Below are 67,446 nucleotides of genomic sequence, written 5' to 3' on the forward strand. Positions count from 1 at the left end.
CTGTAGGAGACAAAAAATTATGCCGACAAATGAGATAAGCAAACCAATTATTTGTCAGGGAAGTATTAAAGGAAAGCAACTACGACAGAGCAAAAACAAAAAACAAATTAACTCAAACTTAAGTCACAGGGATTACAACACTGGGAAGTCGAGGTGTGACACAAAGTTAGAAAAATTAAAAAGAAGCTAAATCTTGTGTTCGTTGCACGACAGAAAACAAGAAATTGACACGTAAAAAGGGGACATGACTATCCAGTAAAGAAAACGACAAACCGTGACATCGATCGTGACAACAACAAAACGTATATTTAGTGGAAAGTGACGTTAAGAAAACTTGTCTTGCCTTGCAATAACATTTGTGACCTGTGACAGTTTGCTACATGTATTAAGTGCATACATTTAAATTTTGCATGTGTCCCTGTATCCTCAATAATTATGTGAACTTTGATGAATTCAACACAAGACGTTTTCCAAGTAGCTATGGTCCTCAATACTTTATTGAAATTGACTGACGGCATGGCTGCGCATGATCAGTACCTTCCACTAGGAATGGACGGTTTTATACCGCTGTAAATACTTCCGGGTCAGGCCCAATGAATGGAGTCCCTGAAAAATGTATTTATTTTAGGAACAGAAATAAATATGCCTTATTGAGTTCAATAAGGCATATTTATTTCTGTTCCTAGGTGTTTACCTATTTCGATATAGATGTGTTAAATAGACGACACTCTCGTTGTTATTGTCCTTAATCAACAGATATTCCGTGCAGCAGGATCCTGTATGACAAGTACAATTTGACCTCTACCTTAATCCGTATATCTCCAGAAAATGTCCAACACGATAGGTGGATTTTTAAAAAAATATTTTGCTTCTAATATATCAATCTTGGTCAGGTGAAGTGGAAATGTATGTATTAGACTTTGGGACCTTATGAATAAAGTCAGAATGAAAAATGGAGAAGAATTAATTGCAATTTCGATCCCCAATCAATACAAAAAATGCTAATGCCGATTTTGTATGAGCGATGACCATTACATGTTACTAAGGAGTCTAAAAGTACATATATATTCATTATGGATATCAAAATCCTATGATGTCTGAATTTTTTATAAGAATGTGAATTAACATTAAAAATTAATTTAGGCCTCACCTCCAATTAAACTTAATTATTCATCGTTGTGTTTATCGATGAACTCATTTAGATATAAAGGTCATCATTTTTGTTATCAGTTTCATTGTAAGAGATAATGATATACTCACCCCATTCTCGCTATGTACCACTCCACTCAGAGAGAAGTTGCAGTCGGTGATTATACATCTCGGAGAACGACAGTGGTTAGTGGCTATCATTCCAGTCCGTAATCAGAATCTGATATGGTTGTACGTCTATTTGTCATTATTTTGGTGGGCAAACGGAATCTTCCAAGTGTAAGTACCCAGTTATGTCATATCTCTCATATATTTCTTGATATAGGTTTTAGTTTTTTTTTGTGAATGTTTGTTTTTTGTTTTTTTTTTTGTTTTTTTTTTGTTTTCGTTTTTTTCTTTTTTTTTGTTTTTTGTTTGTTTTTTTTTTTTTTTTTTAGTTTTGTTTTTCGTTGTTTTTTTTTTTTTAAAGAACCTAATTCGAACTTTAAGAAATGCTGCATGACTAGTGATAAACATGTATATGTTATTGATATTAATACAAGTAACAACTGCTGTGATATTTTCAATAACATACTCTCAGTATTAGTATCTATTCTATGCTCTGTAGAATATTTGTTCGTACAAATAAATTAACTGTTTTTCGCCTCTCAAATATAAATATATGACATTACTATTACCTATTAATTTCTATATGAAATGATATTGCTATTTACCTACTTACAACCGAGATCAATAACTTCACGATATCATTAATAACATGAAATATTTATACCTAGTAACACCGTAGACTGTTCGTTTTTCAATATCAAAAATAAAAAATTTACTCACCTCTCAGATATCTATATATAGTAACACTGTAGGTTTCTAATATCATAGATAATGATACAGCTCACCTCACAGATATCTGTATCTGTAGTAACACTATCGACAATTAATTTTAGAAAATTACACTAAAACATCCCCTCTCACCATCTAGATATAAATTTCAACATTTCGCCGTAAAATTGTCTTTATTTGTCGTTATTTTTCATTCAGCTCAACACTTGACGAATATCTTTAACATTGGTCCACACTTTATCTGGTGATCATTTTTTGAAAGTTTAGATTTTATAAAATAAATCAAGCTACATGATTGATATGTTGCTTTCACTACTTTTTCCGATATATGCGTCAGAATATTTATTATTATGTTATAGTAAATGATTCCTACATATTATGCTTAAACTTTCCATGAGTAACAGAGATTCTTTGTTTTCACGGTAATTTTTTTTCCGATAAACGTTCTTCTTTCATTAAAAGGTAATAGTGTGGTATTTGGATTTCAAGAAATAAAATGTGAAAAATGTTTTTATTTGATTTAACAAACTTTAAAGCGGCACCGCATACAAAAAATGGAAGATTTTGAAAAAGAAAAATGAATTCCTTCATTTGGCTATCTTCTAGTATCTAAATTCTTTAAAGACTTGCTGATGTTTGGATGGTGTGTTTTTTGGGAATGTTTTTCATGGATAAGAATGAGGGGGCCGATGTGCTTTATTTTTGCATGTTTCATCCGAAAAGCCAGTATTCCAAATCAAAGGAAAGCTTTGATAAATGTTTTCGGGACCTAACAGTCGGGGAAAGTGGACCACAAATTTAAAAAACTTACGAATTCGATACCTGTGTTTTCCGTAGATGACTTATTCAAAATTTAGTAAAATAGTGCCGAAGACAATAATTACCATAGTAACGAGAAAACGATGAAATTGTTGACGCTATCAACCGAATCAACTTCGTTATTCGTATAAAATGTAATATTGAAGTAATAGTACAAGGATACAGTAACGATATAATATGGTAGACTTATAACGACAATGGCAACGTCAGCTCAGGATAAATAATAATCATATGATGTACAAATCATTCTACTTATACAACAGGTTCATCTCGTCAACTACATTCCACAATGATCTATACTCAGTCCTCTTCTTTTCTTGTGCTATGTTAACGATATTGTTGAAAAGATGAAGGCAACGATACAGTTATTTTCTGATAACACTAAGCTCCCTTCTATCGTCAATACTTCTCTTAACGCCTCTTCTATCTTGATACTTCTCTAAACGCCTCTTCTATCGTTGATACTTCTCTTAACGCCTCTTCTATCGTTAATACTTCTCTTAGCGCCTCTTCTATCTTGATACTTCTCTTAACGCCTCTTCTATCGTTGATACTTCTCTTAACGCCTCTTCTATCGTTAATACTTCTCTTAACACCTCTTCTGTCGTTAACAATCTCTTAACACCTCTTCTATCGTTAATACTTCTCTTAACGCCTCTTCTATCGTTAATACTTCTCTTAACGCCTCTTTTATCGTTGATACTTCTTTTAACGCCTCTTCTATCGTTGATACTTCTCTTAACGCCTCTTTTATCGTTAATACTTCTCTTAGCGCCTCTTCTATCGTTAATACTTCTCTTAACGCCTCTTCTATCGTTAATACTTCTCTTAACGCCTCTTCTATCGTTAATACTTCTCTTAACACCTCTTCTGTCGTTAACAATCTCTTAACGCCTCTTCTATCGTTAATACTTCTCTTAACACCTCTTCTGTCGTTAACAATCTCTTAACGCCTATCGTTGATACTTCTCTTAACGTCTCTTCTATCGTTAATACTTCTCTTTACGACACTTCTACCGTTAATACTTCTCTTAACGCCTCTTCTATCGTTAATACTTCTCTTAGCGCCTCTTCTATCATTAATACTTCTCTTAACGCCTCTTCTACCGTCAATACTTCTCTTAACGCCTCTTCTACCGTTAATACTTCTCTTAACGCCTCTTCTATCGTTAATACTTCTCTTAACGCCTCTTCTATCGTTAATACTTCTCTTAACGCCTCTTCTATCGTTAATACTTCTCTTAACACCTCTTCTGTCGTTAACAATCTCTTAACGCCTCTTCTATCGTTAATACTTCTCTTAACACCTCTTCTGTCGTTAACAATCTCTTAACGTCTCTTCTATCGTTAATACTTCTCTTAACACCTCTTCTGTCGTTAACAATCTCTTAACACCTCTTCTATCGTTAATACTTCTCTTTACGCCTCTTTTACCGTTAATACTTCTCTTAACGCCTCTTCTACCGTCAATACTTCTCTTAACGCCTCTTCTACCGTTAATACTTCTCTTAACGCCTCTTCTATCGTTAATACTTCTCTTAACGCCTCTTCTATCATTAATACTTCTCTTAACGCCTCTTCTATCTTGATACTTCTCTTAACGTCTCTTCTGTCGTTAATACTTCTCTTAACGATTCTTCTATCGTTAATACTTCTCTTTACGCCTCCTCTATCGTTAATACTTCTCTTAACGCCTCTTCTATCGTTAATACTTCTCTTTACGCCTCCTCTATCGTTAATACTTCTCTTAGCGCCTCTTCTATCATTAATACTTCTCTTAACGCCTCTTCTACCGTTAATACTTCTCTTAACGCCTCTTCTACCGTCAATACTTCTCTTAACGCCTCTTCTATCGTTAATACTTCTCTTAACGCCTCTTCTATCGTTAATACTTCTCTTAACGCCTCTTCTGTCGTTAACAATCTCTTAACGCCTCTTCTATCGTTGATACTTCTCTTAACGTCTCTTCTATCGTTAATACTTCTCTTTACGACACTTCTACCGTTAATACTTCTCTTAACGCCTCTTCTATCGTTGATACTTCTCTTAACGCCTCTTTTACCGTTAATACTTCTCTTAACGCCTCTTCTACCGTCAATACTTCTCTTAACGCCTCTTCTACCGTTAATACTTCTCTTAACGCCTCTTCTATCGTTAATACTTCTCTTAACACCTCTTCTATCGTTAATACTTCTCTTAACGCCTCTTCTATCGTTAATACTTCTCTTAACACCTCTTCTGTCGTTAACAATCTCTTAACGCCTCTTCTATCGTTAATACTTCTCTTAACACCTCTTCTGTCGTTAACAATCTCTTAACGTCTCTTCTATCGTTAATACTTCTCTTAACACCTCTTCTGTCGTTAACAATCTCTTAACACCTCTTCTATCGTTAATACTTCTCTTTACGCCTCTTTTACCGTTAATACTTCTCTTAACGCCTCTTCTACCGTCAATACTTCTCTTAACGCCTCTTCTACCGTTAATACTTCTCTTAACGCCTCTTCTATCGTTAATACTTCTCTTAACGCCTCTTCTATCATTAATACTTCTCTTAACGCCTCTTCTATCTTGATACTTCTCTTAACGTCTCTTCTGTCGTTAATACTTCTCTTAACGATTCTTCTATCGTTAATACTTCTCTTTACGCCTCCTCTATCGTTAATACTTCTCTTAACGCCTCTTCTATCGTTAATACTTCTCTTTACGCCTCCTCTATCGTTAATACTTCTCTTAGCGCCTCTTCTATCATTAATACTTCTCTTAACGCCTCTTCTACCGTTAATACTTCTCTTAACGCCTCTTCTACCGTCAATACTTCTCTTAACGCCTCTTCTACCGTTAATACTTCTCTTAACGCCTCTTCTATCGTTAATACTTCTCTTAACGCCTCTTCTATCATTAATACTTCTCTTAACGCCTCTTCTATCATTAATACTTCTCTTAACGCCTCTTCTATCGTTAATACTTCTCTTTACGCCTCCTCTATCGTTAATACTTCTCTTAACGCCTCTTCTATCGTTGATACTTCTCTTAACGTCTCTTCTATCGTTAATACTTCTCTTAACACCTCTTCTGTCGTTAACAATCTCTTAACGCCTCTTCTATCGTTAATACTTCTCTTAACGCCTCTTCTGCCGTTAATACTTCTCTTGACGCCACTTCTATCGATAATACTTCTGATAACGCCACTTCTATCGTTAATACTTCTGATAACGCCTCTTGTATCAATGATCATAACTAAACTGTGCACGCCGCTTGTACAAAAGAATAAGAGACAAAAGCACGATATCTCGAACCCAGTATAAAGGATTGGTTCAAAATCTGTGTGTGCGAATCTTCAGACATATCCGTCTTGATTTCCCACATTTTAGGCATAAACAGCTCACCGTAAAAAATGCCACGACTGTCCGAAGTTGACAGGGGTCGTACCATTGAACTTCTTATACAAGGTACACCGCAAAATCAGGTCGCTAATCAATTTGGAGTCCATCCATCGAACATTTGCCGTCTCATCCAAAGACTACATGCCACCGGAAGGGTTGCAGATCGTCCCCGAAGCGGTCGCCTTCATGTGACGACGCGTCGGCAGGATAGGGCAATGCAACTTTCGCACCTACCCAATCGCTTTCTGACGGCCACTGAAACAGCAAGGAACACAACTGTGCGTCATCATGTTCCAATTGATCCAAAGACAGTGCGTACTCGACTGCGTGCCTTCGGTCTAAGACCGCGGCGGCAATATGTTGGACCACAGCTTAATGCGCGGCGACGTTCCAGACGAATGCAATGGCTGAACGCACATTCCGTAAGACGCTTCCCAATGCAACGTTGGAGAAAGGTCCAGGTTTTCGCTTTACCGCGAGGACGGCCGACGTCGTGTCTATAGACGTACCCACGAGCGCTATGCAGATGCTTGCGTGATAGAGAATGACCGCTTTGGAGGAGGATTGGTCATGGTATGGGGGAGGAATTACGCATGGTATCAATACTCCTCTGGTCGTTATTCAGCAGCGTCAACTGATGTTTCAGCATGAAGCGAGGGTTTGCTGTGGTTTTTCTCGCAGCAAACAATGTCCCCACCCTAGACTGGCCTCCATACAGCCCTGATCTCTCCCCAATAGAACATTTATGGGACGAGTTGAACAGAAGGATAAGACGTAGGCCGATTCCTCCAATTAACGTTGCTCAGTTGGCGTTGGCGCTGGAGGAGGAATGGAATCGTATACCAACGAGGAGGGTTAATACCCTGATCAATTCAATGCACAAAAGAGTTCGTGTAGGGGCACACACGATATTGATGGGTCCAGAACAAACTTCATTTTGAGTGGGGTACTCTTGAATCAACGTCAAATTTGAAAGGTTTGTTTAACGTACACGAATGAAATTCTCGTAGATGACAGAGCGGTCAACTATCTCCCAGTTACACCACAATTACATTCTAAAACCCTTTTCTTTTTCCCGTAGTTGACTTGGAAATTCCTAATTGCGTTTCTTTTCCCTCTCAGTATATATAGATGTGTACCGGAGTTTGGGAAATGCGATTGCCGCTGAAAATCTAAGTGTATTCTACGTACTGGAACGTGTGGAGGATATATCCCGACAATGCTGAAGATCGCGTTACACTCCTCAGTAGGGGTGTAACCGTTAGGGATAAACAAGTATCACTGGTACCTGAAAATCCAAGGCGACATAAACATAACCCTGAACATTCCGTTGTCGGTAGACGATCGTGTAATCAAAAATAAAAGAAATGTACAGAGAGAAATTAAGAAAAGACAACAAACTCACCAATTGTGACACAAGGGACAGAATAGTTTTTACGAAAAAAATTCGAAAAATATTTGCCCAAAGACAATGCCCATGGAAAGGTACTATGGGTCTATTTGGTACTATGGTCATTCGAGGGGACAACACATTGAACAACAAAATAAAAAAATGTAAAAAGTGCTTTGAAGAAGGCCATGAACAATCAGAATGTACCAATGGCTGGAAATGTCTATATTGTAAAGAATACGGACATAAAAGGCAAGAGTGCACAAAAATACAGAACACGGAACATTCTAGCAGTGACACGGAAGAGGAAACACAAAACGAAGATTCACAGAACGAAGAAGATTCACAGAACGAAGAAACACCAAATGAGGAAGGAGCAGAGACAAAGAAGGGTGCAACGAGCACTAGAAAGAAAAGGAAAGTACGAAGAAGACAAAGGGAAAAAGGGAGAGGAAATAAAGACAAACAGCAGACTCAGACATTAAACAAATTCATCAAGCCGGGAAACCGCGGTTTTGATACTCCGAAAATTCGTGACAGGAGTCAATCGAAATCGCGAACACCCCCGTCTCCGTCAGAAGGAAATATACTTCGTCTATATCAATGGATGAAACAACAAAAGATTGACATTTGTCTATTACAGAAAACACATTTTACACAACATAAACTAAATCAGCTAAAACAGGTAACAGGTGATATTGCTATGTTACCATAGTTTTGGGGAACAAAATGAAAAAGGTACAAGTATTATTGTAAGAAAACATCTGAACGCAAATATCATAAATTTAACGGTATTACGGTAGATTTGTCGTATTAGATATTGAAATAGAAAACAAAATGTTAAGTATTTAAAAGGAAAATCAAATCATTAGGAATATTCTTTGGAACTTATAAAAAAGTCTGTACGAATTTAAACTGGGAAAGCAAAAATTTTCAATTGATGAAATGTTGAAGAACTGGAAGAAAAAGAAATTAAATTGACAAAACAGTTGTCCTACAAATGCTGTTGATACCAAAATATCCTATATAACACATATGCAAGCTGTAGATAAAGAAAAAATACAAGAATTAGAAAAAAATATCTTTGATTTCTTCTAGGACGGGAAAAGAGATAAAGTTAAAAGGAAAACAGTAATAGAAAAATACGAACAGGGAGGGCTTCAGGTACGACACTTAGAGTCACATATCGACATTATTAGAATGGGATGGGTGAAAAGACTAACAGACGGATCTGAGGCAAATTGGAAACTGATTCCTAAAAAAAATCTTCAGTAATTATGAATCCAACTGGTAAATTATCAAAATGAAAGATATAAACGGCGAACATTGGAAATATACAATAAGACTAATACTAAGTGTTCCGAATGTGTGACCTTCAACCACAGAGCCATGAATGATTACAAGACTCTTATTCAGATCTTATGTAGTCACTGCAACTATTTTGTAACAGTTCTGACCTGGAATAACTGTAAGTTTATCTATGATCTCAACTTAAAAAGTCGCCGACAGAAAAGATATCGATTTCGATACCCTTTTGTCGGCCATCCTGTGAAGACCTGTGTTTATTAAATAGCATATGAGTAGGTTACGAATTTCAAAGCCTTATGCCCAACTCATTCATCATTATCGTATGATATTGTGCTTTTTCATGGACTTTATCTGAAATTTTGTCGATCACAGATGTGTTAAAGAAATAATAAAGTTTTTGAAACATGATGACATGAATACTACGGAGCCCGTTTACTGACACGATCTATACTTATTTTATTTCGTTTTATCGAAATATTAATTCGTTTTTTCGAAATACTATTTCGTTAAAACGAATTAATATTTCGAAAAAACGAAATAAAATAAGTATATAGTCTGTCAGTAAACGGGTTCCGTAGAATACAGTTATTTTAATAACACTTTTATTAATTTATAGTAGATCCGGTTCTGGTAACGGATCATGAGACTGATAACATGGATACTGGTTTTTCGCTGTTGTGCGTGTGTGAAAACGGGTAAGTATGAGTCGTTTTAGGGGGAAAATCATAAATGATTATTCATGGCAGACAACTAAGGCGTGACAGATATCGCATGTTCGAGACTATCTATTTGTAATGCCGATTTATATGTAGATAAATGTTTTCGTCTCGTCATGCGGTCTTGTCTTAGCGACACAATTTTTTATATGTTATCCTCATATCATCGGAGTTCATTAATAAAATTCTTTACATCTTGTCATTGAACATTAGTAATGAATTAGATGATTATCAGTATATATTCATATCGAAATGTTAAAAAATATGTCAACAGGCAATACGGAAATTCATGGAAACTTGGGCAAATTATGAACAAAAAAAACAAAAAACAAAAAAAAAAAAAAAGGAAAAAAATAGATATTCTATGAAAATTACAATGAGAACAATATCCGGGTGTTACGGTAGAGTATCCTTGTATGTTTGTGTTGATTACCTATACTCCTGTAGTTATATATATCCAGACGTGTTCTAATTACCTATACTCCTGTAGTTACAGATATCCTGATGTGTTCTCAGTACCTTTCTCCTGTAGTTACAGATATCCTGATGTGTTCTAATTACCTATTCTCCTGTAGTTATATATATCCTGACGTGTTCTAATTACCTATACTCCTGTAGTTACAGATATCCTGATGTGTTCTCAGTACCTACTCTCCTGTAGTTACAGATATCCTGATGTGTTCTGATTACCTATTCTCCTGTAGTTACATATATCCTGATGTGTTCTGAGTACCTATTCTCCTGTAGTTACAGATATCCTGATGTGTTCCAATTACCTATTCCCCTGTAGTTACAGATATCCTGATATGTTCTAATTACCTATTAACCTGTAGTTACAGATATCCTGACGTGTTCTAATTACCTATTCTCCTGTAGTTACAGATATCCTGATGTAGTCTCAGTACCTATTCTTCTGTAGTTACAGATATCCTCGTATGTTCAGAGTATCTGGTTTCCGGCTTTCGTGGTCTCAGCAATAGCTACCTGAGCGCATCTAGTTTCCTTTTTAATCAATGGGATACTCGTGCACGAAATGGCCGACTTTACTACCCCGGACAATTAGATCCGCTTACATTGGGAGGCTGGATGAGTGCTACAGCCAGCACAAACGAGTTCCTACAGGTAACACTTGTGATTTGTCAGATCAGGTGTTCAATTGGAAATGATATAACAACAGAAACTTGACAACTCAACAAAATACCACCATTAGAAGGCAAATATCGATAAACAAAAACAATGAGAATTCTATGGTGGTACCTTTAGGACATGCACAATATCATTTCTATATCAATTATGTTATGCGCTCGACTTATATTCTCTTAATAACCACATTATTGTTGATATGAAACGTAACACTTAAACTTGAAGCGTGAAACTTTAACATAGCAGCAGACTAATAAAGCATACCCATAATGCATACGTACCGTCGTAAGAAGGAGGGAATCAAAGTAATTATAAAGTAAGGAGATATGACATGTAGAGAGCTCGAGATAATTGATACAAACATTATATTGAATTGACGTATTGAATACATTGTAACATGTTTTATACGAACATTAATTTCTAGGTAACGTTTCCGGTAAACACCACTATAACATCCATAACTGTACAGGGTCGACACAGCCATTTCTCGCAGTGGGTCACATCGTACTATCTTAAGCACAGTCTGGACGGGGTCAACTGGATGACGGTGACATCGACTATTGGATCTCCAAAGGCAAACGACATTGTTCTTTTTATCTATTAACTTGAATCTTTTTTATGGACTTATGAACACTAAAATTGATGCCTATCATTCATGATAAATAATAGAACGTCTTCATGCACTTGTTTTTCCAAATGAGACCGACACGTTTCCATGAGTAAGGAAGTTTCTGAAAAATAGACATATTTTTTCTTCAGTTGTTCAACGGGAGCATGGACATGAACACCCCAGTGACGTCACAGATTGAACCAAATATCACCACAAGTCATCTGCGCATCAACCCCCAGTCCTGGGAGTGGCTTATAGCACTCAGGTTTGACGTCAGTGGATGTCAGGAAAGAAAACAGAGAGGTAAGCGATACATATATGTAATGAATTATCCAATAAACAAACAGGCTCTGTACTTTCTCGTGCAACATAATCACGGAGCGAGACATAGATACCATATCAGAACATAGTAGTCGTTCGCCAAGAGTTACGTCCCCTTCACATCTCCGTCGTAACAGGCTTCCCATTAGAAAGATACGACATTTGGCATGTTTTTATTAAAGTTAAGGTACAAATGGTTGTTGCTACATCTATTACATTTCGTGACAACGACACAAGGATGTTTTATGCATGCTCCAGTAGTTATAATGAAAAGCAATCAAAGGAAACATCCGTAAAATTACTCGAGTTCATCTTGCAGCTTGCTGCTATTACAACGTGAAACACCATGGCGGACGAACGGGTTTCCCCAAGTTCAATATAGGTTGCTATAAATATTTATCCAATAAGCTATTACGCTCGATATGACGCATTAGGGATTTAATCCCATCTGTCAAATGAAATTGGTCAACAGAAAATCTATTTTAAGCCCGTAATTACCGGCATGACGATGCAGTGTTGATGCAAATAGACGCCTTCAGAAATAGTTCCGGGCCAAGGAAAAACGGACCAATGACAACAAAATTGAAACAGTAACTTTATTAACAACAATAAATTGACATTCCTTGTCAAATAAAGCATACATCAAAACTAGATATACATATATCCATTATCAAAAGCCATCACTCCACAACTATTTTTTTATTTAAAACGAAGTCAGAAACACTTGCATATTTATATGTAGCCAGAATGGCTTGTCTAGATAATTAAGATAATAAAAATAATTTCGAAAAGTCCCTGTGATTTTGCTACTTCTGGTTATTAATTTTGTAAATATGCCTTTTTTTCTCACTTGATGTACAAAATATTGCCCCATTAGGATATTCTGACAAGGTGAAGTTAACGACGCCATCAAAAGACCATGGCTGCAATAGTAATAATGGTATTGACTTATCTGCAAATAAATTGGCAACCATACAACTTAATGCTAGAATCACTGTAATTCCTCCACCAGTATGCGTGATTTACATTATTCTGATAGTGTAACAAACAAGCTCTGTCCTGTCAGTTTATCCTAATAGGGATCTATGAAGGTATAATGGAATGCTGACAATATTCATATATTGAACAATCATTTTAATTTGTCACACGAAAAAAAAAAAAAAACAAGAGCCTGTTTCAGGTCACGAAATACGCCTGTGATTTTGTCTGACTATCACCTACACTATTTATGCTGTATATAATATATTGCATTTGTTTCAATGGTAATTGCGTAATACTTTGCAAAGTTATTGCACCGACATTGAAAAGGTTACAGACATTAATGGGCCGTAACTCTAAAAATTGTGGATCAAAAATCATGGAAATCAAACTCAATCTAGCTTTGATTGTACTTAATCTTGCAATGAAAGTTAAAAGAAATCTGTTAAGGCTTAATAAATTCCAAAATCGCTGGGACATTGAAATGTTTACGAACAGAGGGACATACGGACGGAAGAACGGATGGAAGACGAGAATACCATAATATGTCCTGTCATTTGACGGATGTATAAAATACATAAATATCAAACAAAAAAAAAGAAGTAAATAAATGTAAAGATCATAAATCTAAAATAATAAGCAAAATCACTTGAGGTACGCATATTGTGCATAAAAATACATTGAAAAATTAATTTAAGATTAGAAACAAGAGGCCCATGGGCCTTATCGGTCACCTTAGAATCAATCACTTCACAAGCAATGGTAAGAACTGACAGTATTTCTGATATTGATTTACATTTATTATTAACAGCTAATAGTTGTCTGCTGTTTAAAGAATTATAAAAAAAATCATCACATGTTTTGTTTTTTATTTGTCTATTTCATTATATCTAGGAACATTTATCTTATAGTGATATAGTGACAGCTGTCAGTTGCTCACTTACTATGAGTCCATACTAGTTTATGGAGAAATTACTGAAATTACCATGTCTATGTGTGCTTGATGATGAAGATAATGATGTTGACTGTGTCTAAGAATCTGCAGCATCCTTATGCATGGAAGTTAAAGTGTGTGAAGAAGCTGATAATGAGGATGTGTGATGCTGCTGTGTGATGCTGCTGATGTTGGTATATATGATGATGTTGAGGTGTGACGATGCTGATTTGGTATGTGATAATGCGGATGTGTAATGCTGCTGAAGTGTGATGATGCTAATGTTGATAGGTGACCATAATGATGCTGATGGTATGTGATGATGCTAATGTGTGACGAGGATGATGATTGTATATGATGACGTTGATGTCAGATGCTGATGTTGTTTGTATATGAAACAATGCTGGAGTGCTAGTATGGCTGCAAGTTATAAATATATGTTTAGAGTGATTGTGTTACATAGTGTCTATGATAGTTAAGATATAGTGTGCAACTCAAAATGCTGTGTGTTTAGTGGTGAAAATGATGCATGACTATACTCTGTAAGTGTGTGACGATGGGAGTTATAGACTGATAGTATATATGAATCTATTTATTCCTCATGTGTTTTTCGATAAATAAAAAATAAACAAATATATATAAATAAATAAAAATAAAATTGATATTATCCCTGTTAATAATTAACATTTAAAATTACTTTTGCTAAATGATTCTCTTGGCATGTTTAAATGGGTTAAAATTTCCCTTGCACCGGTTGCAGTGCGCTTCCATAAAATTCTACAACGATACTACGCGATCTCTAAAAACTACAGCTCAAGCACCATTTCATCAATTAAATAATATTAATATAATACAAAAAGAACTATTACTTACGCATAAGAACTCACCACAGTTCCCCTGTAAGCAATTTCTTTCCGTGAGGTGCGCGTAATACCCGCCATGCTTACATAAAAATAAAATCAAGTAGGAAAGCTCCGTGCGGGGAGGTAACTCTGCACGAACGTCAAAAATATTCTGATATGTACCTTTCCAGTGGCGGCGGGGTGGGTATTTTTTTTTTTTTTTTTTTTAATTCAAAATTGACTTTGTTAATCAGTTATGTTATGTTTATGTTTTCTGTCTGATTCTGTTGAGCTGAATATCCCTCAATGTACATAAGCTGTAATAACCACCCCTGGAATGTATTTATGCCTAGGTAGGACCATCACAAAGTACATGTCATATTCCGAATGTTTAAGTTTTCTATTTAGCTTTATGATGGGCTTCATGTTCAAATACTCAAATAAACATAACCAGACCTGAACTTTGCTTATATTTATGTATGGTCGTTACAACACACATTTCAGATTCTGAATTTCTCTTACAATTTACCGTTAATCGAACTTCGTTTATAAATTGTGTCATGTTGAATAATTCTAGTTGTTCGACTATTATGGTTTCCAGTGTAGCTTTGTGTAATCATATTTATGTATACCAATCCCAATGCATATTTTAGAATCTTGATTCCTCCTGCAGTTTACCGTAAATTGTAATTGGTTTATAAAATATGTCATGTTAAAGTTTTCCATCTATCTCTATATTGAGCTTCTTCTTTCTACGTGCATATTTGTTTAATTCGGACGAGTTTGGGAGAGGTGGGGACACGGGAGCCACATAATTACGTAAAGTTCTCCTTCATGCTTGCATTTTGTGCTGATTTCCTCAGAAAGCTGAAATCTGAATTTTTGGGGTGTTAAATATATCACGTGACTGTTTCGAATCATGGCATTGCTCTGTTTTATTCGTTATTACTGTCATATTTTTCTTTTTTTCACTTGTTTCTTGTAATGAACAGCTGTCTTATTTGTATCTCTCTTGGGTTTGTTTTCAATTTTTGCCTTTCTTTTTTTACTGGACCTTTCAATTGATACATGGATTGAATTTTCAATTCCATTCTGAAATAAATATATTGAAAAAGCCATAATTATTTATATAATTTGTTTTTATTGACTATTTGATAGGTGGGCGTGGTCAGTTCGTACGAAAGGCAGTAAGCTTTCCTCCTGACGAGATGAGGAACGTAGTAATCCCACCAACACTGTCAATCCGGTCCATGAAGGATTGCGCAGTGTTATGTCACAAATCCGACACATGTTTCGCCTTCACTTACCGGACCGCCACCGGTGTATATAGATGTACAGGTTACAGCGCGTGGACCATCGCACCAGTACAGAGCACTTCCGAAACAGGTGTATTCGTCCGTCAAGGTATAGTATTTCATGCAATTGAGTTCTCGATCTCGATGTTTAAACATATATACACGTGCCCATCTGGTCAAGCGTATGAATACACATTCTTAGTCAAGGTGAGGTGTCACCAAAAGTTAACAAACATGGCGGCATCGCCTCGTGGTTTGACGCATCACTACTGTTTACGACAATATTAGTTCGCATAGCTACTCGTCTGGTTTTTTTTATAGTTGTGTTTTATTACTTTAAGTTAATTTAAATATAACAATAACATTCCAAAAGTCGTCATCACAAAGGTTTTGTTTGTATTTGTTTTTTTTTCTTACTCCACATGGAACTATATTTTCAGAAACTTGTTCGTTTAACATTCTGATTTTCGATACCAGTGATGTCTATAAGGTCTAATTTATTTCTAAGCATTGTCATTATGGTGACTTTGTTTACAAATTGACTACCGAGCGAGTGCCTCATCTAAACCGAGCACTGTATTCAAATATATACTTATCATACAGGGGCATACTAAGCGTTTACCTACATATAACTTGAGAATATGGGAACAATGGCCAAATCAGTGTTTCTCAAAAGAGCAAAAACAATTTTAGAAAAAAAACTGGAATGATGAAAACAGTATGATTATTATTCAAAAGTTGAAAAATCAATACACAGAAATAAATTGATAAAAAACACCAGATTTTCCTTGATTTATTTTCCCTATTGTTAATAACCACAATGTCTCACATGTGTTAAAGATGTAGCTGATGCATTCGATATTTACGGCTACAAAGACCTGGAAACTGGTGTCATATACAGCATCGTAGAGGTAAAGAAGACTCAGGCCGAAGCATCAAGTAACTGTATTACAATGTTCACACGATTGATGGAAATCGACACGACAACCAAGATGGAGAAACTACAGGAGAATATTACAGGATATTTTGTCCTGGGTAAGTAATTGTTAAACTTTCAGATAAAGTCAGAAAAATTGAAATTGCGTAATGGTAACGAAATAAATGTTCAACTGCCACAGTATTATCCCGTAAGAAAGATGAAGACAATCGTGAACCGTGCCACTATTCGATAGAATTAAAACGTGGCATGCAAGTTACAGCAAACGTCTTGGACTAAAACTCCACCAGCAGAGTCTACCACCTCCAATCTTGAATATTGTACAAAAACCACACAAGAGCAGGGCGAAACAACTGGTATGATGCAGTTTAGTACATGGTTTGGCTATACTGTGTCTAAATCTGTCTGTGTGGGTTTTATTTATCATTATCAAAATATGCTACTCACTTGCAGGTGCTTAACACTGTTGATGGACGTTAAATCCCAAGGTTTGCCGAAAGCATGTCACGTTATGATTCATTCAAATAATAACACGGTTCAGAACGTACACATGAACTTGACGACGTTCTAAAATTACCAAATATAAGAAAATTACATAATGTATTGAATTGTGGGGATAACATACCTCCCCATCTAGATTTGTATTTACCTTAGTCGCCTCCTAGCTTCAAAAGTTAGGTCATTAGCATTACTAGAAGGGCGTAAAAGCTATTATGATCAAGTTCAATTCAATGTTTGGCTCTACTGGATTCTGTATCAAGAAATGTTTTTCCCTTGCGTGACTTCTGTTCGGTTTTGTAAGCAATAACGTTAACAGTTTCTGTAACATCATGTACCGCACAGCACGAGTCACATGACGTGATGTTATCGTCGAATAAATCAAATATTAAATAGTTATCACTTTCAGAAGAGATACTGGTCAGGATTGTTTTTAAGCATGGTTGAAGTTTATGACGCTTGCTTAGCCTATCCACAATTTGTCCACAAAAATTGGTTTTTGACTCCAGGTCAAGATACTAATTGTTAATTTGAATTTCACGGGGTTTTTTTTTAACAGAACATGACTTCCGATTCTATGTCGCCGGAATCTACAGCGATAACACCTGGAGTTACAGCGGGGAAAGAACAATCACCGCCACCAGTTATCTTTGGTCACCAGGACAACCTGATCCAAGTCAAGGTCACTGTGTCATGTTGACACGGACAGGACTGGACAGTGTAGACTGTCAGGAACAGCTCTTCTCAATCTGTGGAAATTAACACATAGGATTCGACTTTTTCAGTTTCAATATCTATCAGGATGTAACCATGCTTTCTACCACCTGATAGACAAAACCTTCATGGCAGTATCCTGTGATCCTGTAAATATATTCCTGATATGTATTGTCTCACGTGTAATCCTGTATATATATTCTTATTGATTTTCTCACGTGTAATCCTGTCAATATATTCCTGATATGTGTTGTCTCACGTGTAATCCTGTATATCTATTCCTATTTATTTTCTCACGTGTAATCCTGTATATATTCCTATTTATCTTCTCACGTGTAATCCTGTATATATATTCCTATTTATTTTCTCACGTGTAATCCTGTATATATATATATTCCTGATATGTATTGTCTCACGTGTAATCCTGTATATATATATTCCTGATATGTATTGTCTCACGTGTAATCCTGTATATATATATTCCTGATATGTATTTTCTCACGTGTAATCCTGTATATATATATTCCTGATATGTATTGTCTCACGTGTAATCCTGTATATATATATTCCTGATATGTATTGTCTCACGTGTAATCCTGTATATATATATTCCTGATATGTATTGTCTCACGTGTAATCCTGTAAATATATATTCCTGATATGTATTGTCTCACGTGTAATCCTGTATATATATATTCCTGATATGTATTGTCTCATGTGTAATCCTGTATATATATATTCCTGATATGTATTGTCTCACGTGTAATCCTGTATATATATATTCCTGATATGTATTGTCTCACGTGTAATCCTGTATATATATATTCCTGATATGTATTTTCTCACGTGTAATCCTGTATATACATTCCTATTGATTGTCTCACGTGTAATCCTGTATATATATATATTCTTGATATGTATTGTCTCAAGTGTAATCCTGTATATATATATTCCTGATATGTATTGTCTCACGTGTAATCCTGTATATATATATTCCTGATATGTATTGTCTCACGTGTAATCATGTATATATATATTCCTGATATGTATTGTCTCACGTGTAATCCTGTAAATATATATTCCTGATATGTATTGTCTCACGTGTAATCCTGTATATATATATTCCTGATATGTATTGTCTCATGTGTAATCCTGTATATATATATTCCTGATATGTATTGTCTCACGTGTAATCCTGTATATATATATTCCTGATATGTATTGTCTCACGTGTAATCCTGTATATATATATTCCTGATATGTATTTTCTCACGTGTAATCCTGTATATACATTCCTATTGATTGTCTCACGTGTAATCCTGTATATATATATATTCTTGATATGTATTGTCTCAAGTGTAATCCTGTATATATATATATATATTCCTGATATGTATTGTCTCACGTGTAATCCTGTATATACATTCCTTTTTATTGTCTCACGTGTAATCCTGTATATATATTCCTGATATGTATTGTCTCACGTGTAATCCTGTATATACATTCCTTTTTATTGTCTCACGTGTAATCCTGTATATATATATATTCCTGATATGTATTGTCTCACGTGTAATCCTGTATATATATATATTCCTGATATGTATTGTCTCACGTGTAATCCTGTATATATATATTCCTGATATGTATTTTCTCACGTGTGATCCTGTCAATATATTCCTGATATGTGTTGTCTCACGTGTAATCCTGTATATCTATTCCCATTTATTTTCTCACGTGTAATCCTGTATATATATTCCTATTTATTTTCTCACGTGTAATCCTGTATATATATTCCTATTTATATTCTCACGTGTAATCCTGTATATATATATTCCTGATATGTATTGTCTCAAGTGTAATCCTGTATATACATTCCTATTTATTGTCTCACGTGTAATCCTGTATGTATATTCCTGATATGTATTGTCTTAAGTGTAATCCTGTATATACATTCCTGATATGTATTGTCTCACGTGTAATCCTGTATATATTTTCCTATTTATTTTCTCACGTGTAATCCTGTATATATATATTCCTGATATGTATTGTCTCACGTGTAATCCTGTATATATATATTCCTATGTATTGTCTCACGTGTAATCCTGTAAATATATTCCTGATTTGTATTGTCTCATGTGTAATCCTGTATATATATATTCCTGATATGTATTGTCTCACGTGTAATCCTGTAAATATATTCCTGATATGTATTGTCTCACGTGTAATCCTGTATATATATATTCCTATGTATTGTCTCACGTGTAATCCTGTAAATATATTCCTGATATGTATTGTCTCATGTGTAATCCTGTAAATATATTCCTGATATGTATTGTCTCACGTGTAATCCTGTATATATATATTCCTGATATGTATTGTCTCACGTGTAATCCTGTATATATATATTCCTGATATGTATTGTCTCACGTGTAATCCTGTATATATATTCCTGATATGTATTGTCTCACGTGTAATCCTGTATATATATTCCTGATATGTATTGTCTCACGTGTAATCCTGTAAATATATTCCTGATATGTATTGTCTCACGTGTAATCCTGTATATATATTCCTGATATGTATTGTCTCACGTGTAATCCTGTATATATATTCCTGATATGTATTGTCTCACGTGTAATCCTGTAAATATATTCCTGATATGTATTGTCTCACGTGTAATCCTGTAAATATATTCCTGATATGTATTGTCTCACGTGTAATCCTGTATATATATATTCCTGATATGTATTGTCTCACGTGTAATCCTGTATATGTATTCCTGATATTTATTTGTATTTTCTTTCGATAATGCATTGTGTAGGTTTCTTCTTTGGTGCCGATTTTTAAATGAAAGCAGCTTCGAAGGTATTGAATGAAATCTTGCTTTGCATATGCTTTTCATTCTGATTTCTGTAAGAAGATTGTAATGTACTAATCTACTTGAACGAGCGAGGCTGGCGCTGGAAATAATTTGTGTTTATATGTTTTATTGTTTTCCACAATTCCCGGCTATTTTCTCTTGAAATAACAAATATTTTGTACGCAGATAGCAATCATAACAACATGTTTTCAAATCATTTAGTTTCAATCCTTCAAGAATAAAGAATAATTTTAAACATAAGAAATTACCTTTCGCCACTGTTGGATCTACTTATCTTGATAAGCGAAAATGACCCACTTTATCCAATTCAGCTATCTATTCAAAGCAACAGTACTCGGTACACAAGTTTCTCAGTGTATATTGTCTGCGAGAGATATAATGAAATGATACACAAGTATTCCACAAACTTGTTCTTTTAATGGCAGAGAAACACTACACAGCAAACCTTGTATTGATCTCGTAGTTAGAAAGTAAGATAAAAGTTCAACACGCATGTAAATGTAAAATACAAAATTACTGAGACACGTGACGAACCATGAGATACATCTTTGTACACAATTTATATCAGGATATTTTATAACAATGAATATTTTAGAATAAGTCATTAATTAGAAAGGCGCCATTTATTTTGCGTGTATTTAGTACGATACCCAAATACCATGTAATCAATAATTATGTTCAGATAATGTTGACTTAAAGAAAGGTCGAACATTGTGAAATCGGGTTGCCTCTCAAAGTCGATTAAAAACATGTCATCATTAGAATATGAAGTTATCTACTTATCATTTATGGAAATTGTTCATAATCTTAACTTTGAGATCTAGTGTTCTAAATTTCAATCCATTATCAATTTCTTTAAAGACCGTTTGAACCATCATTTAGTGCGAGTTATCTCCCTTCGTTAATAGCCCTAAATTCCATCTACATTTTTATCTAAGTGAAATTTTTATGAACAAGTGTAATAATTCATCTAATATGAAATTTCAATAAAGTTCGTTTTAATAGAAGCAGAGCTGATTCGAGTTATTACTTAAATTATTGTTTTGTACATTCACGGTTGATGCAACAACATTTGTAGGAAGATATTTGATAGTGGTTATTCTTATGGTAGAAGGAAAAAATTGAACGTAGCAATCTTGACTTAAGTTAATGTGTTAATGAATATATGCTCAACAAGAGAGAAAAAATAACATTTTTTTCTTGGCGAGTAACTGTAATGAGTGAAAATAAAGTAAAGTTTTGCAATATTAGAAAATGGCAACAGTTTATATTGAAAAATAAAAAAAAAGTTCTGAAATTTGAATTAACGGAAGAGCTTTACGAGAAAATACTCGCTTGCGGAAAGTGCCGAGGGTTCTCATATTTGCGAAAAGTGCCGAGGGTTTCCGATCGGTTGAAGGAAGTGACCGCACAGTGATGTTTACACAGAATTTCTACAACGTATGAGACAATACAATCAAAGAGCATTCTGTGTGGACACAGTCATGGGCTCTGTATACCATCACAAGCCTAGAATTCACGATGTCGTCCTAGTCTTTGAGGTATCCATTAGCAACGAGAGCGTACTTGGAACTGGACAAGGAAATGTCTACCTAGTCATTTCTACATATATTTCCGAATTCATCAAGATATAACTTGGTTAATGCATGACCAATCTCGATAATCAAACCCTATTTGGAAAGTTATAATATTTCTCTGACACGAAATGCACGTGTCTAGCCGACTTTGGATGAGAGATCCTTCCTTATCAATAAAAATATTACTTTAAGGACAGTCACCTGTTGTAAGCAAATATTTATTAAGATATCAATCGATACAAGTGTAGATTTGTAAGAATTTAAAACGGTACTCCACAGCTCAATCAACAGTTCTGAATTTCACGATTTTTCAGTAAGTTGTCGGCAACTGACAGACATTCACGACACAGGGTTTCGAGAGATGCAGAATTATGATCCAAACTCAGATCAAAAGAAAGATTTACATGAAGAATCCTGCAAAGTACAGAGATAATGAGACCAGGTGTTCCGGAAGAATAAGTGTATTCTATTGTTGGACGTCACAGCAAGCGGTCCAGCACTTTCTGTCATTGAGGTTTTGCAAAATACCTTTATTATACATGGTCCCGTCATCATGTAAATAAAAAGATACGAACTGATACATCCAACACATCCATTTCTACGCCCCAGTGACAAAATGTAAATCTAAGTCGAACAATGTAAGTTATGATATGTTCTCAAATGAGAATAACGTATACAACAACGGTACCAACATGACAATAACGAGCATCAAACACGTCCAAATTCATATCGCACGGAGGAATAGAAAAAAAACTTCCCCATAATCTTTCTTATGTTCATATTTTGTCCAAATTGATTGAGATTTCGAATACTTCTATCATGATATAGACAAGGAAATAGGATATTCCCGAATGAGATTATGAGGCGATAAAAAAGGGGGTGGGGACATCCTTGGTGTTAATCAAAATCGTCGCTGTAAACCCTGTTGTGTAAGGTAATCAGTCAGTTATCTTCATTAATCATTGAAATCGTGGGAAGAAAGTGTAAATCATAACAGGAAGATTATTGAGATTAATGTTGAATATGTTGTAACGCGTAGCCGACATCTTCAAGGAAATCCCTTGATAAATATTCAGGCAACCGGGGAATATTAACTCGTAGATTTGACAACATGGCGACACATCAAACATTTGAATATCAGTATTTTGAAAGCCAAATAATTAAATTTAATAGATTTTGATGACAGACACCGTTCGAATATTTATCAAGAATAAATAATTTGCAACAATTTGGATTGTCATATGCATTAAACAATGAATGTTTCAGCTTCTGCAAGTATATATGCATGCATATATTGTAATCTAGAGTTTTTCGAAACGCAGAAATTTTCCATATCAATATAATCCGCTCTGAAACTCAGATTCGATGAAAGTAGGTCAAACTACTACATACATTTAAAATATCCATGATTGATAAAATGCCACTGGACATAAGCGTGTCATTGGCTCAAGGGTTAAATCATCTACCATAATGAATGGCTAGTGCAGTTGTGCAATTCACATATATGTTTCAAATAAAAAATGATCCATAAAAGCAACTTAATATATCGTGTTCAATTAGATTTATTTTTAAATACAAGTTCTAATTCGTCACCATTTTATATTTTTGATAAGCTCAACAAGAATACTTTGACACAAAAAGAACCAACAATTATAGTTCCATTGAGTCAAAAAAGCCTGAACCCTTCCAAACATATGGGCCTAACAGCGGACACAACAGAGGAGCAGCTGTGTTCCTTTCCCACTTTCTGGTGACACCTTAGCACAACATAATGAATCATGATGCGGAATTGCTACAAATGTATAACAGCGTCGTGGCATACAACAAAAATCACATCTGATCGCTGTCTAATCAGAGGTCAAGCGTCACGAATTTCAATTGTTTAAGCGTCCATATAAAATGGATTTCGAACAGGACCGTACAAAAGCATATGCTATCAGCGTGTATTGAGAAGCACAATTGTAGTCAACATGTATAATACATGTCTTTTCGGTGTTGTTTTAACACATTTCACACATCTGTAAGAAGTTGTTTCATGAAGAAGGAAGACATGTCAGCAGGAACTTCGAGCAGAAAGGCAGCAGATACAGGAGAAACACACTACAAGGTTTACCTGGAAAGTTTGTTGTATATACCGTATCAAAGCACAATTTGGCATTTTTCTTTTTAGTAATTATGTTCTGTCTGGTTATCATAAATTTATCGGAATATGCCTGAGTGGATTACCATACAAAATTGACGTATCCGATGAATATTGATTTTGAAAGAAATTACAAGGAATTCAAAAGGAGAGGAAGACAGACCTCTCTCAAAGTGATCAATCCACACCCATTTAATTACATCCACTTCAAAACGAAATGTGACTTAATTGCTGGTGGATCAACTTCTATTCTAATTTTAGTGAAATCTGCAGTCAGCAATTTTCATTTGCGAGATTCCATAAGAGCCACGTGGGGAAAGTGTCAGCGGACAACCTCCAAATTTTGTATTTACTCGCATATAACACATTACATCAGCAGAAAGTTGATACAGAAGCGACTTTACAGGGTGATATCATACAGGACTCGTTTCTGGATGTTTACATGAACAATACTTATAAAACCATAATGGGATTTAACTGGGCTGCCAAGTACTGTGGTCAGGCTACTCATACTGTGTGTGTAGACGATGGTCATTACATTAGTATTGCTAACATTCTAAAGTATATATATATATATATATATATATATATATACACTTGATGCATAAAGCAATAACTAGCTAATGATTGAGAACTTACTACCACACAGCGGTCAGTTTATATCAAGATTTTCTAAATGGTATATGTCCACTGACAGTTGTCCTCCATATTTGGCGGGAGCCGTATACACGGTGTCAAGGTCGGTAGCCCTTCAACCTGTGTTTGCGTTTCTGTATGTTAAAAAAAAACCCACAGGTATTGATGACGTGTACCTGGGTGTCGTAGCTAATAAACTAGGTGTAACACCCCCAACATGATGACAGGTTTATCACCACACCTCACTTAGTAGACACTGATCTCGCACAAATGGTGTATAGCGAATTTAAGAATATGGCAGATTTTCAAATGGTTGGGCGTATACTGAGGTCGAGTGAGAATGTGCGCCTTTAACTGGAGGTGCCAATTCACGTTTTTGCTTTGATAAATAATTCAAACGATCGTAATGGTATTAACAATGGTAACGAATAACAGTGTTTCAACTTTAACTAGAGTCGTCATTTATTGAAGGGAATTTGTGTTCGACAGAAAAAAATTGATTGACTAACTCTCTTTATATTGGTGTATATGATGTAAACAATAAAACGAAATCGATAGACCAAACCCCTTTATATTACTTCAGTTGACTTGAACAATAATATTAAATTGATTGACTAACTCTCTATATATTGGTGTATATGATGTAAACGTTAAAACTTAATTGATTGACCAACCCTCTTTATAATGCTGAAAATGAATGACCAACCCTCTTTATACTGCTGAAGATGAATGACCAACCATCTTTATAATGCTGAAGATGAATGACCAACTATCTTTATAATGCTGAAGATGAATGACCAACCCTCTTTATACTGCTGAAGATGAATGACCAACCCTCTTTATACTGCTGAAGATGAATGACCAACCCTCTTTATACTGCTGAAGATGAATGACCAACCCTCTTTATACTGCTGAAGATGAATGACCAACCCTCTTTATACTGCTGAAGATGAATGACCAACCCTCTTTATACTGCTGAAGATGGTCTGTATTTTACGTTATAATATCTATCACGGGTATGTCGATATATGGAGCTTAGATTAAATACATGAGAGTATATACCATCAAATAAGATCAGGTTTCATTGTTGCGTGGGTCAACGTGTAAATCATCTGTTCGATGTTTTCCTTCGTTTCAAAGATTTTTCGTCTGACAGTAGTTTATTGTGTTTATTAACGTTATTTCGTATCTAATATCCGACAATATCATATGTATGTATTTAGATATCAAGTTAACGTTTTTTGTGGCAGTTTCTGATGTTTCAGTTGTGACATACAGGGGCGTAGCTATCCCAGCAGAAATGTGTAAGCCACAGGGCCCTGGTAAGGGGGATCAGGGGAAATAAATTTCATGATTTCAAAGATGTTTTGAATCGTTTTCTGAGATTGTTTTATTGAACAACAAACTTCAACTTCTGACTAAATAAGAGCTAACTTTCTGTTCTTTTGATTCGCGAAAATGCCCATGACAATTTCCGTATCGATAGAAATTTCCCTGTGTTTGTGAAGTAGTGCCAATGATGACAGACGATCTGAGATATGTCTTGATTCGCCTCAGAGCACTGAAAGACCGCTTAGCTGTGGCAGTGGACACTGGGATGGTAAGCAGAATCTCCAAAATATCGCATATAGATGGGTAAAGTTGTCTTGCAGTGCGGTCGAGTACCTCTTCTGGTCTGTTTATTGCCATCTCCCAACGTTTCTGCCATCGCATAACTTCACTTCTGAAAAACGTAAGATCACCAGTGATGTCAGCCTGGTATGTATCAAAACTGAGAGCAATCTGCTCATGTGATATGCTTCTTACTTTTCTTGGCATAAGCTGAAAAGCAGTGAAGTGTAGCTCCGCTTTAAGTAGGCGATCTGTCAGTTCCTGAATCATGTGGTCAAGAAACACGCAGAAGAGTAAACGACGCCAGTAATCGGATGGGTACCTGTGGCGATCTTGCTCGGCCCAGGAGAATCATAATTCGATTCAACTTTATTTTGTTTGAAAAACTTGTCGATCGACATCTGTAATCCAGAAGCTTTCTTCATTTAGAAAATTTGCACTTTAACAACATTATAATCGGAAACGTTGAAATGATAGTAAGAAGTAGAATAGTATGACGTGTATAAAGTTCCGGAAAGCAATGCACTAGGCCTAGTTATTCAACAATTTTCTATTTATATTTTTTTATTTATCAAAAATATTAGATATTTATTTTCAACCTTAGTTTTGTAATTTGTCCGACATAGTCTATGTACGGATTTTTTATGTGTAGGCCCGGGCTTTTTCTTTCTATGGAAGCTACGCCCCTGATGTATAAGCATCTTAGATATCAAGATACATTTTGTCATGACAATATCCGGCGTTGTTATAAGTAGGTACCTTATATATCAAGTTAGTTTTTTCCATGACAATATCCGGCGTTGTTATAAGTAGGTATCTTAGACATCAGTTACGTTTTTTTCATGACAATATCCGGCGTTGTTATAAGTAGGTACCTTAGACATCAGTTACGTTTTTTCATGACAATATCCGGCGTTGTTATAAGTAGGTATCTCAGACATCAGTTACGTTTTTTTCATGACAATATCCGGCGTTGTTATAAGTAGGTACCTTAGACATCAGTTACGTTTTTTCATGACAATATCCGGCGTTGTTATAAGTTTGTACCTAAGACATCAGTTATGTTTTTTTCATGACAATATCCGGCGCTGTTATAAGTTTGTACCTAAGACATCAGTTACGCTTTTTTTCATGACAATATCCAACGTTGTTATACGTATGCACCTAACCTATTAAGTTACCATCATTAGGTGAAAAGTCAAACGGTTAGAAAATTAGTTTGACCTCTTAAGTCTACGGCAACCCTCTGTCACATGACCCACTGAATATATTTCATAATCTGAGATATTAAGACTGGAATTCATATAAATTTCAATTCTGATTTAACGTCTTTTATATGTGCAATATGAAATAAATATTAAATGAATTATTGACAATTATGTTACCATAAAACATTGTTTTGCATGATTCACCATGGACCTATTATCACGTTCAAAGTTAAAGGATAAACTTTGTGTTCCTTACACGTTTTTTGATATGCGCGTATGCTATTGAGTGTACCTTGGTTTTTCAGTGGAAGTGTTAGGTGTTGTTATATTGGAGGGGTTTTATTCGTTATTTCCTAGGATGGCGTATAATCCCAAAAATAGGTACATTAAAAGTATAAAGGGAATTCGATGACTATCTAATGACTTTAAGTAGCAACTATCCGGAACATCGACAATACTTTACAGTAAATGAGTGTATCGTTGAGGATGTTTACAAAAATATTTGTCTCCCAACTCTAAATTTTTCATCGCATTTAAACTCGAAGTGGATCTCTATGGCGTGACTTTGCATTTCACCTAAATTATTAAACTAAAATTATATTACGTCCGTGTGTGCAGTCATCCGTGTTGCGTTAAAAGAATGTGAAGAGAAGAGTCAGAAACCTAAATTGTGTTATAGAGAGAAATAAATATGAACACATGGGAAATGTTTCGACACTGTAATCTGAATGTTGTGATAAAATTATACTCGTCTTTAAACCCCATTTGACATATGAACATCGTACATAGTAACCAATTATGAAAACAAAAACAAAAGCCAGCCAACAGAAGGGCACAGTTCACATAGGTATGTCAATAGTCTGTTGAAAGATACACCAAACTAGACGAAGATGTTATTATCCATAAACTCGATTATTTTCTTAATTTTTAATTCCTCTGTGTATTTTTTTAATTTATTTTAACGTATTTTTCATGAAATACGCTCTTGTCGACCACGATATATTTGTTCCACCGTTCACTTTTCTTGATAGATAAAGTTTTCCTGACAAGTGAACAAGGTTGTTGCCTCAGGCTAGAATGTGGTATGGCCATATACAAAGAGGAAAATAAAATGTTCTATAGAAGAAATGTTTTTTAGAAGATGGTGATTAAGATTGACTATAAACTTTATTAAGTTCATTAAAATAAAAAAAACTATTGATTCCAATTCTTGAGTAAACAGTATCACAGTAAGACTGTAGGCCAGATATAATGGGGAAATTATAATGATCCCACTGGGAAATTTTATACTTCCCTGCGCGAAGTTTGCTGCTCTGTGGTATATTTTATAGTTCCGTTGTTGTGTTCTTTCGTTTCATTAGCAATGTGAATTAACCTACTTGGATTGGCCACGATTTACATGGCGGGTGTCGTAGATAAAGCACAAAACGCTTACTTTTCCGGAACACAGTGTCCTAATCTTTCTGTACCCTTTCAGGAGCCTCCATGTAAATATATTTGTTCATATGTTGCCTTATTTTTTATTGAATTACCTTTTTGATTGCGATTCAGTTAACGTGTTGGTATTTCATTGGTTGTTTTCGTAAAGGAAGAGGCGTGTCTCTATATATTCATGGTCATATTCATACCCATAGTCTCGTCGAGGTTGTTGTATGTGGTAGACACTGCTGGTGGACTAGTAGTTCCCGAAGTTTACTGTAACCTGCATGCTATATTTTTACTCATTCGAATAGTGGTGCGGTTCAGAATGCACTCGACGTTTTTCGGTATATTTCCTTCAAATTAAATAGAATAAAAAGTTCTTATAACAAAACCAGTAGGAGATTAGAGTGTGACGTTTCGATGACTACACAGTCACTTTTATCGGACAAATGACCAGCGTGGAGCGTACTAACACTGACGTACGTTGTGTACGAGAGATGGTATGGAATCTACCAACTTTTTTGGCTGTACTATAGTCCTATGTACACTAATGTCGAAAATAGTGTGACGAGATTGTAAACAGATTATAGACCAAACAAATACACAACCTGGTAGTAATGCACTGTAGTCAATTCGGCTACGTTTTGTTTAACACTATTCCATAGACATTACCAATCAGAAGAAAATTTCCCGAAATATCCAAGCTAAGTGTTGGCAATCTGTTTTCAAAGAAGAGCGAAAGTTCGAGAACCTTTAATAGAAATCAGGGAGACACAGAAATCACCAAATGGTCACGCTGCGATGTAAGGACTTAGAAATAACACCTTCAAGTCTCAATATTAGATGTCTGATTAATACCATCAATATCGTTAGTAATGTGCAGAAATATCTAGTAAGAGAAAGAACACACGTTATTAACATCAAAATCGACGTATTGAAAAACGAGAAAACATTACTTTTCACTAAGTGTTTTAAAATCTACGAAATTCCCATTTAGCATGATTTTACCAGCTGACACAGTAATCATGGACACCGCATAGAACAAACCTAGAATGACACCCAAGATCCACAGAGAAGGGAATTCATTACGGCTTATAGTGGACTATACTGGTTCCATTGGCAATAATGTCTACAGGTCACTAGCAGACATTCTATGACCCCTGGTAGGAAAGTCAGAACACCATGTCAAATACTCGAAAAACCTTGCAGAGAGTATGTCCACAGTACTTATCCAAAACTACAGGATGTAGTGTCTCTTTTCTCCAACACACCACTTGACAAAGCACTTGGTATAATTCGGTGCCGCCTAGAGCAAGGCCGGTCATGGCGAAAGAACACCAATCTCCATATCCAAGACATGATGGATTTACTAGGATTTGTGCTTACAATAACATACTCTGCCTTCCAAGATACTATATATCAGTAACCCAGTGCTTCCGATAGTGGCCACCATTAAGCATTTGAAAAAATATACTTTACCCAGTTCATCTTATCTAAATTTGTATTAGAAGGTGCCATTCACTTGTATGTCTTTTGTACAATATTCAAACCATGCTGAAAGCCGATTAATTACACCTCAACGCATAATAAACACGTGTGTATATATAAATGTGTAGATGTGCCGCCCAAATATGATTTTTTAGACACCACAGGAAGACTGTCACTCTGTCAAAAAAGAGAAAAAGAAACATTTTTTTCTGAAAGAACACATCAAACAGTGACATCTATATGGTTTGTCAGCAAACGTACATGTACGACAGTAGATATATGTAAGCACACCTTTTCTACGGAGCGTTCTTCTTTCTGATCAGGGTTCGACACCGTGAATAGGATTAGACCGATGTGTTAATGGTGGTAGAGTCAGTTTAAATGATCTCTAAAAACTTCAAAATCCGACCCTGATCAAAAAGGTTTTAAATCGATCTAATCTAGCGTTTTTGTCGGTACTACCTCACATGTAGCATTATGTATGTTCTACCTAATATCGTATCGTATTTGAGATCTGTTTTACCGAATTTGACATCAGATGAAAAAAGTCACGTGATGTTTTATATGCTACTTCATTCCTTGGTTCGACATTATATACACGTTAACAGAGGATGCAGCTTGGCCTAACCAAACTTACAAACTCTGTCATTTTCAACACAATGTTGATAAGATTGTGCTTTATTACCAGTTTATTAATTGGTCTGTATAAATCTCTACCAGTGGACTTTTTTCTGCAAAAACTTATTTCAAAGGATCGATCAATCTTATAAACAAAATGACCATGGTGCCTGTATCAATCACCTGTCTAACCTTGGCTGAAATTGCTTTATTCAAACTAAAGAAGGAGAAATTCTAAATACTCAAGTACATAACATACAACATATCAATCTTCCTGTTAGACCTCAACCCTCTGTACCTTGTGGGTCAGCAAAACCATTCATACTTCTCAAATCACTACTACAAAATTCTACAGAATTTGATCTATTTCTTCTATTGGGCCCATCCCTCTCGCCAAAAGAGATGGAGACACACCACTTATACAAAGTCGGTTCCCTTTCACCCAAGAATGCTTTGAACCAAATTATACTGAATGGAATAAGAAACGCAATTAGGAATTTCCAGGTCAACTATGGGAAATAGAAAAGGGTTTTAGAATGTAATTATGGTGTAACTGGAAGATAGTTGACCACTCTGTCACCTACGAGAATTTCATTCGTGTACGTTAAGTAAACCTTTCAAATTTGACGTTGATCCAAGAGTACCCCACTCAAAATGAAGCGAGTTCTGGACCCATCAATATCATGTGTGCCCCTCGCGAGCTGCAGTAACTGCAGGAACTCTTTTGTGCATTGAATTGATCAGGGTATTAACCCTTCTCATTGGTATACGATTCCATTCCTCATTCAGCGGCAACGCCAACTGAGCGACGTTGATTGGAGGATACAGTCTACGTCTTATCCTTCTGTCCAACTCGTCCCATAAATGTTCTATTGGGGAGAGGTCAGGGCTGTATGGGGGCCAGTCTAGGGTGGGGACATTGTTTGGTGCGAGATAACCACAGCAAACCCTCGCTACAAGCAGCCGAGCGTTGTCCTGCTAAAACGTCACTTGACGCTGCTGTAATAGAGGAACAACATGCGGCGCTAGGACTTGATCTCTATAGCGGACGACCGTGATATTTCCCTGAATAACGACCAGAGGAGTCTTGATACCATGCGCAATCCGTCTCCATATCATGACTGATCCTCCTCCAAAACGGTCATTCTCTATCACGCAAGTATCTGCATAGCGCTCGTGGGTTCGTCTATAGACACGACGTTGGCCGTCTGCCCGGTAAAGCGAAAACCAGGACTCGTCTGAGAACAGTCTAGGGTGGGGACATTGTTTGGTGCGAGATAACCACAGCAAACCCTCGCTACAAGCAGCCGAGCGTTGTCCTGCTAAAACGTCACTTGACGCTGCTGTAATAGAGGAACAACATGCGGCGCTAGGACTTGATCTCTATAGCGGACGACCGTGAGATTTCCCTGAATAACGACCAGAGGAGTCTTGATACCATGCGCAATCCGTCTCCATATCATGACTGATCCTCCTCCAAAACGGTCATTCTCTATCACGCAAGTATCTGCATAGCGCTCGTGGGTTCGTCTATAGACACGACGTTGGCCGTCTGCCCGGTAAAGCGAAAACCAGGACTCGTCTGAGAACAGGACCCTCCCCCAACGTTGCATTGGGAAGCGTCTTACGGAATGTGCGTTCAGCCATTGCACTCGTCTGGCACGTCGCCGCTCATTCAGCTGTGGTCCAACATATAGCCGCCGCGGTCTTAGACCGAAGGCACGCAGTCGAGTACGCACAGTCTTTGGATCAACTGGAACATGATGACGCCCAATTGTGTTCCTTGCTGTTTCCGTGGCCGTCTGAAAGCGATTGCGTAGGTGCGAAAGTCGCATTGCCCTATCCTGCCGACGCGTCGTCACACGAGGGCGATCGCTTCGGGGACGGTCTGCAACCCTTCCGGTGGCATGTAGTCTTTGGATGAGACGGCAAATGTTCGATGGATGGACTCCAAATTGATTAGCGACCTGATTTTGCGGGTTGCGTAAGAAGTGCAATGCAACCCCTATCAACTTCGGACAGTCGTGGCATTTTTACGGTGAATTGTTTATGCTTAAAATGTGTGAAATCAAGACGGATATGTCTGAAGATTCGCACACACAGATTTTGAACCAATGCTTTTGTCTCTTCTTCTTTTGTTCAAGCGGCGTGCGCAGTTTAGTTATGCATCAGACATTTTAATACGGTACCATAGGGATCTAACTCAGATGCACACATTTGTCAAGTTTCAAGGGTGTACTTCAAGGATTTAATTTACAATATTAACTTTCTGCTAATTGCGTATCGTTTTCCTCTCAGTATACATTCATTCCTGCATGAGTAGAATTTTAAAGATTTTGCTCTATTTCACATATTGGGCCTGGCACATCCAATCCCAAATGCTGAGACCCATCATTTCATTTATGCAAAATTAATTCTATTTCACACAAGAACGCTTCAGACTTAATTTGGGCAAGATCCAATCATTCCTACATGAGGAGTAGGATTTTTTAAAAAAAAATGCCCTGATTTCAATTATTGAGTCCCACCTTTCCCACCCTAAGAGAGCTAAACTCAGCAATTTTGTATTTGTATACAAAATAGTTTTTCCTTCACCCAAGAATGTTTTGGACCAAATATGGGCAAATCCAATCATTCCTATAGGAGGAGTAGGATTTTCCAAAATTTGCTCTATTTCCCTTATTGGACGTGGCACCTCCTGCCCTAGGGGGCTGAGACCAATCGAATCTCCCTTACCCAAGATTTCTTCACACTAAATCTGAGCAAAATTCAATCATTCTGTTTAAGACTAGTTATGATTTGCAGAAAAATTGACCCATGGCCGGGCGATGGACGTTGTAGTATGCCCTTATGGACAGGTGAGTTAAAATCAGATCTTGTCCATAAAGTTATATTCTTTTATGCATGATTAACAGAAAAAAACTTGCATGGCATGAGGTAGTGCTCATGGTTCCAGCCTTTCATTGTGTTGATGGTGTCATTCTTTATTGTTGCTCCACTTAAAGCTTGTGACTTATGCAGTTCCAGAGGACACCAACGTTTAGGGATATTTTAACTTATAAAGTGTGAAAGAGAGATCAAATTCCAATGTTTCTCACTTGCATTTAAAAATCAAATACAAATCAAACATGAAGCAAGAATGACTTTTAATTTGCATTGGTTTAACAGTTTTCCCATCCACTTGCCTTTTCTTTACAATTAATTTTTATTGATTCCATTTTTAACTTGTAAACAAATACACATACAAACCATGCACACTCTTCAGACTTGTAATGTGATACAACGACAATTAATTAAATTAATTTCATTTATTCACTTTCTTCCAAAAATCTCTTATATATTTTTTTTTAAATCAGCATGTTTGATCAAACCAACCTCTAGAAATGTTCAGCTATAAAAAGAATGCTTTGAATGCTATATATTAAAGTGTGATAGATGTTATTGGTTGAACCAATAATAGTTGACAGTATGATAAATGTTAATGTTTGAACCAATCATGATTAACAATGTGATACATGTTATTGGTTGAACCAATAATGATAAACAGTTACGATGAATGTTATTGGTTGAACCAATAATGATAAACAGTTACGATGAATGTTATTGGTTGAACCAATAATGATAAACAGTTACGATGAATGTTATTGGTTGAACCAATAATGTTAAACAGTTACGATGAATGTTATTGGTTGAACCAATAATGATAAACAGTTACGATGAATGTTATTGGTTGAACCAATAATGATAAACAGTTACGATGAATGTTATTGGTTGAACCAATAATGATAAACAGTTACGATGAATGTTATTGGTTGAACCAATCATGATTAACAATGTGATACATGTTATTGGTTGAACCAATAATGATAAACAGTTACGATGAATGTTATTGGTTGAACCAATAATGATAAAAAGTTACGATGAATGTTATTGGTTGAACCAATAATGATAAACAGTTACGATGAATGTTATTGGTTGAACCAATAATGATAAACAGTTACGATGAATGTTATTGGTTGAACCAATAATGATAAACAGTTACGATGAATGTTATTGGTTAAACCAATTGTGACTAACAACTTATCACAGGAACACAACACACTTCAAACTTTCTGTCCTTTTAAAGGGTATAAATAAGGATAAGAAATACTAATGCTGTGAAGATGAATAAGTACTTATAAATGGGATGTAAAACATGTGGCAGTCATTTTATCATGTGAGATCTTTGACAAGGACAAACCTTTAACATGTTTACATATTTTTTCACTGTATAAAAATTCATCTAAAAAGTTCTGTGAAATGAAACAATGTTTGATACTGCTTTACTTGGCAGACAAACAGAGTTTATGAAATTAAAGCCAATTTTTAAGATTTAATGATGCTCCATGTCTATAGAACTGTTACAGAAGATTTGGCAAGTTTGCTATTAAAGGCATTCAAATCACCTTTACTATTCATCAAAGCATTACAAGCATGCAGATATTCAAATAGATAAATCTGAAATAAATATTATGAAACAGTGGCAATCTAATACAATCACATTTTCAAAATTCCTCAAAACATTGCCCTATATAAAGAGGGGCATTTGTCCAGCAAAGGAAAAGCATCTAAGAGGGATCTTGGCACCTAGAATTAATTAGTTTGGCCTCAATTTGTTCTTTAAAAGTTGTTTTTTCCCCCATTTTTTTTTCTTCGTGCTTGCTCTTATTTACAAAAATATTGAAAAACAGCAAGAGTATTTCAATTATCAAATCCAAGATGGCCGCCTCTCAGCCACTTTTTTTTCTGATCAATTCCAAAATCAAAACATCACAACTAGGGATCAAGGGGAACCTACATATGAAATCTGGGAAAGATCCAACCAGTACATCACAAAATAGCAATAACAAACTTTTATTGTCAAAATCCAAGATGGCCGCCTGTCAGCCATTTTACTTTTCTAATCAGTTCAAAAATCAAAGGGCAAAAATATGGACCAAAGGGGACCAAGAATACCTCAACCACCTTAGATAAGATTTTGCAATACCCAGTTACCCTTTTGATCAGATTCTGTAGTAATCCAACCCACTGGATCAGATTATGCAATACGCCACTCTCTAGATCAGATTCTTTAATATCTCCAACACTCTAGATATGATTCTATAATACCCCACCCTCTGGCTCCGATTCTTTAATACCCTGATCCTCTTAATCAGATTCTGTTATACGTTCACCTCTTAGATCAGATTCTGTAATACGCCACTCTCTAGATCTGATTCTTTAATATTCCCACTCTCTAGGTCAGATTCTGTAACACCCCCAATCTCTAGATCAGATTCTGTAACACCCCAACCTCTAGGTCAGATTCTGTAATACCCCCAACCTCCAGATCAGATTCTGTAACACCCCCAACCTCTAGATCCTATTTTATAATACCCTGACCCTCTAGATCAGATTTTGGTAATATCCCCACCCTCTAGATCAGATTCTGTATTACCCAATGAATTAAACTGCATCATACAGTGTTTTTTGTCCTTCAAGGACTGGTCAGTGATGCTATGGACCTAAATTTTGAAGCCTAGGAGGTGAAAATCCAAAGTGATCGAAAGAAAAGTCGGGGGGATGGAGCAGTCCCGTAATTAGGTAATTTTTTTTATTTACAAATATCAGACTATTTCAGAACATCATCAAGTACATGTGTATATTCTGAACCGTGTCACTATTGGAATGAATTAAAATATGGCATGCAGGTTTCAGCAAACCTCGAGGACTTAAAGTCCATCAGCAGTGTCTACCACCTGCTATCTTAAAGATTGGACACACAAGTGAATATCACCTTTTGGTGATTAAGAACATCGAAGGACACAACCACATAAGTAGACTGGTCTGTTTCTCAGCTTTGTGAAACACAAAAGAGCATTGAAGCATGCACCTCAAATCTTTACCTGAGGTTACACTTACGACTGAGCTATCGAGGCCCTAACACTGAGAGTGGAAAATTTACATTCTAAATTCCACAACATCGCAGAATTAAAGAATACATTCTAAATCATATAAAAATGAAAAAGCATCTTATATATATATATATATCTTGTATATATACAAACATGTATCATGAAAGGCAAATTACACTCAATATTACATACTTTACCTCAGCCTTTCTTTTTGATAATTTTATGGAAATATGTTTAATAAGTTCATGTAAAGAACAGACTTTGAAGCCAATACTGAGAATGCCCACAAGACAACACATACTCCTTTTTGGCTGAAGTGAAAAAAAAGCCTATTTTTATAGAACTATGTTGTATTAAAAATCTATATCAATTTTAAAATAACACTCTACATCAATTTTAAAATAACACGTACTGTAAATATACGGATTTTGACAAAATCAATTTCAGTGCAAAATCTATTCATGGCAATTTACTACATCTACAATTATTGCTTTTTAAACGAAACAATGAAATGCTAGAATAAGCGCAAGGATATTTAAGTGCAATAATACAGTGTAACAGAAACAAAATGGCACTTGTGTATTAGTCTAAAATAGGTTGTAAAAATTTTGTTTGATTTCTATTTCACTATATAAATTATTATGTAGATTACACTATTTGATTGATTTCGCATTGACAATCAGGTTTTCCTATAAAACAAAATAAGGACACCAGACACATGTAGTTTTCAACAAGAAATCAACTGACAATCTTGTGACGAAACATTTCTGTTGGAACATATCTGATACCAGAGATCAACAGAAACAGAATCCTCACAGTGTGAGATTGTTAAACACATAATAATTATATAAAGTAACGGACAAATTTTCACTGCATTTCAGAGCAAAAAATCACATAACATATTTAAATAAGTAAATAATAAATTACAGATCTTACATGAGTTTCCAGTCATATGAGACAATTAAAGTCTACGAATTGTTTTACGGAACCTCTGGCGAGGTAAAATGAAAAATTCATGCCAAGTATCAATAATCACATAGGTTCTGGTTTTATTTTTGCTTTACATTCTATAAACAGCTAAAGTCATTTAAAAATATTCAAAAATTGGTTGGTGGAGGAAAACTGAGTTCCAAGAGAAAACGCCATTGAACTGCAGCCTGCATCTGGCGACTGCCCCATGAAGGCCTCAAACACATGACCTAGAGATGAAGTATCTCATATGAAATTGAAACTCATGTAAGATTCTGTTTATCACATAATGAAGAAAAGACATCATGTAGTTATGATGTCATAATTAAAACAATGGTAACCTTCTGCCAATCACAGATCCACTTGGTGACATTACCCATGTTGTCCCAACATGATTTAGGTAATGGGCGTTATTACAATGATACCAAATGATGAAACAATATTGATTTGTGATCAGTCACAAAAAGTGAATCTTAAATGATTTTTGTTGTAATATGGAATTTTTTAAACAAAGTTCCATACTGTGATATGTCACAAGATATTTGCCTTTCTAAAACTTTTTCTATAAGACTTATTTTGATATTCATGGACACTACGTTTTTCCCTGTCAGGGCATTTGAAATAATAGGGAATGTGTTTTTTCCCTGTTCTATCATGTTTCAAATTTCATAATTTTGCAGAATATTTGGTTTTACTGACATTTTCCCAGCCTTTAAAGTTTCATACTGCTAACCCCTATAATTAGGTTGTTGTTACTTTAAGTCCTATTAACAGTCAGGGTCATTTAAGGATGTGCCAGGTGTGGGTGGTGGAGGAAAGCCAGAATTCACTGAGAAAAACCACTGACCTGCAGCCAGCCAAAACACACAGACCTTGAATCAGTGACCCAGAGGCAGAAAGCTAGTGATTTTTTTAAACCCCTCCCCCCATATGAAAATATAGACTTCATTTCATCCTACAGAAAAATAGATTTTATGAAATACTCAGATACAGATAATTTCACCTCATACATCACGTCATTGGAAAAGGGAAATGTACATACTGATGTAATTTACGAAATTTCTATTGTTGGTTTAAATGAAAAAACTAATGGATACCATATGTACTGTTTAACTTAAACTGTTAATGGGTTCTCTCTTTCATGGTTTAAGCCGAGGTTTAGGGAAGGACTTTCAAGGATGTTAAATAAATATTCACAAGGTTCTTTCATCAGAAGATCTATTAGTTAAATTTAATTTTTTTGGTTTGTTCATAGCCACAAAAAATGATGTAGGTTTCTAAACGACCAACATTATTTGTTATACAGTATATAAACAGGGATCATCCTGTAGGAGGTTAGAGCACCATTGACTAAAAATCACTGAAAATGGCCAATAGCTCTGAGTCCCCGGAATTAACGTGTTAACATGTAGGACATTCACCATATCAAATAAAATCACTTAATAACACGGTAATCTAACAACTAACAACATCTTTTTGTAAAACAGTAGATCACTTTACCTCCAGTATTTGTACAAGTCTACTTTAGGATGGGGAACGTCTGGGTAACCCACCCATTCTTCAGTGTATAATAATGTTCATTAAAAGATATTTTTTCTCTCCTTTGTAGAGTAAAACATTTGGTTACATACTGGATCCTCTAAGACAAAATCTGATGGGGGACTGTAGGGGTTTGGCTTCATGAGTACACATCTGTAATTGTCTAGTTATCCATTCTCTACATATGGATTTCCAACTGAAAAAAAAGCATATGAGTGAAACAAGAAAGAAAGATATATTTATTAATAAGCTATCTATTTGATATGATATAGGTATTTCATTATCTAGATGTATTGATGCTACTGAGCATCCTTGTGTTATTGGTAATTATAAGGTTACACTCATCACTTAACAGACTGTCAAAAATTGTTCCGTTAAAACTGACAAAGAAAAAGTAAAACTTCAATATCTTTCCATTCATTACTGAGAAAATCAGTATAAATAGAGAGTATCTTGTCGACTTAACCATCCAGTGCACCTTCCCATCTAAAGTTTGCTTTTTCATCTTTTAATCACTTTTTTTCCTCTGTTGCCTCAAAGGTTCAGGCCATTTATATCACTTACAAGTCCTAGAAGGATGAAATAGCTGTATGATGTAGTTTAATTCATTATTTGGCTCTACTGCATTTTAAAATTCATATTAAAATGTGTTTCTCACTTGTGTGTCTTTTGTATATGTTCAAGATTGACTGAAAGATGTTTGTACTAAGTCTGCGCTGACTAACCTGACTGAGGGACAGCGGTAACATCTCCGAGCTGACTTACCTGCCTGAGGGACAGTGGTAACATCTCTGAGCTGACTTACCTGACTGAGGGACAGTGGTGACATCTCTGAGCTGACTTACCTGCCTGAGGGACAGTGGTAACATCTCTGAGCTGACTTACCTGACTGAGGGACAGTGGTGACATCTCTGAGCTGACTTACCTGACTGAGGGACAGTGGTTACATCTCTGAGCTGACTTACCTGCCTGAGTGGTAGTAAAGACTATGTTTTCTTTCCCCATCTGTTGTATATGTAGATGGTTGTGGTAGTGATGTTCTTCCACACAGGTGTTATTACAATTTTTACACATCTTTTTAGGTGAACTACCGATACCTCTCCTGGGATCTACAATGTAGCAGATCAAAATGATCTCATTTCCTATCATAATCTGTTACACTAACAAATACTTAATGACATTACCACTTTTATCAATTAACCATCCTTTTCAGATGTAATCCTTTCTATTTTTTTTATTTATTTTATAATTCTTTAATTAATTTCTTTTAATTAATCAAGAAATTTGAGCCTTTCTTTCATTAAAGTGTTCTTGAAATTTGGAATTGGTTTTCACCTAATGGAGAAAAAAAGCTATAAAACTAAACAGAACAGTTATCTGCATAAACAATGAAATATAAAGACTTTCATTATGATTCCTGCATTGATCTATAAATTACTACACTACAACAAATTCAATGGAATCTTACAGTCACAATAATGAACCTGTGTTGCAGTTTAATCAATCAGCTGAATGATAAACAAGATATCCCAGAGGGATCTTGGTGCCCACCATTGTTTGATCTTTATATGCTCTTTGAATGTTGGATCTTTTCCCTTCTTTTCTCTTCTCTGATTTTGCTTTTAATGATAAGACATTTGAACATTCCTTTGCAGAAATAGCAATGATAATCTTGAGCTGAAAAATCTAAAATGGCCACCTGGAAGCCATTTTGTTTCTACTGATCAATCCCAAAATTAAACAAGCACAAGAAGAGACCAAAGGGAACATACATATCAAACTTTAGAAAGATCTATACAGTAGTTCTTGAGAATTATTGATAACAAACTTTCAAAGTCAAGATCTCAGATATCAATCTCTCTCGTATTTTGTTTTTCTGATCAGACCCAAAATCGAAACGGTAAAACGGGAAATTTAAGAAAGATCCATCAATTACATCTCAAGAAATAGTGATAACAAACTTTCAAAGTCAAAATCCAAGATGGCCACCTTGAGGACATTTCTGATCACCCCCAAAATTAGATGAGCACAACTAGGGACCAAAAGGAACCTATACATGAAATGTGAGAAAGATCTATACAGTAGTTCTCAAGAAATATCGGTAACAATCTGGCAAAGTCAAAATCCAAGATGGCTGTCTATCAGCCATTTCCTTTTTCTGATCAGTCGCAAAATCAAACTGACACAACTAGGGACCAAGGGGACCATCTGCTGATGGTGGGCTAAAAATCAGATGCCAAATAATACAAATTTCCTCTCAGCTCACCTTGATATAAGTACAATGAACAAAAACCAACAAATTGTGCGATTTTAGTCAAAATCACCTCAAGGAATGAAGCCACTTGAGTAGTGACATGGAGTCACAGTGACCATGACAGTACAATCATGAAAATCAATCTTGTGTGAGATGTTATGGTCCTTCATGAGCATGTGAAGTTCAACGAAAATCCCGAAGAAATAACACCACTAGAGCACTGACAAGAACTTTCTGAAAATAGCAATAGTGATCTTGACCTTGACTCTTAAACACTAAAATTACATCTCGCCTGAGATATAAGTTTATAGAGTTTGAGGAAAATCCCTTGGAAAAATGAAGCGAGTGCTAACAATGATAAAAGCTACATTATAAATGAACCCATATCCTACAACGTACAGAAACATCCCATATCCCCCTCCCTCCACTCTCCAACATTTGTTGTGAGAGGATAATAATTGTAATCATGATTATAACACTGTAACTGAAAGCCTCCTCATATACACTACTGCCTGGTAAATATGACTTATATAGTTGTCTAAAGATTAACTTAATGCTATGAGAAACAGGAAGAAGATTTGAAGATTTAAGTACATACCTGCCCTACCTGGGATAGTGGCGACACTTGACCCTGAACCACGGTTCTTTTCAATGTAGAACTCTGCTGCTATATCATTTACATCTTCATCTGAAAAAGTCCAAATAAAAAAATATCAGAAAACCAACATGTATACATACTTCTTTGTTTATACATGTAGTATGTGTATTTTTCATTTTATTTGTAGAAATGTCACACATCAAATTTCATCTGTGCTATCTATAGGACTGGAGAGTATCAACATATGAACATATTCCTAGTTTACTGATTATATGAATAGGATTTGAAATATTCCTATCAAAAATAAACATACTTCACATACCTGATATCTGCAAATGTTCAGTATTACAAGTATTACGTGACACCCCTCTCACCAAGGTGAACCCAGACCCTAAGTATGAAACTCCAGTGACAAGTAGTGTAGGAGAAAGTACTCTGACAAGATAGCACAGCGACAGACAGACGGAAGGACAGACACAATGCAAAACTATAGTCTCTTTTAGTTTGCAGTGGGAGATTATGATATTTCTGAAGAAATTGCTAATGACATGGATGGAAATGAGAGGATATTAATTCAATATTGACATTCAACAAGAAATGTCCATACTCTAATTAAGCTCACCCTAAGCAAGATTTCCCAGTTTTGTAAGAACAATAAATTTCACCCCGATTTTTCATTTCTAACAAATAAAGTGTTTCCTATTTCTTTTTGTTGAAGACTATATGTCCAACCTACCATAAACTTACTGGATTAATTGCATCAACTTTCTGCACTTACAACATCAGCATATTTTCCGGGTGACTAAGCTTCAAATCTAAGGCATTTTCAGCTAAATTTTTATCCGATACTTGTACATATTTTTGAGTGCATTCTGACACATTTTAAAAATTAAAATTAAAATCATGTCTGAACATATCTATACAACACAATTAGAAAGGTAAGTGATCATCTAATTATCACAGGAAAATGTGTTATCATACCTGTTACAGCAGAACCCTTGTCAGTCAATGTCCATAATGGTTTAGCTCCAGGTAACTTTCTCGTTATTTCTTTTTTTTCCAGAAAATAAAGCCAGCTGTTGGCACATTTCTTTGTGTCTCCAATTCCCGTTTTCTTTGCAACATCTGCAGCTTTAAGGGGACTATTTGCATTTTTAAAAACGTCAACAATCTTTTTTAAATCATCTGGGGAAAAAAGAAATATATAAATCAGGTATAGCTTAGTATCTTATTCAAACAGGAGTGGAGAATCAGCAAGTATGACAATGACGATAACAAGGAACTTGAGGAGGACAACAAGGAGGAGGAGACAATTTTCATCCATCACATTAAGTTGATAGAACTAATCTGTGACTTCCTTTACAGTGACATGTGTACAATCACTGCTATATTTAATGTACTTTTAATACCAAGCATTGAGGTTGCACTATAGGACTAGAAATTTATATTTGTGTTGTCTAACCTTGATTTATTACCACCTATAGCTCACAGGAGTCACTAGAGGGATATAGCATCAAGGCCATCCATCTCTGTATAAGAGTACTTACCACGACATATCCGTTCCTCTGGCCCAAGACTACTAGTGTACATGGTCACACTGGACTCTCCTGATTTAACAATCTCCATGGCTGCTAAAGGTTTGGCTAAAATATAATTTTTTTCAAAAGGTTACCACTAATGGTATTTTGGATTTATAATCAAAGTATCTTTGTTTTATTAAGACTTTAAGCCTACATACACTTCTGTACATTATTTTTTATCCTAAATAATAATTAAAGACACTACTACAGAGTTCTACATTAGGAGTGGTGGATCATTAAGTAACTATTATCTTAAATAATACTATTAACCTTGATCTTTGACTCATGACTTGATAATCAGTAGGTTTTATCCCCTCGTAAAGGAGGACAAGAATGCAAAAACTGGATATCATGCCACATATTCTGCATTTTAATGAATTGACCTTTTAAATGACTTCAAAAGACTATGAACTTATTAGAAAGGTGAGACACATTTTGGTTATTAAAGCACTTTAAGATGCTTCCCTTCATATCAAGCATTTCATTCTGCCATAGCTGAGTGTAACCCCTTTAGGCCCCATCCATCAGCCCCCTGACGGTCAGCCAGGATCAATATGGGCATACTGTCACGCCGTCATCTTTTGCTCATAATTCTAACCAAGTTTGAAAAATTTCTAAAGGAAATTAAACAAATTATGCTCAAAAATGTATTTTTCCTATATAAATAATAGTAAACTTTACCCCTCCCCACGAAGAAATGGGAGACCCTGGGGCAATGAAATTCACAATTTCTGTAAAGCACCTTAATATGCTTTCATCCATGAAGAGCAGTTGATTCTACCATATCTGGGTGTTGAGAAGAAGTTTTTTTGAAATCCAGGTCAATTTGACCCCTTTTGGCCCACCCCTCAGGCCCTTGTGGGATGGGAGCTGTATAATTCAAAAATTTTGTTCATCTTAGGCCCGGGAAAATTTCTGTGAAATTTCATTGAAATCAGATCTGGAATTTTGAGAAGAAGTCGAAAATGTAAAATTGTTTACAGCCGCATGAAGCATGACACACGATGAAGGTGATCACGATAGGTCATCATGAGACTTGTCTCAGGTGATCGAAAATGCTACTTACTGAGACAACATTCAATGCTTTGTTGTTCTGCCAAAGACATTGTATCTTCCCTTCCATGTTTCATGGTGTTGCCAGCAGTGGAAACTGGAGGCTGTGGACACAGTGGGTCTGCCACTCTATAGTGCTTAGTGTTGCCAGCAGTGGAGGCTGGAGTCTGTGGACACAGTGGGTCTGCCACTCTATGTTGCCTCGTGTTGTCAGTGGTGGAGGCTGGAGGCTTTGGGAACATCAAGTCATCCTCCCAATGTTGCCTGGTGTTGGTGTTAGTGAAAGTGCTTGTATTTTCTCTTGAATTATGCTTGGACTTTGTAACTTCAGCATAAGATTCCCTGGAGCTGAGGTTATATGAAAAGTGGAGTTGCTCACTGGAACTTTGCTCCACATTGGAAACATGCCCACTAGAACCTATTTGCTGACAGGAAGTTTGCTCATTTTTTCTCCTCACGCTGTGATCTCCAATTTCACTCACTTCAGGAATATGCATGAAAATCATTGAAAATTACATTGAAAGCCAAGCAAATATCTTTAAATATGTTTTTTGCTCACATGGTTTTGGTTTGTATACATAGCAGTCAACAATAAGTTTATACATTATATCTATCACTTATACTACAATAAATCATATTAAATCTCTAAAAATCTTTTACACAAATGGGAGTTGCACTTATGGTGTCAAATTTCACATATCTAATTCAAGTTTGTGCTTTAATGATAAAGCCACATTTTTAACTTCTCATAATTACCATTGTTTTCCTGATTTGGCTGGGCATCAGTCTCGGAAGGCAGTGACCATATGTCCATGCCTTCTTTCTTCTGGACACAGACTAAACCTCGTTCAGAAAGAAGCTTCAGACACCGACAGATCTGGTTATCATCAAGGTGTTGGTTTTTAAATTTTTTATGGAAATCCCTTACTGATAAAGTGTGGCTGATCAATAAGGATTCATAAATTTGACTGGCAACAACTTCTGTTGAGGAGAAAGAAGAGCAATTAAATAAAATGGAGTGTTTGTTGAAATCATATTTGCTCCAAGAGTATTTATTTCAGTTTCATTTTTTTATTTTCTCTTTATTACCATGAATTCAATAATCAGGAAAGGTAAATCTAATTATAAGCAAATCTGCATTAATTGATTTAATGGTTCTAACACTTATTGACTACATGGTTCTAACACTTATTGACTACATGGTTCTAACACTACATGGTTCTAACACTTATTGACTATATGGTTCTAACACTTATTGACTACATGGTTCTAACACTTATTGACTACATGGTTCTAACACTTATTGACTATATGGTTCTAACACTTATTGACTACATGGTTCTAACACTTATTGACTATATGTTTCTAACACTTATTGACTACATGGTTCTAACACTTATTGACTACATGGTTCTAACACTTATTGACTACATGGTTCTAACACTTATTGACTACATGGTTCTAACACTTATTGACTATATGGTTCTAACACTTATTAACTAAATGATACTAACACTTATTGACTATATGGTTCTAACACTTATTGACTACACGGTTCTAACACTTATTAGCTAAATGATACTAACACTTATTGACTACATGGTTCTAACACTTATTAACTAAATGATACTAACACTTATTGACTATATGGTTCTAACACTTATTGACTACATGGTTCTAACACTTATTGACTATATGGTTCTAACACTTATTGACTACATGGTTCTAACACTTATTAACTACATGGTTCTAACACTTATTGACTATATGGTTCTAACACTTATTGACTATATGGTTCTAACACTTATTGACTACATGGTTCTAACACTTATTGACTACATGGTTCTAACACTTATTGACTATATGTTTCTAACACTTATTGACTACATGGTTCTAACACTTATTGACTATATGGTTCTAACTTATTGACTACATGGTTCTAACACTTATTGACTATATGGTTCTAACACTTATTGACTACATGGTTCTAACACTTATTAACTACATGGTTCTAACACTTATTAACTATATGGTTCTAACACTTATTGACTATATGGTTCTAACACTTATTGACTATATGGTTCTAACACGTATTGACTACATGGTTCTAACACTTATTGACTACATGGTTCTAACACTTATTGACTATATGGTTCTAACACTTATTAACTAAATGATACTAACACTTATTGACTATATGGTTCTAACACTTATTGACTACATGGTTCTAACACTTATTAGCTAAATGATACTAACACTTATTGACTACATGGTTCTAACACTTATTAACTAAATGATACTAACACTTATTGACTACATGGTTCTAACACTTATTGACTATATGGTTCTAACACTTATTGACTACATGGTTCTAACACTTATTGACTACATGGTTCTAACACTTATTGACTACATGGTTCTAACACTTATTAACTACATGGTTCTAACACTTATTAACTATATGGTTCTAACACTTATTGACTATATGGTTCTAACACTTATTGACTATATGGTTCTAACACGTATTGACTACATGGTTCTAACACTTATTGACTACATGGTTCTAACACTTATTGACTATATGGTTCTAACACTTATTGACTATATGGTTCTAACACTTATTGACTATATGGTTCTAACACGTATTGATTCTATGGTTCTAACACTTATTGACTATATGGTTCTAACACTTATTGACTACATGGTTCTAACACTTATTGACTATATGGTTCTAACACTTATTGACTACATGGTTCTAACACTTATTAACTACATGGTTCTAACACTTATTGATTACATGGTTCTAACACTTATTGACTACATGGTTCTAATATTTATTGACTACATGGTTCTAACATTTATTGAGTATATGGTTCTAATACTTAGTGATTATATGGTTCTAACACTTATTGACTACATGGTTCTAACACTTATTGACTATATGGTTCTAACACTTATTGACTACATGGTTCTATCACTTATTGACTATATGGTTCTAACACTTATTGGCTATATGGTTCTAACACTTATTGGCTATATGATTCTCAGACTTATTGACTACATGTTTCTAACATTTAGTGACTACATGGTTCCCAAACTTATTGACCAAATTGCTCTGGGAAGGAGTCGGGGGATAGGTATCTTCATTCTTCGTATAATTATGATATACACCTGAAAAGTAACTGAGTCCACCTTTGGGGTAATTTATTGGATGGTTTACAATACTTAATGACTGGTTTGAGAAATCCCAATCATATATAGTCTACAACATGGTGGTGTGTTGGTACTGGTCAGGTGGCACAGTGTTAACACAACAATCGTGATTTAATAGAAGTTTGATACCTTGTTTTGCAATTGTTGTAAAAGTAGATAAGTTTATAACACTATGCTGATGGAAAAATAAAATAAAACATTTTCATATGAACAAATCATCAGTAACACTATGTGAATGCTTTAAAAATTCACTAGATTACTGATTATTTTACTATGGAACTGTCCATTTACCAAATCATATCTGTTCATCATTTAATGCTTTATTACTAGAAACTAATCAATCATTCACGTCTATTTCAAGCGTACAAGTAGTTACATTGTATCATGGAGGAAATCTCAATCATTCTTCAGCTTACATGGAATCTATAACCATGCATATATGTTGAAAATGTATAGGTATTCGTTTATATGCATTTACTGTATTTGTAAATGGGTCTGGCACATTTAATACAAGAGGCCTATTGGTCCTGTATCACTCACCTGACTTTGTTCTGTGAAGCTGCTTATCAAAATATATCAACTTTCCCATTAGATCACATCCCTCTGCTACCAGGAGTCAACCAAACCATTCAAACAAAAGTCCCCTTCAACCAAGAATACTTTACACCAAATTTGGACAAAATTCTGACATTCCTCCTGCAGAAGGATTTTTTCAAGAAAAATGCTCTATTTCTCCCACTGCATCCCATTCTTTGTATCCCAGGGGGCCAAGATACAATATTAAATCCCCTTTAGTAAAGTATGCTTCATACCAAATTTGGATAATATCCTTTCATTCCTTCAGAAGAAGGAGGATTTTAAAGTTTTGAGTCCTGCTACCTGAGAGCTCAAAGGCTCCATTCAGACAAAGCTGGTTCCCCTCCCTCAAGAGTGATACAAAACTAATAGCAATTTATTGGAAAAGTTGCCAACTGACAGATGTCAAAATGATATTGTTCCATTGCATAGACACACTAGTACCTTGGTCCTTCATGATCAGGCCACATGAGCTAAAAATACTTAATTTTCTCTCTGAAGTTGTAAATATGTGTTTGCACATTACAACATATTTTTCTATTCTTTATTTCATTTATATTCATATACAATGTACATGTACTTCTTTTCGTCATACATCAAAATTATTCAGAACATCAAACACCATATATAGCAATGTCCCTAATCTGATGTTAATGTCCCCTTGAAGTAAGCACATGCCCATAGATTACGGAGTTATATAATATACAACATTTTATCTTCTCAAAAACCTTATCAACCAACGCCTGCTTACAATGACAACCAACATATATGAACCAGAAGTAAATGTCACATGATGTGCTGTTGGTATAATATGATATCAGAAAACTTGAAGAAAATACCGACATGTCAACATATTCGTAATTTGCTGAACTTATGTCTGGCATCATGGTCTCATCTCAATTAAATAAGAGCATATTATGACTGAAATATTTTTTTCCTGGCCATAACATTATTATAACACGAACTTTGTACTAGGCCTTACAGTTGAGACGATGAGTCAGTAATGTATGTCCTGCTGACATAGGACTAACAGTGAATGATTAATGCTATTTCCTGTTAACAATCAAATTCAAATCTCACCGTCTGTCATCCCGGAACAATTTTAAAGCGTATATTGATAACAACATCGAACCCGCTGGAAAATGACGTACTGGGGAATCCCAGAAATACGACCGGGAAATCCCCAAAGTTGATTTTTATCCAATGAAAGTGTGTTTCGTTATTTGCACCATATCACCAAAACACTTACTGGCTGTTGGAGAAGTCTTAATACCACAATGAATATTTTACACCACAAAAGGTAATGTTTGCATTAGTTCCTATCATGGGTGTACCTTTTGAGTGTCCTGGGAGGAATGTTAGTTAAGACATTTTTATAGATTTTTTGTATCATACCATTACACTTTTCGGTCGAACGATCAGGACGTTTTTTTGCATGTTGATTGACAGTGGTGTGACGTGTATAATACGAAAGATATAAATGAAATATCTTAATTAATAAACTTCTGGGCACTAAATATGTCTCAGGTCACTTTCAGGACAACCATTCCTTCCAGAACACTCATTAAATACACTACATATCAATGGTCCAAAAGAAACAAAACGTTCGAGTTTGATAGAAAGGGGATGAGTGAGCTTACAGGAATCCGACGTTCTAGATACGTGTAACACATTTTCTCAACATCGGTTGGAGTCTGCTATATATTTTGGTGCAGACATTTTGTTGAACTGTACCGCGTGAACTATTTACCTACATGTACATGTACATGACCTAGAACCCTAGGTAATTTGGGTTATTGTAACATGTGACGCTTTTCAAAAGAAACAAAAAATTGTGATTTAATCCATTCGTCATAAAATATTATGAATTGGTATTTGTTTCAATGGCAAACTTGAGTATTGCTTGATACCAGAGACGTATATAACATATACGTCTCTGTTGATACTCATTTTTATGTCAAACATATGCATCCTCCCCGATATCATTAAATAGCCTGTCAAGCCATTCTCGTATGCCAGTCTATATGACATGCCTAAGTGTAAAATGATGCATTTAATACTTAAAGGAAAAATATTTTACCTTAAGGGCAAATCTATTCTTTGTTATTTGAAAATATTTGACAAATATAGCAAGCCTACTTATTACCTACCTGGCAGGATCTCTGAAACCAGGAGATTCCCCCAATTTTGATCCATACAATCTAGAGGTGGGTCTGGGGAGTGAAAATTGGGAAACGCTCAACAGAATTGAGAAAGTTGGCAGGTGTGTTATTTTGTGCATGTTTTTTTTTTTTTACCTTAACATTACATGATTTTACCTTTAATGTAATATGTACTATTTGATGTTATTCACTATTTAAGAGTAAATAAATACGACCACTTCACATCATGCAAATTAAAAATATGCATTGTCTGACCCCAACCAATGTGCAATAGACTTGTCCAAAAAAAAGCATGTGTTTCGACAAACACATTAGTTTATTGAATAAATTTCACAGCATGAACACATTTCTATACATATATTTGTTTGATTGCAACTCATTGACGCAACTTTGCTACCAAGATACGATTATAAATGGGACCGATAGTAATGTACTAGGGATATAAAACTAAAATATGAAGATTATATCATTCTTGTTATTTTAGTAGTGTAATAGCTATGTTCCACATATAGATTGTCCAATTCTTTTAGGGAGTGTAACCCTGGTAGAGTTGTGTAGCCGCAATAAACTGTTCAGCTAAAAAACAAGTTCTCTTTAACATGAGTCAGAGGTAATGATATATATACCAGTAATGACCTCTGTTGTCAATGGTTTCATGAATTACTTTAATAATTAAGTTATGTCCCTGGTTCTTTGGATACTGTAGAAGTCTGTGGCCAAATAATAATTACTTTAACATATATTAATAAAAAGAATAATATCAAAGACGGGAAGGGGTGGTGGAAAAGGCCATGTTGATGTTGAAAATATCAAAATGATATAAAACATCTTGATGTTTGCACTTCTTTCAGTATGAAGGATATCACTGTCCTTTGTGATAGTTGTTGATTTATTTGTCCACAACACAAGTAAACATAAGTATTTCATGAGATCTGTAATATCTCTTCCAGACAGATCTAATTACTGGATCTTTTATATAAAATAGGCAGTGCAAGAACAAGTGTAAATTTTTCCATATGAGGTGCAAATTTAGCCAACAATTTAGAAGTCCCTTTTAAAAGTTAAGTCTCTGTTTTTAGGCTAAACATAATGCAGTCATGATTTCAGCATATCGTCACAGGGCTTGGAAGTAGATGCTACTATCAATCCTCAATTTCTGGTTGGTTCAAATTTTCCAACATGTTATCTACCACACCTAGCGGCAGTTGTGTGCTCAAAATAATGCCACAATTTTTCCAAAACAGTGAATGCTGTCGCTGTGAGACAAGCATGTGTTATACTGCAAGTGACAGGTCACACTATTCAGATTGAGATTTGCATCAGTCACTAACTAGCATTGCCGTACACCATACACTTGGTACCAAGTTTCATATTGATAGTTGTGCAATTGGTATAGTAATGGAGACTTAAATTTTCCCCAGCTGAAAACGGCATATATGTATATTGTTTATGACACATGAGACAGTGTCTTGATACTGTATATCTTAAAGGAAGTTAATGACATCAGAAGATAAGTGCTAGAGTAAAATACCTTAATATACAAAGTTTCAGTGTTGTATAAAAAATGACTGAGTTAAGAATGATAATGACAGATTGGCATGCATGTGTACATTTTATACTAATATAGCAAGGCTAATCATGACGTGCCTTCAGACACTATTGCTTCAAATACTCATAGAAATTAGTGATACAAAACATGCATTGTTAATATGATTATAATACAATCTTGTATAAAGTTTCATATTAATATTTGTAAACGTGGTTGTGTTATGGAGTTAGATTTCCCTGGTGGTACAGGTGGGTGTTGTGTATCACACTTGAGAGCAGTGTCATCTTGTTAGTAGTTGTTATATGTTGGTTTAATCTAACAATACTTTTATCAGAGATGTATGTAACACATAAATGCCTATGATTTTATATTCATCGTCTCATAGTATTATGCATTAGTTGCGTATTTTAAGAATCATTATTTAATAAACAATAAATAGGCCTATTTGGGATTGGTAAACAATTCAAAACTTTCCTTTATTGTTGTCATCCTTTTGATATCAACTAAATCCTTTATAATCTGCTGTAAAACTTGATGGAAAATTTGTATTCTGAATTCCAAGTTAGGTCATTGATAGTCATTCACTACAGAAAGTGTTTGATTGTGTTGTGTTGCATATGATGGATTGTATATCTCACATTAAAATTACAAATATATATTGCCAACATGTTTAGTCTCTCAGTACTTTGATTAGTTTTTACTTAAACGAGGGACATCAATAGATGTTCTGTTTTGCCTTTGATGAATGTTCTGCTTGTCGCTATCTTTAATGTGTACATATTAAACAGAATGTACAATATATTTATGATAATTGTAACACAGCTGGCATGTTCGCAACAAGGACAACATTGAGAGAGTTCGAAGGGATGAGGCAAAGGCAGCCGAGGAGGAGAAGGAAAGGCTTCGGAAGGTGGCGCTTGCTGTAAGTATACCATATGATACAGCAGGTCCTACCTGCTGACCTGATTTATATCTACATATGGTGGTTAGGCTTTGCACTGTAAGTAAGGAACAACATACTCAATTTATTGTCACAACTTCATTTTTCCAGAGTTCACTGATGCAATAATTGGTAAATGTACTGTTAAGAAAGGAATTGTCAATTCTTAATATACTGCATTAACTTCATTGTATATATACATTAAATAAATGTGGTTTGGAAAATATTCATTATTACATGTTGATGGTGGACCATTCAAATTGCCCTGCATCTGTGGTCTTTAATCTTTGGTCTCTCCTTAAACAATTCTAATCATCACCATTTCTTGAGAACAACTATGAATATTTAAAGGTTCCCTTGGCACCTAGCTGTGCCCTTTTGATTTTGAGAGAGGTCAGAAAAACCTAATGAATGACAAACGGCATCTTTTATTTTGTGGCTAGGAAAGTTTGTTATTGAATTCCCTTAAGAAGGACAGCAAGATGTTTCTTGAATTTCATAGTAGTTTCCCCTTAGTCACTTATTGGGCCATTTTGATTTTGGCACTAAACAGAAAAAAGAAATTTCAGACAGGCAAACATCTTTTCTTTGACTTTTAAATATTGAAATATTGAATATTGAGATAAAGAAGTTTTCACTTGTGTGCAACTTGTTCATTTATGTAAAATCATCTTTAAGTAAAAAATTTAAAGTAGGTAAAAAAATGTTGGCATAGTATTTTTTAATAACATTATTCCAGGTATTGCAGAGCATCTATGCTCCTTGCCTTTCCACTTTCAGTAAGAATTTTTCTGTGTTATGTATTATTGAAACAATTGTGTAGATGAAAGTCTCACACATGTTAACAGTATAGAGATTTGCTCGAGAGCCTTTAAGGGCTTCATTGTTGTTAAAGATAACAAATAGAAAATGAAACCACTATTGGTACACATTATTGTATACTAAAATATATGTCTTAAATATTGTATATATATATTTGTTTTATGTATGTATGTTTCACAATTGGTCCTTCATTGATTTGCAAATTAAATATATTGAACCTTGATAGTTCTAATAATTTACTCTATAATTTTATTAAAGGAACAAGAAGCAAGGACAGAAATCTTAAGACAGAAAGCTAGATCTCAGAGGCTACCCTCCACCAGCAGCAGCACAGTTACCTCCCCTGAAAAAATAGAAGATCCTGAAGTGAGTGGGAATGAAGTGAAGGCCAAGACAGACCTAGATGTGTATGGTTCAAACAATCTTGTCTCTGACATATACACTGGATCAGGAGGTCACATCAATTTCTTCAAGGACACAGAAGGAGTAAGTGGTAGATATGTACCTGTACATATAAGTGTAATCAATTCATGTGTGTGTATTTGTATATATTTCTGTACATAAAAAAAATTCTGCTGATTAAGGTTATTAACTCACTGTAAGGTTCAGAAAAATACATCTTTGAAATCTAAAGGTTCAAATATAGTCCCAGTGCCCTTGAAATATTCTTAGCCAAACTTTAACCAATCACACATGACAAATTATTTGGCTGCACAGCTGATACATCTACTGTGGAGTTCTCATGAAATCGGAATCAAGTACAAACAAAATTTTCAGCTGTTTTTGTATCTTACCGTATTTTACCGCAAATAAGCCCCCCCCCCACCCTCCACACAGTTTAAAAAGACTTGTCAAAAAAGGGGAGGGGGCTGATTTGCGGGCAATCCCCCTGTTCACGAGATGTACGAGTGTCCGCCATCTCGGATTCTTCGTCATAAGGAACGATAATAATTCTGAAGATTATTGATTTTGAATCAGTACATACATGTAGTTTTGAAGGTAATATATCTTTGCAGGATATTGATATTAACTATTTTCAGTCAATAAACATTGTGCAAAATTAAATACACAGGAAACATTTTTACATTTAATCAAAATATCAGAAAACTTCTATTAACTTTCCTGGGTGCCAATTGATAATGATGTGCAGATACACCAGAATGAACGAACCCAAACCTTGACATCATGAAATATTAAAATTACTGTATTTTGTATTTATAATGATTTGGTTGTTTTTGTAGGTATCTACAGGAAAGCATAACATTGACCATGAAGCTGAAAAAAAGGCTGAAAAAGAAGAATGGGAGAAAAAGATGGGAATTTTAACTTACTTAGGTCAGAGTTCTTTGGAAAGTCAAGGAGGTAAGTTGTAGAGAGCAAATGTCAAAGTAATGTTTGAAACTGGTTTGTCGCCACTGACTCGCTATATACTTAAGTCAAATTAAGGACTATGAACTTATCAGTAATATTTGCTATGTCTGTTACAAAGCCCATTGATGTATACCATATCCATTCAATAGATCAGAGGTAGCAACAACTGCTATTTTATTGTCCAGTTATAAATCCACTGACTTTCAGTAGGAGAAGGTTATGTGTTTACCCCTTTGGACATGTTGCAGGAGAGATAATTAATTATACATTTTGCAGTGAAATGTAAGGTTTTATGATGACAATATAACTAATCTGAATATTTTCACCCGTTTTTGACCAGTTAGATAACTGTGTTTGCATATGAAATATAATTTATCCCAGAATGCATCGCAAACTTCTGGAAGGATGGTTAACCCTTTTGAACTGTAGGAAACTTGCTTTAATTTAGTTCATTCATCATGGTCAATCTGAATTTAATCCTTAGCTTCTTTCCTATGTAATGTAAAATAAATTGAAACCTTATATCCAGCAAAGTAATGATAATATAGAGTATGCATTTGAGATATAGACAGAGTGGCAAATTCAATATGGCGTCAATGAAAGGTGTGAAGTGTAATAAATGTAATATCCATTGTTTTTTTTATGAATTGCAGATCTATTTTATCTTGTGGGGTGGAAAATTTTATATTTTCAAAATTTCCACCCTACTGGTAATATACAACTGTTATTCATCAAGGAAATAAGAATATGTTATATGTATCCATATTTGAGGCATGTGTGGTCATGATCATAGCTCATTTGATAGAAGTGTTGGCGTGAGTATCCTCAGGTGAAAATCTGAGGTTTGTGATTCAAGGTTTCTCAGAAAACAAAGAAGCAGCCCAGATGCTGTCATGGTTGTGTCCAAAGGCAAGACACTTTCATGGAATTTCTCTTGGTGGCCACCAGCTAATACAACAAGATCATTCCTCAAAATGACCCAATGATAGATAACAGCTGTTGATAAACCCAATAAAGAAAATAATATATTCAAATTTATTTGAATGAATTTATAATGAAGTTAAAGTTTTCATAACTTAATTTGTTTGTTTGATTTATTGACCTGTGCTCAGCCAGGGTTATTTTGAGGGAGGGTCTCCTTGTGAAAGTGATTAGCTACACCACTGAGAAGCATAAGGGAGGTCCATCACATGTTGTCCAGATTGTCTTGCCCGAGGACACAACCGCTTATTTAGTGCTGGAATTAGACTTATTCTACGGAACAATAAATATCTGCTTGTACTTTCTGTTATGGTTAGAGACTAGTCAGATTGGTAAAAAATATTTACAAGACTCGTATAAATATACTGTGCAGTAATTACCAATATAACTAATGTCATTATAGGTTTACACTCACTAATCACTTTGTAGTAACATCTGTATATAAAATGATATACTGAATACTGTCTCTGTAGGCACAGCCCCATGGTATGCTAAGAAAAGAAAAGTAGAAGATGATGAAGATGACGCATTAACCAAAAGGTAATCGAGGTTCTGTAACACAAACGGACAGTTTAATTTCTGGGGATACTAGGAACTTATGACTGGGTCTTGAAATTTTAATGTTTTCTTGAAAACTGCATAGAAAAAAAACAACACTGAAGTACCAAAAACTGTTCCAGAATGTATGGTTTTTCTTAACAAGCAACTTCTGAAACTGTATATCTCTTTGAAACCTTTATGTCATAAATTAATTCAGTTTTTGTTGTAAATTAATTCAGCTTGTGAAATAGATATCATATTGTGAAGAATTCATGAAGATATTATTTTCTTTCTTGCATGTCAAACTTTCTCAATACATGGCCACCATCAAAGTACTGGCCATTCCTTTCGATTCATTGCTAAAATCAATTTATTACAGAGAGCATAAAGACAAGAAGCTAAAAGATTCCCTAGATCCTATACACAAGCTGGAGGGATACCTTAAAAAGAAGAGTCACAAAGATAAAGATCATTCTGACAGACACAAGGTATCCTTACTGTAACCGTTTTTATTCCTCAACATTAATAATTAGATATAAGAATTATAAATGATTGTCTGGTCATCTCTCAGATAATTTTGTTTAATCATTCCTGTGCAAATTCACTGCAATCCCTTTCAGTACTATCAGCTTCAGTTTTTAGGTCACTTGAGACAAATTCTCATGGTGACCTATATTGCAATCACCTTAATTCATACAGCATTGTGCATCTGTAAAAAATTTAACATTTTCAACTTCTCAAAAATTCCTGAATCAATTTTAATGAAATTTTGCAGAAACCTTCCCTGGCCCAAGATGAAACGAAATAGTGAATTATATGGGGTGGAGCCAAAAGGGTCAAATTGACTTTAATTTTAAATGTCTTCTTCTTAACACCCAGATAAGGTAGAATCAAATGCTCTTCATGGATGGAGGCATCTTAATGTGGTTTACAAAAATTGTGAATTTCATGGTCCCAGGGTCTCACATTTCACCGTGGGAAGGGGGTAATTTTACTATGGTTTATATAGGAAAAATAGATTTTTTAGTATAATTTGTTTTCCATTGGAAATATTTCAAACTTGGTTAGAATTATGATTGAAGGATGACGGCATGATGGTATGAATGGATTGATCATGTCTGTCCCGAGGGGCTGTTAGGCAGGGTAAAAAGGGATCAAATTGACTTAAATTTCAAAAATCCTTTGCTGAATTCCAACTGGGAATAACTTATTTATCAGTATAGGGTGAAAGTTTTTATGGTATTCATGTATTGACATTGGCTTACTATCATCAATGTCACAATTTCCTTTTCACAACACTTGAAAGCTACTTTCCCTTTAACCTTTATATTAAATATTGCTGATCTCAGGTGACCATCAAGACCGCAAGGCCTCTTGTTCATGTTTTTATATCACATTTTATAATCTGATAAACTTACAAAAACAGTAACAAAATGCTTGTTTGTCTCCTAGTAACACACATTTCCTAAATCCTAGTCCTAAATGCCACCTAAAGATTGCCCACATTTCAGTACCTATCGTGTCGTATGCTAAATTTCTTCATGCATTATCAAAGTCTTTATATAAGATGTTTATCTCACTTTCATTCTGCTGTCATTGTGTTTGGTTTTGGTTACATTACATTTTCATGCTTTCTTTTTGACAGCACAAACATCACAAACACAAGCACAAGAAAGACAAGGAAAGGTCATCGCAAAGTTCAAAATCAAAAGTCCAAGGGTCAAAGAGCATTGATCAGCTACGTGCAGAGAGACTCAAGAGGGAAGCTGCTGAAAGAAAGAAAACTGCTGCACTGATGGCAAAGGTTAGAGGTGAGAAAGCAGAGGAAGAGGCAGAGGTGAAGGAAGTGAGTGATAGAGATCGACGATACAACTCACAATACAACCCTGAATTTGTGAGACGACCCAGAAAACATTACTCCTGAAAATGAAGGAACATTGATGGAACAGAAAATGTTACTCCTGAAAATGAAGGAACATTGATGGAACAGAAAATATTACTCCTGAAAATGAAGGAACATTGATGGAACAGAAAATATTACTCCTGAAAATGAAGGAACATTGATGAACAGAAAACATTACTCCTGTAGATAAGGAACATTGATGAACAGAAAACATTACTCCTGTAGATAAGGAACATTGATAAACAGAAAACATTACTCCTGAAAATGAAGGAACATTGATGAACAGAAAACATAACTCCTGAAAATGAAGGAACATTGATGAACAGAAAACATTACTCCTGTAGATAAGGAACATTGATGAACAGAAAACATTACTCCTGTAGATAAGGAACATTGATGAACAGAAAACATTACTTCTGAAAATGAAGGAACATTGATGAACAGAAAACATAACTCCTGAAAATGAAGGAACATTGATGAACAGAAAACATTACTCCTGAAAATGAAGGAACATTGATGGAACAGAAAATATTACTCCTGAAAATGAAGGAACATTGATGAACAGAAAACATTACTCCTGTAGATAAGGAACATTGATGAACAGAAAACATTACTCCTGAAAATGAAGGAACATTGATGAACAGAAAACATTACTCCTGTAGATAAGGAACATTGATGAACAGAAAACATTACTCCTGTAGATAAGGAACATTGATGAACAGAAAACATTACTTCTGAAAATGAAGGAACATTGATGAACAGAAAACATAACTCCTGAAAATGAAGGAACATTGATGAACAGAAAACATTACTCCTGAAAATGAAGGAACATTGATGGAACAGAAAATATTACTCCTGAAAATGAAGGAACATTGATGGAACAGAAAATATTACTCCTGAAAATGAAGGAACATTGATGAACAGAAAACATTACTCCTGTAGATAAGGAACATTGATGAACAGAAAACATTACTCCTGTAGATAAGGAACATTGATGAACAGAAAACATAACTCCTGAAAATGAAGGAACATTGATGAACAGAAAACATTACTCCTGAAAATGAAGGAACATTGATGAACAGAAAACATAACTCCTGAAAATGAAGGAACATTGATGAACAGAAAACATAACTCCTGAAAATGAAGGAACATTGATGAACAGAAAACATAACTCCTGAAAATGAAGGAACATTGATGAACAGAAAACATAACTCCTGAAAATGAAGGAACATTGATGAACAGAAAACACTACTCCTGTAAATGAAGGAACATTGATGAACAGAAAACATAACTCCTGAAAATGAAGGAACATTGATGAACAGAAAACACTACTCCTGTAAATGAAGGAACATTGATGAACAGGTTAAAGGAGCTGATTAGTGATGAGGGATGAACAGTGTTTATGTATCTGTTGCAGTATCTGTTGCAGTGTAAGAATTAATAAAGAAGACAAACTTATTTTACTTTCATTCATTTATTGGTAAATTAAAGTTTGAATTCAGATTGCATTCAACACCTACATAGATATCAACTCACATATAGAGAATTTAATAAGTGACTTTGGACAGATCCACTTTTTCATTTAGGTGATATATTCTTTCTCTCACATTCTCATTCTTAGTAATAACTATACAAGCCTCAAATAACATTAATACATTTCTTTTTTTTCAATTACAATTTAAAATCTATTGTAAGTATAGAATTTATTCAAGACAGAACTTAAAACATTTTTATTTTTACACCAACATACAACATGATGATCTGGCTCAATTGTAGAAACTGAAAGCTTTTATTTGAAACAAACAATATAAAGGACATGCAAGCCCACTAGTTCCCCAAAATATTGATTGGGAAATTGTCACATGAAAATCTACATTCATTTAAGACAGATATACACTTCCCTCGTCTCCTCTCTGGTAGAGAACTAACATCTATGAGAGTAACTACATCAGTTAGCCATAAATGACTATAAGTATGTAAGCTTAATGTTCTTGAGAAACTATTAACTAAGTCAAAAAACTTGTTCTAAATCTTACCTGTCACATTTATTTCATGACTGTGAACCTCTGGACTTGTTTACATTTTCATGAATTAAGTAAGTGCTATATGTTTCCACCTATGGCATTACCAGGTAAGTATATATTCACTAAAAACTTGTCTGCAGATTAACACACCAAATATATATCTCAACAAAGCATCGGCCAATCAGATCTAACGATGAGTTTGTTTCTTTATTAAATATGACTTGTGTATATTCTGCTCATCTTCAAATTTAGCAGAAGTAAGCATTCTCATCTTGCATGTATGAATATGTACCAAGATTGACTTATTAACCATTAACATAGGACCTATATTCTCAGGAATAAGTCAGCCAATCGTATTAAAGAAGTAATTGGAGGCAATTCTACGTTGTAACTTCCTATAATAATTAGAGGAGATTTTAAACAGCTTTTATTTTACCTTTATGTTAATCTAAAGATTTAGAAGTTTCAGAGAAGTCATGTTTTACAGGAGGAAAAAAGATCTGAATTTAGAAATAACAAGCGACTCACAGACCTGGACATTCATCTGATTATGTAGACCCAGTAAAGTATTGTTATAGTAGAATACAGCAGATGATGGATGAAACACAATGTTTAAAAATCTAATAGAACAATGACACACAAACACATACACCCTTCAAAATGTTTTTCCAAAAATTACATAGCACAACCACGCACATAAAACCATGCATTAACCAGCAAAGAATATACTGAAATGGATATCAATAGACATTAAAAAATAAATTCTGGACGGTCAAGTAGGATTAAGTACAACATTGTGAGCACAGAAACAATGAGCACATTAAATTTGATATTAATCACATTTCAAAAAATTCATCGAGTTACCAATTACTAAAGATTAAAATACATTTCAAAAACATTCTTTTAATATTTTTCAACTTTATAAATCATTGAAATAGATATGATATGTAGTAGGGGGTGAAAATGAAATATATTTTGTTTACAGTATTGATTTATAGAAAAAATCTGAACTGTGCACCTTATCACAGCCTGTTACTTTTCCACAACCAGAGCAAGCACATTTTTTTTAAAAGTGGTGTAATTGTGTCATCTGGACTACTTCAACTAGTATATACCAAACATTTATAGACTTGGATTAAAATGTAATCAACCACAGCATATATCATAATATGATGTTTTAGAGTAGCATACAACCTTTTAACTCTTCCAGAAATTATAAGACATTGTCTTTAGTGTCATGAATGTGTAAATAAAAACCCTGTAAGGTAAAATATGAGGTAGTATATTACCATAATAAAGAAAAAAAATCACTTCATTAAATCTTCTGACTCTAGCAACAGTGTGTTTCACTAGACCACACTTTTTCTCTCAACTTTTGAGTGTTGATAAAAATTCTTGAATTAAACAAGCTCTCAGTTCTATATGGAATGGAAAAACCTTAATTTGATTTCATCAGTGATAAACCTGAAAAAGACCTCTGTGCTAAAAATTTGATAAAATTATCAACTGAGAAACAGACCCAACCCTGAAGTCCAATATTTGTGTTCTATGGATGGACTGAAAAACATTACATAGCAAGCCATAACTTTATACCAAGAAACAAATATTTTCGACACGTAGCACAAATTCATAAACAGTAAATATCTTACACATTTGTGACTCAAATTGTTGAGTCAAATGTGTATATGGTAGTTGCTATGGAAATTTCTATATACATGTAATGCATAAATATCATAAACCTTTACCATGTATTAAATGTAGTTTCTTTGTATATACAAAAAATGATAAATGAGTTAGATACCAACTGCACCAAATCTCATTTTTATGATATAAGTAATGAACAAACAACTTAGTATGTATGAATATGTATGTTTTTTGCAAATTCAGTGACTGCAAAATTATACCACTAACAAATTAATGAACAATGAAAATAACATATAGCACATGGACGATGTATATGTAATGCATTATTGATAACAATTATTAAGCAGTGTAACAAGATTTCCTTGTAAACATCATTGATTTGGTATATTTTTTCATACATACTTGGAATGTTGAATCAAACATTTTCAGTTTTCAATGGTAATGAAATAAAGAATTTAATTGTAAAAATTTATAAACAAGTCCAGCCTCTAGAATCAGATCTAGAATGGAGAAACATTTTCAAATACATGCATTCACTGTTACTTTATCAAGATTTTGATGACAACTTCCTGTACAAATTTCAGTTTCATCATTTTGCTGGTTTGACCAGGGAAATATTCCTGGTTAGTCAAAACATAAAAGTATTCTATTTATCTTTATTAATCATCTATTTTTTTCAAATTCTGAAGTTGTGAAAAATTTAAACATTCCTCATTGTATGATAACAAATCTAGAACTTGGCTGATGGTGGTTTAATTATATATCTATTACATAGATATATTCTGTTTTATAGTAATATTCATAATGATAAACATTCAAAGCAATGAATTAATGATAAAAATACAGCTGATCAAAAACAACATGAATTTTGTACATCAAAAAATATAGCAAGGTAAATATTGAAATGAATTAATGTGTTGAGACTGATGACTATGTTGAAAATGTATATTACAATATCAGAAATTATTATTGTGGGGTGTCACTATTGATATTGCTGTTAAAAACATAGACATACTGTGGAGTTCAAAAGTTTTAAAATATAACAGCTGCTGTTGATTTTAAAATTCATATACAATTATTCATCCAAATCTCTCAATGAGTGCTTCCAGTGTAATTCCTAAATGGAATACTTTTTATTGCAACAAAAATGTTACACATGGATTGGAATTTGTGAACTGTCCATACCCCGAACCATAACAAATTTCATACTCCCAGCCACAATTACTGTGTCATTCCTACAAGTCCAGGCCAATCCAGTATAAACATTACATGATACATTCTGGTGTAGAATTGATACATGTTCATATAAGACAAAGTGTTGATATACACTCTTCTACAACTCACATACAAATGTTTCTTGGCCACATGTTAAAACATGTACTTGCTAAATTCACCCATGTGTTTTACTGAGAACTGCACATGCTATAATATACAGTCATTTATATATATATATATTTACTTTTGGAAGCTGATGAAACACTTGAAATTCTATTTTGTGTTTACAACTATGTCTGTCCATATTCCTGTGGAATTTCGGCAAGTTTACAGTTAAGGCATATGTTAAGTCTGTCAATGCCCTTGTATAATTTTTAAAAGGCTACCAGTAATGCTGGCGATTGTCCTTCTGTCCTTGTATTACCTCTGACAGGTTTACCACTAGAGCTGGCAATTTTCTACCTATCAGGTATGTCCCTTTAGGATTGTTACAAGCTTGCCACTAAAGATGATGATGAGTCTAACCATGTCCCTGAAGAATTCTGACAGGTTTATAATCATCTATCCATGTTCCTTTGAGATTTCTGACAAGTTTGCTACTAAAGCTGACTATGTTCTATCCATGTCCTTGAAGAATTCTGACAAGTTTACTACTGTGATTGTACACATTAGAACTACTTGATCCATAACTGCTCTGGAAGCTGACACCAACACCCATGATACTGGGAGGTCGGGATGCTACAGACCCTGGGCGTGGAGTATTGGCAACAGTGATGGAGTTCAGCTTCTCTACGGCCTTCTGAGATACCATTTCCTGTGGAAGTAGTAAAGATACTGATAAATCGTTCAGTCCGTTATTTTCGTTGTGTGGCCTGTCAGTGTATTTCTAGACAGATGTGGCAGAAGGACAGGTTGCCTATTGAGGACATAATTCATTTGCATACTGACAGAAATATGTTTTTTTATATATAAGAAGCGTGTAGTTCTATCATAGTGAAAACAATGAACAAATTAATAGAATGATATCTTGTTTCACTGTAAGTACTGAGGATTAAACTGTTCTTAATAATTAACCCTGTAGTCCCAATACCAAAGAATACTTAAATTGAAAATTGTCAAAATATCAAATGAAAGCCTGATAATAAAGCAGTGCTGGTCTTTTGTTCAAGAAATTATTTTCAAAGCAATAAAATCTAATAATGATGCTATTTAAACTTTTTTTCTTATACCAAAGATCACTTTAAATTTTTAATTAATTAACAAGAAATCATTGTGTTAGATTATGCCAATTCATGCAAGAAATAAGAATATATTACCTTTTTGAGATCGTCGATCCGTGTAAGGCTGCGGAGAGCCAGTATAGCACTAACTTGAACACTATGGTGTTGGTCATTACAAGCTAAATCGAGTAATCTGTCAACACAAACCAGTACTTATTACTTCTACTAAGCTTATACATTAAAGATCTGTAAATCAAGTTAGCTATGATTGAATACATATATCTAACTTTGTCGTTTCTAAATCTTTGAAACTGACTTCTTTAAGATTTAAATTTCTGAATATTTACACAACTATTTCTTTTGATATCTAAAGCAGTTACATAACTAATTATAATTGCGCTAAAAATGCAGTATTATTAATTTTCTGGATGATAACAAAATAGTACATTATTACTCACCCTATTACACTGGACAGTTTATAGTTACAAGGATTTTGGGATTTCATTAATGTATTCAATGTGAGCAGGAGAACGATAAAGAAATTTCTTGACCAATAATTATAATCTACCTACAAAAAGTAGGCATGTTGGTCAAGTATTTATACAAAGCCCTCTAATCACTGCTGACACAGATATGTGGTATTATTCATATTTCATTTAAATCAACAAATCAAGTTCATTTGAGATTTTCCTTTAAAGTGACATTGTCACACAGATTCCAGTACATAATTGTCTCCATACATATTCAGAACTTACCGTGATACAACTTTGGCTTTTTTGAGGTCTGAACACAAGGTATTGGAATGTAGACTCATGTTACCAAACACACCTGTGTGGAAATAAAGAAATGTTAACACCTACAAAAGCCATGATTAGCCACAAAAATATGTCCCTTTAGTGAACTTACACACCAGGATAACAGGCAAGAGAAAGATGGAATAATACTCACAATGTGACGACCCAAGAAATAAAGATACTGCACAGGATGAGTGTTGGCGATAATACAGAATATTATATAGTAATGTAATTATCTGACAATTACCTAATGTTAAGAGTTGTTATAGAACATTATACAATAGTATAGTATCGTAGTTATCTGACAATAAGCCCATGCATAGAGATAATACAGAATATTGTATGCTATTGCAGTTATCATACAATCAGCCCATATCTAGATATAATACAGAATATTATATAGTTTTACAGTAATCAGACAACAAGCCATTGGAATGTGGTTTTACTGGAGTAACACTAATTCCTCTGGTTTTCCGAACATCACTACAAACATTTCTTTTTTTATATTAAGTAACATTTGCACTTGTGTTCAAATCTCATTCTGACCTAAAACTTCTGAGGCTGTGGGTTTGAATTGTAAGCACCTATCACTTTTGTTAAAATAATAAGATCAGCTTTTCACTTATTATCTATGCATTAATTTTGAATCTGTATCAGTATTTGAGAGAATGGAAATTTATTTAATTTGAGTTTATACACAACATATCGTCATCCTTATTTGCTGGCTGGTGTGTGTAAGCATGGGTGTATAGGTTATAAATTGATGTAGGTTATTAGTACAGACTTATTACTGACGGTAGATATTAGTTTGTTTACATTTATGTAGGGTGTCTAAATTTAGTATGATGTAAAAGTTCACGTGATCAGAATCAACCAATGAGAGCAGTTGCTTGTAAGAGAGAGAAAAGTGTTGAAAGTGTAGAGAGAAGCAGCACGTGGGCAGGTTTTTAGTGGCATGGGACAGTTATAAAACTTTCTTTGGTATATGCAAGGACGAGAACTACCATTCAGATCGAATTACTGTAATGCGATAGCCAGACGCGGTTTCGTGGGGACGTCCTGTTACAGGCTTGTCCAGCTTCAGCCTTCAGCTTCACCATCGCCATATT

The 67,446-nt window shown here is 34.8% G+C and overlaps 3 protein-coding genes and 1 pseudogene across 3 annotated transcripts; 2 read left to right on the plus strand and 2 right to left on the minus strand.

Moving 5' to 3' along the window:
- The first annotated feature begins 24,384 nt into the window (after positions 1-24,384).
- LOC132563732 (beta-1,3-galactosyltransferase brn-like) lies at positions 24,385-25,464 on the plus strand (annotated as a pseudogene).
- Positions 25,465-37,801: 12,337 nt separating this feature from the next.
- LOC132563733 (uncharacterized) lies at positions 37,802-50,339 on the minus strand. Its single transcript, XM_060228483.1, has 8 exons — positions 50,253-50,339; positions 46,140-46,364; positions 45,397-45,864; positions 44,298-44,393; positions 43,732-43,935; positions 42,751-42,840; positions 40,864-41,007; positions 37,802-40,094 (listed from the first exon to the last, which is right to left on the minus strand). The coding sequence occupies exons 1-8, from the start codon at positions 50,260-50,262 to the stop codon at positions 40,066-40,068; spliced, it is 1,266 nt and encodes a 421-aa protein (XP_060084466.1). The 5' UTR covers positions 50,263-50,339; the 3' UTR covers positions 37,802-40,065.
- A 70-nt stretch (positions 50,340-50,409) lies between these two features.
- LOC132563727 (leukocyte receptor cluster member 1 homolog) lies at positions 50,410-60,551 on the plus strand. The gene is made up of 7 exons (XM_060228480.1): positions 50,410-50,472; positions 53,706-53,805; positions 54,904-55,131; positions 55,887-56,007; positions 57,471-57,537; positions 57,917-58,025; positions 59,183-60,551. The coding sequence occupies exons 1-7, from the start codon at positions 50,450-50,452 to the stop codon at positions 59,459-59,461; spliced, it is 927 nt and encodes a 308-aa protein (XP_060084463.1). The 5' UTR covers positions 50,410-50,449; the 3' UTR covers positions 59,462-60,551.
- A 4,072-nt stretch (positions 60,552-64,623) lies between these two features.
- Positions 64,624-66,365, minus strand: LOC132563735 (serine/threonine-protein kinase 36-like). Its single transcript, XM_060228484.1, has 3 exons — positions 66,299-66,365; positions 65,640-65,736; positions 64,624-65,137 (listed from the first exon to the last, which is right to left on the minus strand). The coding sequence occupies exons 1-3, from the start codon at positions 66,355-66,357 to the stop codon at positions 64,940-64,942; spliced, it is 354 nt and encodes a 117-aa protein (XP_060084467.1). The 5' UTR covers positions 66,358-66,365; the 3' UTR covers positions 64,624-64,939.
- Between the last annotated feature and the right edge of the window lie 1,081 nt (positions 66,366-67,446).

This window comes from Ylistrum balloti, unplaced genomic scaffold, assembly GCF_031769215.1.
Source record: "Ylistrum balloti isolate Yb309-2 unplaced genomic scaffold, AGI_CSIRO_Ybal_v1 Utg371838, whole genome shotgun sequence".
Classification (NCBI taxonomy): Eukaryota; Metazoa; Mollusca; class Bivalvia; order Pectinida; family Pectinidae; genus Ylistrum; species Ylistrum balloti.

Bases quoted from the DNA above. Each gene is read 5' to 3' on its own strand.
- LOC132563733 (XM_060228483.1), bottom strand. The intron at 44,394-45,396 runs GTAAGTAGCATT...ATTATATTTTAG, and splicing joins AAGCATTGAATGTTGTCTCA to CCAAACCTTTAGCAGCCATG. The intron at 42,841-43,731 runs GTATGATAACAC...GGACTTTTTCAG, and splicing joins CAAGGGTTCTGCTGTAACAG to ATGAAGATGTAAATGATATA.
- LOC132563727 (XM_060228480.1), top strand. From the start codon at position 50,450: ATGAATATTTTACACCACAAAAG. The intron at 57,538-57,916 runs GTAATCGAGGTT...AATTTATTACAG, and splicing joins GATGACGCATTAACCAAAAG to AGAGCATAAAGACAAGAAGC. The intron at 58,026-59,182 runs GTATCCTTACTG...TCTTTTTGACAG, and splicing joins ATCATTCTGACAGACACAAG to CACAAACATCACAAACACAA.
- LOC132563735 (XM_060228484.1), bottom strand. From the start codon at position 66,357: ATGAGTCTACATTCCAATACCTTGTGTTCAGACCTCAAAAAAGCCAAA. The intron at 65,737-66,298 runs GTAAGTTCTGAA...TTGTGTTGACAG, and splicing joins AAAGCCAAAGTTGTATCACG to ATTACTCGATTTAGCTTGTA. The intron at 65,138-65,639 runs GTAATATATTCT...CTACTTCCACAG, and splicing joins GGATCGACGATCTCAAAAAG to GAAATGGTATCTCAGAAGGC.